Source organism: Sturnira hondurensis, unplaced genomic scaffold (genome assembly GCF_014824575.4).
Source record: "Sturnira hondurensis isolate 20B ecotype Veracruz unplaced genomic scaffold, ASM1482457v3 Scaffold0001872, whole genome shotgun sequence".
In the NCBI taxonomy this organism is placed as follows: Eukaryota; Metazoa; Chordata; class Mammalia; order Chiroptera; family Phyllostomidae; genus Sturnira; species Sturnira hondurensis.
The window spans coordinates 16,434,188-16,506,276 of NW_028074503.1; positions in this window are offsets into that span (position 1 = coordinate 16,434,188).

The following is a 72,089-nucleotide window of genomic DNA, read 5'->3' on the forward strand; positions in this document are numbered from 1 at the left end:
AAAAAGATAAACAACTTTTCCTGGAGATCACTGGAAGGTGTCTTTGAGAAAGTAACGTTTAGGCAGGGATTTCTGAGAAAGACAAAGACAAGAACAGATATTGCAGGAAAATAATACAGAATATTTAATGGCACAGAATATGAAAACTGTATATTCTGTGTGCCATGATTAGGGAAATGTAAGAAATGCTGAATAGCAAGAGCTTTCTCATGGTGCAAGATGAGGCTGGGATTATAGAGAAGCCAGAGTGTGGAAGCCTTGTGATTTTTTTTTTAGGAGGAGGGTTTTATAGTGTAGGCAATGAGAAGCCATGGGAAGATCTGAAACCCAATGGGAAACTTAACCACCTTTGTACAATCCCATCAATTCTCAGAGTTCATGATTCCAGGCAATAATAAACTTTTCTTTTTAACATTCACAGTTCTTGCTGTATATATCTCAATAGTATATACATATTTCCTGCCATAGAAACCTTTATTTTTACCTTTGAAAATCTTTCCTTTTACTCAAATTTTGTTATTTCAGCAACAAATAAGTGTCTTTAAGATGAAGATTATATCTTCTTTTTCCTGATGTTTCTTTGGTGCCTGGCATATGCTTGCCTATAATAGATGTTCAGCAAATGAATAGTGCTAAGACTATGTTTTAGGATTTACAGAGATCTCCTTATGCCAGAAAAATATAGAAACACGGCCAGAAAAGAGGTGTGAGACTCCCATGGCAAAGGTATTCAGTCAGTATGTAATTGAAGTTAAAACACTTGAGATCGAGATCAAGCCGTGCCACTTATAAGCTGAATTGTTTACCAAAACTAAGACTTGATTCTGTCTAGTGTAAAATGGGCAGTAGAATGTAATATTTATCTCATAAGACTTCTGTGAACATCTGAGATGACATAAGTGAAATTGCTATAGTAATTATAAAATGATATAAAATTGCTAGAAGTGTTGATGAAGATAATTGTGTTAATGATGAAGATAATGATGATGAGTTTGCAAGTATTCAAACATACAAAAAGGTCCTCTACTCACATAGTTTAGAGCTAAGCACATTAGAAATGAACAAGTCTTTCTTCATCCCATTATGCAAAGAGAAATTTACTGTCTAAACCATGGTCTGAATTGGTGCTCCTTCCCAGTAGAGCTTTCATTGGAAAGCCATATTGCATTTTGAACACAACAGAACTGAACAAAGTCAGAATTTCTAGGTACTGGTTTTAGCTCCATCACTAACCATCTTTTTGGCTTTCACAACCATGAAATGGATAGTGGTAATTTTGGCCTCCTCCACTGGATTACATTTCTGGTCAAATTAAAGAATATCAAAATGTGCAATCCCATCTTATTAATGCAAAGGAATATATTATCCTTATAAATGTAATGCTGCCTGGTGCAACATGAAACTCATTCACAGACTTCTGTGAGCATACTTAGGCCAAGAATGGTAAGGTTGGGCAGTTCACAGTCATAACCATCAACCATATCATCTATATTCACCCACATTAAGCCCTACATGTACACATAGAAAGTTTATGCATAGAAATGTTTTTTTTCCCAATCACCAGTATTGTAGGAATGAGGTTATTGCAGCTGTATAGGCACATAAAAAAGACAGGAAATGAAATGTCAACAGCAAGTGTAATACCATTCTAATATATGTCCTTCACTTATTGAGACAGTTACCAGGCTGATCTTGAAAGAAGAATGATTTGTTTATAAACCAAATACATTATTTCAGCTCTTTAGAGGAGGAAAAATGTCTTCATCACATTTTTTCTCCCCACATCATCCAAGAATATATTTTCGACATTTCTTTGAAGGCACATTCATTTATTCATTCACAACTAATTTCTAGGCACCTACTGTGTGCTAGTTACATATGAGAATATTGAGGCCAATCGACTTGTCCTTGCTCTGAAGCACCTTTCACTTTTGTAGGGAAAACCAGTCATGTAAACAAGTCAGAGCAATAAAACATTATAGCTGTTATGATAGAAGTTTATGCATCATACACAGGCAGACACAAAAGGGAATGTTTAATTCTGCCTAGGGAGAAAGAAGAGACTTTATGAAGGAGGTGGCATTTGATGTGATTGTTAAAATATGAGTGATTTTACAGGCAGACAACAGGGAGTATAGCTTACTTAGGGGAAGAGAATGGGGAACTTACAGTAGCTCAGTGCAGAGTGGCTCAGAGGAGGGGATGATCGACGTACTGAGTAAATTAGGAAGCCACACTATCCAAGGACAAATCGTGAAAGAGTTTTAGAGGCATGTAGAGAAATTTGGACTTTATCATGTGAACAGTGAGAAAGCCTTTGAAGATTTTAAGCCAGGGAGTGACATGAACAGACTCCCATTTTAGAAAGGGACTGTGGTGATTGGTGAGTAAAGCAATTTGAGTTGGGAGACTCTTGCTGTGGTCCACAGAAGTAAGGATAGCCTCCAGGCCAAGGCCCTGTGAATGGGGAGGCACCACATTCAGCTAAATGGTTACCAATCTCTTTTTTGCATCTCCATCCTCTGCCCTGATTCTAATCTATCAGCATTTAAAGATGCATACGGGCCTCATCTTAAATACAAAACACACTTTCAGCTACCCACACCATTTTACCTTCCCCTTCACTGCTCAACTTCTTCAAAGTGTTTTCTTTGTTCAAAGTCCTCATCTCCAAGTAACTTCTCCATTTCATTGGAAGTCTTCAGAAGTCCTCTGGCTTCTGGGAGGCAATATAATGGTAGTTCAGAGCTCAGGTTCTGAATCTGAAGGCTCAGGTGTGGTGGCTTCTGGCTCTACTGCATCGAGTGAGACAACTTATCTTTAGCTCTTTGTGCCTTTATCTCCTCATCTGTAAAATGAGGAAAACGGTATCTCTTTAGACCATTGCATTATTAAAAGTTCAGATACATTAAAATATTTAGAATAGTGCTTGTTACTTGGTTACGTGCTCAATAAGTGTTTGCTAATTGTGGGACTAGTCAGTCAACAGTGTAAGTTTTGGGGGATCTAGGAAGACAGAATAAAGTGGTCTATTGTCTTTAAGCATTCCAAAGAAGAAGTGGGACTGCAATAAGACCTTAAATAATCAGAGAAGCATTTAGAGATAGAGCAAAACAAAGGCCTATATCCCAAAACCAGTCTCCAATGCTGACTGAGTACACATATATGGAATATTACCCACATGCATAGCATTATGCTAGGCCCTGCAAAAAATGGAAGAATAACTCAGACACAAGTCTGTTTATTGTATATAGCTCACCCAGGAGGGTGAACCACATTTTAAAAATGTTTTTTTTAATTCAAAAGGTACATGTAGAAGCACAGCCATAGTCAGATATCCAGGCGCGGGACACAGCATGCAGGAGTTCACATCACACTGGTCTACCTCTGACCCTGGTGCTGAATGTTGGGGACGGACATTTTCCTCCCAGACTGCAGCAGTGTGTCCTGGTTTCATTCCTGGACAGCAGTGTCTCTGTCAATTCAGTCGTTGGACACATTTCTTGGCCCACTTGTTTCTGTCATCAGACTTTGCCAACTTAGTTGCTGGTTCTGCATTAAAAAGGGATCTACCTTACTCTAGAGCATGTGCATCTCTCTAGCTGGGGTCACACAGCTTGGGTTCATGTACATACAATCATCATTCCTGGAACAGAAATAGGGCCCCACATGGCAGTCCTTCTGAATGGTGGGAAGCAGTATTGCACAGTGGTTAAAGGCACAGCATCAGGCAACAGACAGCTTGCCTTCAAACCCTGAATGTGAGAGATCAAAGATGAGAACCTTCACCTTCCTGTGTCCTGATTTTTTTGTCCAGAAAATGGAGATAGCAATAGCATCTACTTCCCAGAGACACTGTGGGACAACTAGCACATGGTAAACATTAACTTCTGTTATTATTATGGTTCTTATTAGGTGAAGATGGTGAGACCTTTATGCCTAGTGCATGAATGACTAGGTCAAAGCTCTTAGGTGTGGAAACCTCATGTACACCCTGCCTAACCACTCCAACCAGTGTATCGTCAAGACAACATACGAGCATTTGATGTGAACTCCCCTGAAAGGTTAGTTCAGATTTTCATCTAAACATTTTGGTTTTTATGCTCTTAGAGGTGAAAGAAGGTAGCCTATATTAAATGCTGGTCAAAGCATTTTTTAATGATTCTTTCTTTTAAAAATCTACCCTCTCCATGACATTGAGTTATTTAAAATTCACATACAAAAGTAGTGACTTCTCTCCCATAAATAAATAAAAAAATCCCAGCATGGAAATGCATCAGCTGAACTAAGTGTTTGATCCTTTCAACCAAAGCCCATTTCCTTCTTCCGTCCAGAAAGCCTTGAAGTGTGAGTGTTACACCAGCAGATTTCTATGTAGGCAGAGGATAAATAGTCTGCTCCTGTAATTAATAACTATTAAAGCTGTTTGACTGATCATATCTTTGGGCTCCTGAAATCTCTTCTGTGCAGGTGTGCATTAATGGAATCCATTAAATTCATATATTTCAACAGATAGTAATTTACGATCTTTTATAAGATCTGTCAGGAGCTGCAGCAGGAGACACAGGACTGTCTCAGGGCATTACAGAACAAACTGGGCTCCTTCCCTCAGAAATGACTTGCCTTTGCATACTAAATATGAATGTCAGTGCACCGGGCACTCACATTAGTGCCTTCTATTTCATTCAGTGTCTGGGAATATGCAGAATAAGCTTTTTATCACTGGTGAAACCCTGAACAGGGCTGAACAATTTTCAGAGATGCTGAAGGAATAGTGTGTGGGAGTGCTAACCACTTTATATTTGCCATAAAAAAAGAAGAAATTGAGAATGTAGCAGGACTCCAGGAAAGTAATGAGTTTTCCCAGAGGTGAGTCACCCTCCCAAAGCCAAGTGTATCTGCAAGCGCTCTTAATGGGGCAGCCTCCCTATTCTCACTAATGTTTCCAAGGGAAATCAAATCAACCCTGACTTTCTCCCAGTCCCACTCTCAGGCTCATCCCAAAGAGGAGCTCTGTGCTCTCAGATGAGTATCCTGTCAGCAGGGCGTGGCTTCTGAATAGTCAAAGGAGCTAGCTAGCTATTTTGGGGGGCTGATGAGGTGGGTACATTCCAAGAGTGACAGAGCTGTGTTTGTGAAGTGAAATTCAACTTGAGGGCTCTTCATAACTAATTGAAAGCTGGAGAGAAGCCTGAGAGGACCAATAAAGATATTATGTAATTATCAAGTAACATCTGAGGGGGATGATTAGTGGACAGTTGTTGGCTTAAAGGTGGAGGTCGTGAATGAGGACTGGTGGGGGCAGAATGATGAGAACAAATTGGGAAAGTCAGAAAGCAAGGAAGTCAGAAAGGGACCTTTTAAGTTTTCTTTTTTTTTTCTTTTAAGAAAACTTCAAAGGGCCCTTTCATGTTGTTTATAAATAAATTGAAACTGTTGTCTGGTGATTTTGAAAGTGAAGAGAGGGTCCAGTCGAGATCAAAGTGCATGTGATGGCAATGAATGTCTACTATTTATGGTGTGCTTTTACTATTCAAACAATTCTTTAAAACAATTAGATTGAGATTGGTGAGGGCTATGTTGAAGGAGATTATTGAGCTGTATCCCTATTGAAAAGTTAATTTGTATCTTCTAGAACTCCGTGGTGGCATCTAGAATTTACCCTTTCTCTGTAGAGATTCCTGAGGAAACACAGACAAACATCTGCTTTCAGGGCCCGCCTAACGCGTCGGTGACACCACCATCGAACAGAGCCTTACTTGTGAGCAGTTGGTGTCCTGATGGAAGGACATGCTGTTTTAAACATTTTTGTTTTGTTTCTTTGTTCAAGATTACACATACATGTGGATCTCTCAGTGCATAATGGACCTTATTGTGTGGAAACTTACTATTTAATGGCTCAGTTGATTAGGGGAATTATTTACTTGTTTCAAGATCTTTGTTTTATTAACCACCCTACCATAGAGACACCTGTAGATCGTCCACACTGCACACTTGTCCATTCCCAATCATTAATCATGGGATTATTCAAAATAAAATTCTTGCTAAAATATGGACTGGGACTATGATGTAAATCTATGTAAACTAATATTCTCATATCCTGACTAGGTTATAGTCAACATGTATTTAACAAACCTCCCTGTTGTATTAAAATACCTCCATAGATATTACAAGCAAGATTAATAGGCGTTAACTTCTTGTATTAATGATTCAGGTTAAATCTTTCAAATAATAATTTGTCAAATGAATGCTTCGAGATATCTGTTAAGAGCTAAGTTCACAAAGAAAAGTAAAACACTGTCCTTGCTTTTGAGAAACTTATTTAGGAAGAAAGTCCAAAAGCCAATAATGATAAGATAGCATGATAATCATGAATAAAGGTACACAAACCAGGGTTGGGGGTATGTAAGATAGTCACAGATTTTAACAAGGGTGGGGCTGGGGTTTCAGAGTCCTGAGGACATTTTTATCCAAGACTCAAAGAGGTCTTTTATTCACTCAATGTGTATTCATTAAGTGTCAATTATGTTCAGATGCTAAGTGAATGAAATTGCATTTTGTAAGAAGGGAGAGGGAAGGTCAAAGCAAGAAGATTGTGTCCAATCTGGAGCTCACAGACTGACACAGAAAGGGAAGGGGATTAATATTTGCAGCACCTGTATTGTCCACCAAGTGTTTGAACCTCCCAGCAAGTTCGTTTCAAGTATCCTTACCCCCACATGACAGAGAGGTTAATTTGCTTCCCCGAGCTCACAGATCTAGTATGAAACAGAGCTGGAATGCACAATAAATGCAGCTGGTCTCTTTCCAGAGCCATGATCATCCTATTCCCATAGTAAATGCCTTCTTATACATGGAAACAGAATAAAATAAAGTGAGGAGAGAGTGAAGGATGGCACCAGAGTCATTGTGATTTGGTAACTGGGTACTTTATGCTTCAGCTGGGGATGGAAGCCTCAGAGGCTGTAGAACCAAATGGACAAAGCATCAGCTTTAGAATCAGAATCAGCTGGGTTCATATCCTGGGCCTCCACTGACTGGCTGTGTTGCCACTGATTCTCCACCTAATCAGAGGTAGAAGGGGTGTAATTACATCTATGCTATCAATGGGTAGTAAACTCCAGTATTTATATTAAATACATATAACATATAGTAGTTGTTTAACATTATTTCAGCTTTTCGTTCTGCTCACCTATACTACCTGCATGATACCACAGTTAATTCTCTCCAATTGTATTTAGACCACTGTTTCCTGTTTTGGATAAGATTTTGCTGGCTGGAGCCTGCCTTAGAAACATTTCACTTACTCCCCAGTTCACTAGCCTTTTCAGCCCTTGAATGGGCTGATCCAGTGACCTTGGCCATAATTGAGAGCACCTACCGCTTCCACAGGAACGCTAATCAGAAGTGGCTTCTGCCATTGAGCAATGTCATACAAAGACTACATTGGGGCAGAGAGACAATTAATTACCTTAATACCAGGCCCCTGAACTAAAGGAAGAAAAAAGAGTTTTTAAACTGTGGGGTGGCTGTGTATAATCTGATTAAGTATCCACTTTTTGCATAACCTGTAGATAGACAAAAGGGTGATTCTGAAGGACAGCGGCCACACTAGAGCACCTGTTACATAGTCAGAAGTTCGACTTTATGGAGAACTTCTTTAAGGTCAGGACAGAAAATAGAATAAAAATGAACTAAGTAGTACTTCTAAGAGACTGACTCAAGTTGAAAAGCTGGTAGAATCAAAATGAAAAGAGTAGAGCCATCCAATTGGAGAATTTTCGGAGTGAGATATAATCTCTTAGGTGACGGTTAAACCCAGACTGGACGTGGCAGTAGCAAATGCACTTTAAGGAACAATTTTGGTGGCAGGAACTAGTTGGCCTTATTGCCTTAATGGATCATCCCTTTCTCTATTCACTGTGATATGAGAGCTGATGAGACACTGCCCAAGGCAGCGGAGTCTCAACACAGACCGTCTCTCCATCCACAGGAGTAAACACTTTACTGGGAGATTTAAAGTGAAATTTAGAATTAAGGGAAAGTACCTAGGAAACGGGTATTTTTTTCTTCAGTGAATTCTTAAGAGGGCTTGTCAGTAAAGTTCAAGCAAGCAGGTGTGCTGAAAATTTCTTTAAAACCAAAGAGACAGTAGGAGGCATGCATATGCCAGAAATCATAGGCCCCGGGAGAGAGACAAGCCCATTTTTCAGCAGGAGCAGCTGTTGGTGCATCTGCAGACAGGTTGTTGTCAGGAGTGTTGAGCAGGGAAATTTCAGGAGAAAGGTGCTTGTGAGGAGGGAAGAGGCTCGAGGTCTCCAGTGCGGGAGACTCAGCAGGGAAACTCGTGCGTTGCGCTGAGTCCTGCGCTGACATTGTTAAAATGTAAAATTTCCTCTGAGTTTGGGAGGCTGTCAGGAAGTGGCGCCCAAACTTCAGATTGGAGTTTGTTGACTCCTGAGCAATAAAAATTGCAGTTCACTCTAATGAAACTCCCTGGGAACACTATTAGTATTAAACAGGGTGACTCTTCCCCCCAAGAAATGATGCTAAATCACAGTCACAAATAGTTCCAAATCCAGTTCTGCACAAGGCAGAACATGATTGCACTTTTAACACTAAATTCACTCTTATTGCTTTGGAGGTTGCTGTTTTCTGAAATTAATAGGAATTTCACACATGGGCCAACGGGCCAGGGGTGGGCAAACGATAGAGAAGGCATGAAGGTGCAAATGCCACAGGTGGGCGGGGACCAGGGTATCTTTATGAGGCATTGACTTCAATGGAATAGATGGATTAAAATGTCTGTTTGCGTCATATTATCAAATTTTACAAAACCGTGGTTGATATGAAGGCTCAAAATAATGCTTTGTGTTATGCTGTATGAAAAATTAACTATTTTCTTTTAATGTCCCTACGGGCATCAGATGGAGCAAAATCAGCTCACATCCTTTATTTGGCCCATAGTTGGTAACATATTGCTATCTAACAGGCATATGCTCAGTCCTTACTTTTTCAATTAAATGCTAATTTTTATTTTTTTATATTTTTAAATATTTTATTTATTTTTAGAGGTAGGGAAAGAGAGGGAGAAAGAAAGGGAGAGAAACAAACATCAATGTGTGGTTGTCTCTCATGTGCCCCCATTGGGGACTTGGCCTGCAACCCAGGGATGTGCCCTGACTGGGAATCGAACCAGTGACCCTTTGATGCATGGTCCAGAGCTCAATCCACTGAGCCACGCCAGCCAGGGCTAAATGGTAACTTTTAAAATATATCTTATGGGACTCTACTTAATGATAACCACTTTGTTCCCCACAAGCCACAATGTGAATCATTTATTAAATTTCAAAAGCACTTGTGAGTTTAGCAAATATTTGTTCAGCCTGCTCACTATGTAGTAGGTGCTTATTTTTCTGATACAGAGATAACAGCACATGGTTCATACTTCCAAGGAGTTCACTTTAGAATCAATGAAAGAGATTTTTAAAATGTGCAATCAAATTAAAGAGAAGTAAGTGCTATAGTATCTGTATTCATCAACAAGGAGTCCAAACTCAGCCCGGGGATTGGGATTAAGAAACACTGCTAGAAAGGAGAAGGTGTTGGATGCCCCTGCTGGCTTTGGGAGATGAGTAAAGAGCAGCCAAATGGGCAGTGCAGGGCAGGACATTCTTAATGGGAACAGTGTGGACACAAACACAGGGGAAAGAAAGAACACAGACAATTAGGGACCTGAATGGAGAACCAAAAGGGGAGATAAGTGGAAACTTATGGACTGAGAGAATAAACAAGTTGGGGCCAGAATCTGAAGCAGGTCATGTTAAGTTGTGTGAAAGGCATTAGAAGAATTTGAACAGCAGTGTTGTGAACAGATCTACAGACTAGAAAAGAATTTTGGTGGTGTCATGGAGGATGGATTGGAATAAAATAAAGCCAAGGCTCATAGGACATTTCGAAGATTATTACAATAGTCCGGATGAGCAATAACCAAAACTTGAGCCAAGGAAACATCAGGATAGATAGTAGGGTGTTGTTGGGAACCACCCTGCCTGGTTTCAGGAATTATCACTGACCCCCATGGCTAAGTGAGCAACCTCCGGAATGTGGGCCACAGGAGACAAAGCTTGTCTCTGGCAGCAAGTGCTGCTTCTGCTTCTTCCCCTGCACCCAAAGCATGGTCAATGTCCATGGGGGGTACAACCGTTCAGAGGGGGCAACCTAGGCCAGGCATGATCACTTGGGAGGCCATCATGGAAGGATTCCGGGGGGCTGCAACAAAGAGGGAGTGATGGACCCTCATCCCCCCAGCTATTGTGACATAGCCCAAGTCCCCATTTCTGTCTGGGAGAAGCGTGGCCTGGCTCTAGTCCACATAAGCCTAAAAACCTCTAGTGAGGAAGGCAGGGCACCTCTTTGCTGGAAAAGGCGGGTATAGGGGTAAATCAGGCATAAGAAAGAATATGTAAAAATCCTGTGAAACCTGCTTTGTTTAGAATGCTCTCATTTAAATGATAAGGGTCCGAGCAAGAAGTTGGTTCCTCAAAGTTTTATGGCTGGTTAGCTATCTGACCTTGACTAAGAATAAGGCCTCATACTTCTTTGAATGCTATCTATTGTGTGATCCCTACCTGTATTCTTGTGCAAATGAACCCAATAAAAGCCCCTTGAGCAAGGGGGCTCCTGGCCCTTTCCCTTTGAGGGATTGGCCACCTTTCCTCCCCAAGCAGATCACGTCTTGGTAGTGCTACTTTCGTCTGTGGCGAACGGGGGAACTTTGCGGGCAAAGTTGCCCCCACAGGGTGTGAGTTCAGATATTTCTAAAATAATGTTAATAAGACTGGGAGAGTGATAGGATGCAGGAGAGTGGGGAGAGGGAGGAAAATTCCAGGAAACATGTTTAATATCACTAGAAGTCCAATTAATTAGATACAAATGTGATATCCATATTACAGATGAGAAAACAGAGACCAACTCAGGCAGGTTAATTCACTAAACTAGACTCATCAAAGGACATTATTGCAGATCAGAGTCTCCAGTGCATCAAATAAAAGAATCAGAGTGAAAACCAGAGTGTGTATTCTTTCAAATTCTGGACACAGTAATTGGAAACAAATTAAATAAAGGTTGAGGGTCACATTCCATACAAACCTTGTTGAACTAACCAGTGGGTGAAAGAAATAATACTGTAGAGGGAAACATAGGCTCTAATCCAGATGGTGAGTCCATCCTACCTTGTCTGTCTTCCTTTAATACTATACATATCAACGTGTTTGTTACAGGGATGGCTTTGAATGTTCTCGTAAGTGTTCTTAAACATAAGGTTAAATAGAATGACAAGAAATAATGCTTACACACAGTGGTTGGATTTTCTTTAATTGAAGAATTTTCAAGTCGAAGTTCAAAAGTTAAAAACTTTAAGTGAGTCTTTTGGGGGAGTAAGGTCTCCAATTTCTCATCTGTAATAGGGTATAACATTAGTACCTAAGTAATAGGAATCTAATGATATTAAGTAGATTGAAATTTTAAGGTGCTTGGAAGATTCTTCTCTGGACCTATCTTCCCTCTCCTCATACATCTATCCTCTTACTCTCCAAGTCTTATAAAGAATCTACCCCTAGACAGGTAATAGAAAAGTGACTAATATCAAGATTTAGGAAAACCAGAGGTGAAAAAGATATATTACAAACATCTCAGAGACAGAACTGGACTGAGAGCAGACTTGTCATCACCCCTGGGAGCTGTCGCTACAGAATGTGGATAGTAACGTCAAATTGATGGGTGAAAAATTTATCAGGGTAGACTTTTATACCCAACATTATGCATGAGTCAGCAATACAGCTAACTTTTCTCTTACATAAATGCTGAATTAACTACCCACAGTTCTTCAAAGAAATCTCAAGTAAAGGATGAACTTTATCAATGGTTGAAGTGGAATCCAAGAAAAAAAGGCAAATATTGAAATAGATACGATATATTGGTACATTATTTAACTATTAAATTTAAAAAGTAAGTAATAATCATTTTGTGTCTTTTAAAAGGTAGAACTAAAATTTTATATGATATATGATGAGTATTTCATAGGCTGTTTTTGGTCTGTAATTAAAATATAACATTTTTCTCTTCATATTCCGAAAGAGAAATGCATTATATATATATATATATATATATATATATATATATATATATATATAAAAGATTCTGACATGTGGATATAACTATAATATTTACATATAATTCATATGAATATATATGATTAAACATTCAAAAGAACAGAAATTTCATTATGAAATTTCAACAGAAATTTCATTTCTGATTCAGAAATATAATGCAGCATTTCTGAATCAGAAGAAAGAAAAACAAAGGAAATTAAAAAATATTAACTTTAAAAATTGCCAAAGAAAAATAATATAAACAGAAAATCCTAAGTATGGTAAAAATCAGATGCAATATATCAACAAACAATAATTATACACAGATTAAACTTTCTTATTAATAGTGGGAATATAATATAGATTTTCAATTCCATTAGGCTGCTTGCAAAAGATGCATTAAAGTAAAATGACACAGAATGATTAAAAAATTAGAGACGGAGAGAGAGAGAGGTAATATAGATGACAAGATTAACTAATGGAATGTTTTAAAATAATGGTATAATATTAAAGTCAGACAACACATATCAGAAAGCAAAGAGAGGAGAGCAGTGCATGGAGGTGGAAAAGGTTGTGGGGGGGGTGATAAATGGTAAGGATAAAAAACAATAAAAAATAATCAAGAAATTTTAAAAAATAAAAATTTTTAAAAAGCAAAGGGTATCTAATGAAAAGAGATAAGTAATACAGTGGTAAAAAGAGCAATCCAAATAATGTATAATAGTCATATGCATGGATATTCCTAAAGGAATTATGTCAAGATATAACGTACAATTTAATATAGTTAGAAAAATCAAAAGTTGTCATACTGAGCCCTAGCTGGTGTAGCTCAGTGGATTGAGTGCGGGCCTGCGAACCAGACTATCGTGGTTCGATTCCCAGTCAGGGCACATGCCTGGGTTGCAGGCCAGTTCCCGGCAGGGGCCAGTTCCCAGCAGAGGATGCAAGAGAGGCAACCATACATTGGTGGTTCTCTTCCTCTCTCTTTCCCTTACCCTCTAAAGATAAATAAATTTAAAAAAAAGTTGTCATACTGAAGATTTTAATATAAACCTATCAGACACCAAAAGATCAAACAGACCCAAAAAAGGTCAAAAGGTAAAATGACTGGAATAAATATATTAAGAAATTTGAATATATCTGTAGAAGTCTATTTTTTCTTATTTATTTTATAGCCATTTATAAAACTCTATGCTTAAAAACAGGTTATTTTCAAATGCAACTACAGCATTTGTTTATTTTTTAAATCTGGCTAAGGCCCTAGCTGGTGTGTCTCAGTGGATTGAGTGCAGGCCTACAACCTTAAGGTCACTCACGGGTTTGATTCCCAGTCAGGGCACATGCCTGGGTTGCCCTGGCCAGGTCCCCAGTTGCAGGTATATAAGAGGCAACCACACATTGATGTTTTTCTCCCTTTCTTTCTCCCTCCCTTCCCCTTTCTCTAAAAGTAAATAATGAAATACTTTTTTAAAATTTGGCTATGTTCTAGAAAACAAAAATGTTTCCATATATTTTAAAGAACCAGTGTCTCCACTCTTCCCTCTGGTCCTTGCCAGCCTGTTCTGTATTTCAGTGTCTTTGGTCATATTTTGCTTGCTTGTTTGTTTTGTTGTTTAGATTCCTGTTAAAGGTGAGATTATACGGTACAAGTATAAAGGACACATGGACAATAACTAAGGTGGGGAGTGGAAATGGGAGGGGGGAGATTGGTGGGGTGGGCAGGGCTGGGAATATAAGACAGAAAACTGTACTTGAACAAGAATTAAAAATAAATAAATAAATAAACAAATAAAAATAAAATAAATAAAGAACCAGTGTCTTATCAGTCATATCTTATGATAGCACCTCCATAAATTTAGACATTAACAATATAAAATTAAATAATAAAGACAGTTTGGATTCTTTAAAAAAGTATGTACACCTATTAGCATATAACTTCTGAATGAAAGGAAAAATAGAAAAATACTATTTATAAGTGATTAGTCCTTAAATCATTAAACATCAAACTTTCTGAGGTAATATGGTACTTAAGTTAAAATTTAGCATCTCCCACACCACATCAAAATTGCAGCTAAACCACAGAAAACCATCATTCAGATCACCTGACATTGAGCAGAACAGAAGCCCCACAACTAAGGATTTAAAAAGCCACATCAGACTGGTAGGAGGGGCAGAGAGACAGAAGGTTTGGCCCCACACCTGAGTGTGGCAGGTAAAAATTGGGAGGGATATCTGGGCTGTAGAGGTCCCCCCTGAGAATCAAGGGGACCCAACCCCACACCAGGCCCCCCAGCTCAGGGGTCCAGTGCCAGGATAGAAGCCCCCATAACTTCTGGTGGAGAGTGTGGCCGAGGGAGACAGAGGGCTTCTTGAGTCCCAACCGGTTCCTCTTAAAGGACCCACATAGGGACTTACTCAGACTCACTCCCTCTGAATGGTATCGCTGGGGCAGCAGCTTATAAGACACCAGAGGCATACACTAATGAAATAGAAAATAAAACCAACACAAAATTATGATAATTAGTAAAATTAGAAGTTGGTTTCTAAAGGGATCAATGAAAAAAGATTAAAAATCTCTGGTAAGGCTACACAAGAAATATTATTTAGCTCAAGTAAATACTAGTATTCATAAAAGGTGAATAACTACAAAAAATAATATTGATTTTAAAACATTATAGTTAGGATATGTAATAAAAGTATAATAATAAAAAATATGAAGATGCTCATCAGATTAAAATATATTTATTACTCTGATGGAGGGAAAGAGCAAAATGGGTTAAAGGGTAGCAAAGGTCATTTCCATTGAATGTGCAACAATTTCACTTTTAATAAAAGTGGATAATAGAACACACTTTTTCATGTTTTAAAATTTTCATGATACATAATAAAAAAGAAATCATAAATCTGTGGAGTATAAAAGATTGACCCTACCTCTCAAGTCAGAAACAGCAACACAAAAAGAAACGACTCTCATGATTCACAGGAATTTGCTGGCATATCCCAAGAAAACTTTTTCCTCTTAGTCTATGTTATTAGCCTAAGCCATCATTATCGATGATTATTGATTATATTTATTGATTACATGCAATACTCTTTCTCTGCTTTGTGGCCATTATTTTCTGTATTTTGCATTGCATCACCAAATCACAACATTTAAAGACTTCTTTTTTTTTTAATTTTATTTATTTACTTATCTTTAGAGGGGAAGGAGAGAGGGAGAGAAACATCAATGTATGGTTGCCTTTCGTGGGTCCCCTGCTGGGAGTGCCCAGGCATGTGCCCAGGCATGTGCCCTGACTGGGAATTGAACCACGATCCTCTGGGTCGCAGGCCTGTGCTCAATCCACTGAGCTACACCAGCCAGGGCTAAAGACTTCTTACTGTTGACTGGATGCAGCCTTCTCACCAAACTGAGGGTCCACTCATACCGTCCACCCACACCGTTCTGAACACTTCTCATTCTCATGTTAATCAGCTGAGATCAGAAGAAATATCTAAGAACCTCCCGAAGGGAGCTGCACATTGGAAATGACTCTTAATTTAGTCTCTTGTTTAAAAAAAAGGATGTCTTCATAAGACTGAAAGCAGAAGGCTTAAAGTAGTTAAAATTAAACTCTTTTAGATCTTTACCTGACCTTTCAAGCAAAAAAGATGAGCCCTCAAGCCTGTGCAACCAGAAGTGAGGTGAGCAATACAGAAGATTCTGGAACTGCGGTAAGTCACTTGATACCAGAAACTAGAGAAATACAAAGAGGCCCTCGGCTAGTTATGGGAGAAGAATGCTGTAAAGTCAGATTGCTGTTTCTTTAAGAGGGGAGAGTAGGGTGAGAATCCCTTCATGGCTGTCAAGTGTTCACTGGCTGAACTCAGAGCTACTGGATACAGAGTTATGAGAAAAATGAGCCATCAAAGAGTCATCAGTCCGATGCCTCCTCGTTTCATTTCTACTTGTTTCCCTTCCACAATATATGTTTTTCCTGCTGGGGAGCATGTTCACAGCCCTGACAAAACCCTCCTCTCCAACCATCTACCAATTTCAAGTAGTTTCCCCTTTACAACCTCAACCTACCCATTTCCATATCCTTAGAGGGAAAACACAATGGAAATGCAAAGTAGTAATCACATATACATCCTCAACTCTTTCACAAGGGTGTTGTAAAGACTAATGAGTTACTGTTTGTGCAGACCTTAGTGGCCTTCTGATGAAAGGTGGAATATACATGGAGATTTGAAGGTTTTATTTTGTCATCCCTGTTGTTGGTATAATTACAATAGTTGTATAGTCTGAGAGGTACATTGTCAGGCACCCATTTTCTTTCTCTTTCCTTGTGTGTGCTTGACGAGTAAATCTGTTGCACACCACAGGTCTTGGTTGTGTTAATCCCTTTTTACTATACTGTCAGCACTGGGGACCAAACTTTGGGTTATTTAGTTAACTGAGAAGGAAAATTCAACATTTGGAAAAAGTTCCTGACCTTCGTAACACTCCTCTTTCCCCTTTCCCACCCGTAAAGGGTGTCTCCTAAAGCGCGCTAGGCTTCCTAGTTTGGTAGTTTTCCTAATCAGCTACATTTGCTTCGAGAGCTTCAGGGAGCCATGGTAAACAGCAGCGGGAGGTTTTTCTCTGCCCCTCTGCCCCTAAACACGAAAGCTAGCCATCTTTACAGGTCTTTAATAGGGCGTACACACATGAGCTCAAAAGCATCACTCAAGGATCACAGTGCATAGGCCTTTGTTTACTTGCAAGCTGGTTTCTCTAGGCCTTTTTTCCCCACCCTGGGTTCTGGGGGGCTGCTTTGTATTTGTCAAGTAAGTATACCTTTCCCCTGCTGCCCCCTCTCTCTTGTTATGTATGGGCTGTCTCTCTCTCAAATTCCTTATGCTGATTTCCAGACACATTTATTTATGTTCACTCACTAATTGAAAATCTCATATTCAAAGTGATTATTCTGATTGATGTCTGTCATTTTGATCAAGCAGTAGCTCACAGATGCTTTGTTAAAACCATTTTACAAGTGAGTTTATCAGCATGCCTTTCTCCCCTGACCTTCTGCGTGGCGGGTAGCAAGAAAACTCAGTGGAGGCTCAGGAACAGGAGCTGTTTGGCAAACCTCCCAAATTCAAGCTTCATCGTGTCTTTACCAATAAACACAATTCTGCTTCAGATACTGAGGTCGGCAGTGCAGAAGAGTTATAGCTTCTTTGGCTATAGATTTTGCCAATCTCAGTGCAGGTGCACAAAAACAAGCGGAATGTAAACTTCCTTAACCAACTGGAGCTACCTGCCTCTGTCCCCAAGGCAAGCCCAACCTCTCACTCTCCCACCTAGAAAATCTTGTGAGGGGGGCAGGGGGGAGAGGCAGGCATTGTTTCTGCACTCTTATTTGAAGTACCCTGACACAGTCCATGTACCCCTAACCAGCAGACACTATCTAATATACTGATCCTACACTGCTTGATGGTACCCCATTTGGGTTTCATGTCATTGATATTTGCATCCAAGATCTGGTACCACCATAAACAGTTCTGAGACAGGAACAAGACATTTTATTTCTCTGAGCCTTAATTTTCCTCTCCGCAAATGTTATCATGTCTATAGTATTTATCTCTAAGGCTAAAGAGTTAATCACTTAGAATTTCATTAAAATATACAAAAATACGAGTTATTTTATTACCATTTAAGTCGTTTTAAAGTATTACTGTTATTACATGGAAAAATCTCTAACATGCATTTTGGATTATGTTTAAAAATAAAAACATTGAAAAATGCTTATCAGACTGTTTTCCATGACACATCAGATTCAGAGCAGCTTGAAATTTTGAGTTATTTTAAATGGAAGGGCTCTGAAGGGTGGAAAGGGCCTGGGGGAGAGACGTGGGAACAGTGACTGCAACTTCTCAAGCATATTTGCTAAGTCCTATCAACTCACTTGCTTTGTTAGTAAAAAAATTCACAAAGTATGTAAGTTGCTCTATAACCAAATATATTACATTTAAATAAATCTGGTTAATGCTGCAAACGATATTCCTACTTTGAGATTAACATTCATTCACATAGTTAAACTCATTCTGTCAAGAGCCTTATTTTAATTTTTTAATTCAACTTTCTCAAATATATTTGAATCACAACTTTTTATTTATCATGAAGATACAGGCCCAAGAAACTATTACTTTCTGAAGCACTTTTTAAAACCCTGTATTAGACCAACGTCTTCCTGTTATTAGGTGTTCTAATCTATATAATTATGAAATATTAATATTAGAAGAGCTTGAGCTTATTTACTCCAACCCTGAGTCCAATGCATAACTTTTTTTATACAAGAGGAATTCCTCCCACACATGAGAACTCAGACTTCGTTTAAATATCTTCAAATACACAGCATCATAAGGCCAGGAAGAGGAAATATTTAACTTTTGGCAAGTGACTCAGATGGAGTGAAAATTTTGATTTCTGATCGTATTTTAGGACAATTACTATAATTTCTCTAGGAATTCTTCTCTCCATTCTTTCACTAATTCATCTGTGTGTGTGGCAGGGGTTGTTTTACTAGCCACTGGGGATATTTTAATGAACAAGGCTGAGAAAGTCTTGGTCCTCTCTGAGCTTACATTCCATGTATAAAAACAAACCAGCAGTAAGCAACAACATTGATAAATGATATAACATCGGGAGGTAATAAATCATATGAAAAAAGCAAAGTCATTTTAGAGATAGAGTGGAAGAGCTGACGGAAGGAATCTGTATTAAATGGTATGGTTAGTTAAATGCTCTGTGAAGAGAAGATACATGAATAGACACCTATAGAAAGTGAGAATAAAAATGTGTATTGCAGCAGAAATGAAGAGCAAGGTCCTGAGGGGATGGATAATATGGGGGAGTTGGAGCAGCAGAAAGGCCCTTACTGAAAAAGGGGAGAGAGGGAGATGAGGCTGGACAGTTGTCAGAGGCCGGATTCCAGGAGTGTGGATTCAGGGTAAATCGTGTGGACTGTGTTCAAGGTGGGGTGGAAGCTACTGCAGATCTGAAGCAGATGGATAGTATTATTAACCTAAAATTTTCAAAGACATCACTTTGTGTGGAGAATAGACTGCAAGGTCAAGCAGACACAGGGAGACAAATACAGAGACCATTGCCAGGGTGAATGCTTCCCAGACCCTTTATTCTTTGCAATCTGTCACTCATCCTCTCAGCCCTTGTTCTTCTATGCTGTCTACTACTGAAGCTCCAGTCGTGTTCAATGGGCTCATTTGTTTACAAACCCGTCTCCACTGATCAGCTCTGTGGAGGCAAGGACCGTGACTGACTTTTCCTCCTGTACCTGGACCCCGGTCCAGTGCTGGGCACCTCCATAATTAAGTAAAGCCAAGCAGAATTTCTCTACTTCTTCTCACCAGTGTCAGACCTTAATGGTCTGCATTTGAAGTCAATCATGTTCATTTCTTTATCTAGAACGTATTTTTGAGTTCTGTTGCCTCATTTCCACATAACAAGTAAGATATACCCTCTCTTCTAACATCATCTTGTGGTAGGCAGCTAGATAGGCAGGAGCAGAGCAGGGATGACGGGCCAGGTGCAGAGGGCCACCAGTGGGGAGCGCCCCAGGGGACAGGTGCCGAGCAACGGGTAAAACTAGAAGCCCTTGCACAACCACTCTCTGAAGCATTCACTCCTAGAGATGATATCTAGGCCTCAGCTGTGTTTCAGCTCCAGGCCCAGAAAAGGCAGCAACTATCAGACAGAGAAACACTGAGGCTGACATCAGGACCAGCTGCAATGACTAATGACCCCTTACCCTGGCGCCAAACAATTGGTGGAGACTAGGACCCTGAGGAGCTGCACCAGGAAAGCTGATGGATGTTTATGGAGACCCTTTATTGACACCTCAGGTAATAGCCTTGAGGATGGAGGACTCAGAGCGGGTCTCTATGGAATACTCAATGCGTCTCCGCACAGACTCTTTTCCCAGGGCTTCTCCCTCTCTCTTCTCTTTCTCTATCCCCCAACCCCCAGCATGTCCCAACCTCTCTTCCCTCTTTTGTTTCTCAGTCTTCTAAGTTCAAAGGGCTCTTCTTTTGCTCTAACTTGTTGACTGGGCCCATTTCCTCGATGGCTCACGTCTTCCCCCTCGGTGACTTTCCAACTAAACTTTCTCTTATAATTTGAGCCTTGACTCTGAATTCTTTCTTAGCCAGAACTCAGGAACTGAGGTTGCTGATCTGAGGTTAACACTGGGTGCCATTCTGTTTTTGTGTTTTGTTTTAGTTTTTCTTTTCTTTATTTCTTCTTCTTCTTCTTCTTTTTTCACCACTAATGATCTATAACTTCATCTGCGTTACCAAAGCATTTCCCTACCTAGTTTATAATTTGTGGTATTGGTAATCATTATTCTTCTACTGCTCTTTTTCAGAGCCTCTGGCCATAGAAACACATACATACATCACTTTATCCCCAGACCATACTGACTAACCCAAATCTGTGGTTAAGCAATGTTTGCCAATGAAAGGAACTTGAGAAATTTAGCACTGTGCACAATTGTCAAATTACTAGAGTTCTTTAGTGTCATAAACATTTCTTCTACTTTGGGGGATCAAATAATATACAGTGTTTTCCAAGTAGCTAAAATAACTTGTGTTCTGAAAATAGTAGGGGAGCATGGCCAGTCTAATAAATGAGAAAGCACAAGTATAATATGAGTTTTTAAACATAACTATAGGTTTGGGGAGGGTTAAAAGAAGAGACATATTTGAAATATTTCATAAATTTAATATAGCTTTGAAAAAACTCCTTTCAAATACAGTCATGTAGTCATACTGGACTTGCTTCATGGAGAATAGTTCTGGAATCAAAGAATTATCTGGCCCATGTAAACAGGAATGTGACAAGTGAAGTCAAATGTGATATCAGAGCTTGAAAATAGTATTTAATATATTGAGAAATCTAAATCAGAATTATTAAAAATTAGCTAAAAAACCTTCTCCAAATGATTCAAAAATCATGAATATGTTTTATTCAATAACTTAGCTTTATAAAATATTGAGATTTATGTAGCTAAAAAACTAAAAGTTTTGGACAAGAAAGGAACCATGTAAGAAAATATTATTATAAAATAAAACATCTATCAATAATATTTGTGGTTATATTTAACCAGATTCCAAATCTACTGGCTGATAAAATCCAACTCCTCCCCCCATTTTTTTTATTCCTCAGGGTAGAAATCAGCTGAGCTTTTAAGCCAGGCAAGGGAAAGTATATTATTTCCATTCTCTTTCTAAATACTCTATAAAGAACTCTCTTGTTCATAATAGCTTTGTTTACTGCGTAGTACAGCATGTTCTAATTATCACCCTTGCCTCACTAACCACACAGCTTATATTCCCACACTCATCAGTTATTTTTATGCCTCCTGCAGAAATGAAGAGAAGATTAATAAGAATAATACTTGGGGAATAACATTTTTGATAAAATTAGAAAAAAAATGTGCCAGCTAATATAGGAAATCAGAGCATTTCAGTTAAATCGAAATGACCCATTACCAACAGCATACTTTCTTTTCTGTTAGTTGTGATTGGCTATCCGTCCTTAATCTGATCCTTTCCTTCTTTCTCTAATAATTTATTAGGTTATTATTTGATTTGGCTCCTTATTTTTTCATCTCACTGAGTTTGCTTCACTCCTTTTCCATGTTTAACTTGGAAATTCCTTCCCTCTTTCTTGCTCTTTCTATACTTTGAAATTTTCTCTTACCCAATTTCTTTTGCTATAGAGTCTTCTCATTTTCTCCTTGGCTCTTTTTATCTTCCTCCTTTTCCCCTCTCCTTCTATATTCTACTTATAACTTTTGTAATATATGCACAGAAATATCTTTTTATACCCCTGACTGGTAAGAATGTATATACATATATATTGATATGGGAATTAATGCATTTTCAGCACAAGAAATGGGACCAGCGGGAACGTCAAATGGAACATTAAAACATTTTTAAATCACCGCATAAGCTGAGTAAGGCTTAAATAATATTTGCATGGAAAAGAGTCTAAATAAAGGAGTAAGAACAACTAAGTAATAGAAAGGGAAAGTGGCTATAAAAATGATTATTTTAAAAAGTAATATATTAACACAGAATACCAAGAATATTTCCAGTCTGTAAATGGTGGAGTCGATATGCGTTTTACACAGAGGTTTTTCTAATATTTAAATCTGTATATTTGGGCATTGCCATGGTTGACACCAGGACCAGCAGTGATGACTAATGACCTCCTTGCCCTGGAGATCACGACCCTGAAAGGACACACCTGAACGCTGATGAATATTCTATTGGGATCCTCCCCTGGGACCTCCCCTAAAATCCCTGCCCTTAAAACCCGTTAAGACTCTCAGGAGGAGCAAGGCAGAACTCTTCCCCTCTCCTTCCCTACAGGCCTGTGTGTCCTTGCTTCCTGTCTCCTAAGTTCCAAAGGCCCTTCTTTTGCCTCTGTAACGTGCTTCCTGAGCCCATGTGGGCAGCCCTGCTTGCTCACTTCTTCCATGGCTCGCTTCTTCCATCTCTGTGACTTCTAAATAAACTTTTGCTTATATGCGAAAAACATAACGTAAATATATATGTGTGTATATATATGTGTATATATATATATGCGCGAATATTTCTTATGAACTGAGGAGGCAATGTGTCTCATTTCATCAAGATCCATGTTTGCTATGTTGATTTCACCATTCAAATAGTGGTTACTGTTTGTAGGAATCTTTTCTGGGATAGAAACCTTAAATGAATTGAAAAGAAAAAAAAAACACACACACAAGAGAGGAAGATTGCTAATTAAAAGGGAAAGAAATGGCAAGGCAAAATACAGCAAGCAGTCTGTGGATACAAACGTTTTCAGCTATGACTCGGAAACGTGTCTGGAAATATTACGTCACCTCTTCCCTCAATAGTTGAATATAATCAACCCTGTGAATTTTGATTGAAGTCTGAAAAAAAATAGCAACTACAACTTCTTTCACATGCTTATAATCAGCTCCTGGAAATGTTCCACTTTGGAAAAAAATGGTTACAAGGAGAACCTTGTGTCATGCAGAAATGTTTTAGTTGAATGTATGCAGAATATTTGCATTTCGAGATGCCCCCACCAGAAGCCACTTATCCCAGCTTCTACAGGGGGAACCACTTTGCTGGGGTGGAAATTGTAGTGATGCCTCTGTTCCCTACACCCACCATCAGGACTAGCACCACTTCATCCTTCTTCCCAAGGCTCCCACTATCTCTAGGCTCTTCTCTCCATCCCAACTGAGCATCCTTCAAACAAGGTTATTGTGATACAAACAACAGCAACAATAACAAAATGATCATCCTCTTCCTTCCTCCTAGGATGTCCCTGGCCTAAGGCAGCCATCACCTTCCTTTGCTTCCCCTACTGTGCGTGTTTCTGAGACCAAACGTGGAGCTGAGGGACATGCAGGGCAGCTTCCCACCTCAAGGCAAACAGCGAGCAGTGAATAGACTGGGGCACAAAGCTAAAGCAGTTTTGAACTTTCTTTTGCTTTGCTCTTTTAGGGAAAAAAGCATTGGGGTGCTTTGGCCACAATGACCTGAGGAAACAGGAGGGTCTGAGATCCCCAGAAAGCCCACTCACGAGGGCACTGTCCTGACTTAGCTGCCAGGCAGTGAAAACTACACCCGTAGAACCTAAGGCAGGGAAAACTCCGAGACTTTGTTTCCAAAACTCTCTTTACATAGCAAAATCACACACCCACTGATACTCAGGAAACTGGAAGAAACAGTCACCATCTCATTATACCTGTGCCTGGCCTGGTGTCTGTGTCGGCAGAGACTCACCCAGTGTCAGAGGGGGACCGGCTCAGTTCCTACTGGCAAGGGCTAGTTTGAGAAACTGGGGTGGGCTAGGGGAGTGAGAATAGAACTAAAGCCAATCCTATAGCTGAGGGCAAAATAGGGTGAGCTGTTAACACAAAAACTGAGGTCGTTTACAAGGGCTCAGGGTTCCCATGGAATCATACCTAAATCTGGTTGACACAAAGGAGAACTGGGGTATGTTTGCTTTGGGGAGAGAGACATTACAGTGATGGGAGGTGTAAAGGAACAGGGAAATGGGCCTGTGAGTTTTATCTGGAGCCTTCTGTGTCAGGGCCTAGGAGAATAATTCCAAGTTCAACTGGATTTAAGTTAGTGTAGAAGCATGGGAATCCATTGGCCATCAATTAGAATTCTTTCCAACACTACCTGCAACTGAATCTGTGGTTACGAGTGACAGTGGATGACAAAGACAAGGAGAAAAATGCAGAAACTGTCCGAAGTCCACCCTTAAAACATATGGTGAGAAAAGGACAAATTACCTACCATAGCCATAACTTCCCCTTCTCTTCCCGGCTTGAATCAGGAATTCTCACAGGTCCCATGCTATTGCCCTGCCGATTCCCAAATTAAGACAGTAGAGAAGAAGCTTATAGTTGCCATGGTTTCACAAAAACTAGTGTATGCACTCTGTCACATCCCTTTGAAATCATCCTACACTGTGACTCATCGAACTTGTTTGCAGAGGAATCTATAGCACCTGAAAGACATTTGAGAAGAAAACATCAGTGTGTTCAAGCTGGCGATGAGGTGCTGCTTTGCTCTGCTTTCCGTGAGCAAAGAAGGCCATTTCCTCGTCATATACACAGAAATGGAAGCTTTACATTGCTGTAAAATTTAAGCATTTGTCCAGCGCAGCTCAGCACATGCCCTTTTGCCCAATAAATAATATGTTCAGGGAAATACATGCTATCTGAACCAAGTTGGCTTGTTCCCGCCTGCCCTCCATGGCCATGACCATCAGGAACATTGTTGCCTTCTTTCCTCTGCCTTCTGCCCAATCAAAATCTTTTTTTTTACCTATGAGGAAGTATCTTCCACTTTTTGCTAACCCCAGGACAATAAATTTTCATGCTTAAAAGTCAAAGGATAATTCATTCTGGTGTCTTCAATTAAAAGGTTTATCAGGAAATATTTCGGGGGGTTTATTTTCAGAAGGGAATAAATGCACCCACTTTATACAAGTACACAGAATAACCTTCAGTTCACTCCATCCATATGCAAAAAGAGTCATTTGTAAAAAAATATATTTTCTCCTCTGTTAAATAGATTTCACTTGCTTTAGGTTTCTCCCCTTTTTCTCCTTGGGTCTTGCTGTCGGTTGTTACTATCAGCAATGATTAAACAGAAGCAAGCGCTGTGATTCATCACTGATAGGCTCGTCACTGATGTAAACATTCTTTACTTCCAAGGTCAGATCAGGTAGGCAGTCAGCACAACGTCATAGCAATCTATGAAGCTGAGTTTGTGCAAAATTGTTTACTGCCATGTCATCACTGCAACATGTGTACACACACATATCTAAACCATTGTTTTATGAAATATAGAGGCTTGGGAAGGGATCAGATGTTAAGCATACAGATGTTTGTATTCTAACTTCTTTGAACTTCAAGCAAAGAGAATAAGAAATTCATAGAGTAATTCTTCTTGCTTAGCTCCCCATCTTCTTTTTTTTTTTAAAGATTTTATTTTTTTATTTATATTTATAGGGGAAGGAGAAAGGGAGAGAAACATCAATGTATGGTTGCCTTTTGTGCGTCCCCTGCTGGTAGTTAGCCTGCAAGGAACTGGCCTGCAACCCAGGCATGTGCCCTGACTGGGAATCGAACCGCGATCCTCTGGTTCCCAGGCCTGCGCTCAATCCAATGAGCTACACCAGCCAGGGCAGCTCCCCATCTTCTTGGAGCTCATATGGAAATATCCCAGACAGAACACCACTACATTACTTGCTGCCTCCAAATATGCATGAGACATACATAGAAGAATATTTTCTTTCAATGAAAAAGAGAGCTGATCTTGGGAATATATATTGGAAAACTCAAACTTCTCTTTGGATTTGAGTGAGGAACCCAAACGGGGTTAAAATCTTCACACCTAACTCCCTTCACCTTTCTGTATCGCAACTCCCAACCTGAGAGACGTAGAATTTCTGTGGTCTCCTCTATTGAAATTCTTTTGAAATTCTCTCCTCCCTTAATTTCTACAAGTCACCGAACACTCTGGATTCACTCTCTCGCTTTCTTCTCAGTCTCTTTCTTTTCTGCCAACCATATATTGTATATATACCCTGTGTACTAGATGCCTTTTGCTGCTATAAAATTTAGCACAAAACACAATGGTTTAAAACAACATTCTCTGTTCTGGAGTCCAGGATTCCAAAATCAGTTTTTGCTCATCCAAGGTATCAGCGACACTGGTTCTTTCTGGAGGTTCTGGAGAGGAATGTATTTCAGCGGCTGAAACACATAGCTTTCGTGTTTCAGGGGCTGCCAGATTTCCCTGGCTTGTGGCTGCATCACTCCAGTCTCTCATTGTCCTGTAGCCTTCCCTTCTTCAGTAGTTAGATCTCCTTCTGCTTCCCTCTAATAAGGGCACCTGTGATTATAGTTAGCCCATCAGAATAGCCTCTCTTTCACAAGAGCTGCAAAGGCCCATTGCCATCGATGGTAACATTGATGGGTTCCAAGGATTAGGACGTGGATATCTTTGGGAGCCTTCATTCAGTCTGCTATACCTTGCATTCTCCGCTCTTCTATTTTTGCCTTCTTGTGGTATCTTCTCTAATGGCCTCTTTATTCAGGTGACTTCTAATCTAAATCTCCAGGGAACCTCTTGTATTTAATATCCAAACTTGACTTTCCAAGCAGCTGCGTGCACTTCATTTCGATGGTATACTAAAACAAACTAAAAAATACCTGAAATTTAACTCAAAGACTCCTTCCTCTCTTCTCCACAGAGATAAATACATACTCATCATGGTCACTTACCACCCATATTTGAACCTGAAACAATATTGACTTAGACCCTTTCCTTCTTCTCCCCAGTAAGTCACTTGGGTATAGTCTAGACAACTCTTCTTTGGTGTTGTTTTAGGCTCTCCCTCTTGTCTCCCCGATGTCTACTGCAGTTGAAATCCGTACTGTGCTATGCCTTATTTCTTAAGGCACTTCCCCACCCCCAGTCTTTCCCCACTCAATTTTACCATGTATTTTGTTTCCAGTAAAGTCATCTTTCCACACTCCTTTGATAAGTGTCATTCTCTTCTTCAAAACAGCCAATAGGCTTCGCAATGCCCTGAGTACCAGTTGTTAATTGTGCAACAAGCTGAAGTAGCACCGACTTTTTCCAGGTGCACATTATTTTCTCCCATCAATAATCTTAATGTATAGAATCACACCTCCTTGTCTCCCAGTTTTTTTTGGATTTACTGATGAAATTCTTTTAACTTGAAATGCTCACTCATACTCTCTCCCTTAGAGTCCCCCCGCAAGTGCTTCCTCGTCCATGATGCCACCTCTGATCCTTCAAGTCACCTACCTCTTATGGTCAAGATTATTTCATGGCAGACTTATGTCCACTTAATTAAGTGTTTAACAGAAAATGCTTGTTAAATAGATTAACCAAACTTTTGCAAAGAGGAAGGAAACAAATATGGTATGAGTCACAAAACATTGCTATTTCAAAAGTTTGCAGTGCGCATCTTTTTGAAAAAGCCAGCTATAATGCTCTCAGAAGAATATTTTTAAAATTCTTTCTCATGATTTTTTAAAATTACATTTTAATTTTCTTGGGCACCAGTTTCTCAACTTACCTTGGTCCTGTATTTCAGAAGCAGAATAGAAACTTCACAAAAAATTAAAGTTCTGCCTTTCTTTTCTTTTGCACAGCATTTGAGTTTGATGGATACCAAGAGACATATATCAGATCCTGAACAGGATCCCATTGAGAGTTCCCACAGCACTTCAGTCACTTAGCCATGATCTATGCTCTCAACAGTTGAAGATAATGACTTCAGGAACAATCTTTCACGGGTTTCATATTAAATGAGACGAAAGTGCAGGCATGGCATTAAAGCACCTTGTTATTTGCAGAGTACTTAGAGTAACCTTAAATACAGAGATGATCAAATTTCATGACCTTTAGTTTTAATTCTTCTATCATATCTTCTCAAGCAATTCCTATTTTAATAAAGATGTGTGTGTGTGTGTGTGTGTGCATTGCTGCCTAAATTAACTCAGATACTTAATTAAACATTAACACCTTAGAGTTAAAGACAGAAGCCAGGAAATGACAATATAAATATGCTTATTTTTATTGTAAGCTTATCTATTTTACCTCCATGACTGTGTACTTTTAAGAGACAATTATTTTTAGAGTCTGCAAGGGGCACAGTATAATATTCAGTGGCTTCATTTTTTTAATTTTCTTTCTACTGCCCGGCATGTTTTAATTTATAATAAATGCAGAACTCATTTAGTTCTGTGTTTGACAAATTGTGTTTTCTTAATGTTAGTCACTAATATAAAACCCTCTCATGACAATAATGGGATAACTTTCTTCAGAGCATAAAAAGATTCCCCAAAAGATGGTTAAGAGAATTTGAAAAAAATAGAGCCTAGAATAGTGAACATGTGCATAGTTGACCCGAAAGAACCATACATCCCTTTTAAACTCCATAAATACATAGCAAATAAGCACTTACTGCCTCTGAAATACCAATGTGCACAGGTCCATGAAGCGTCAGCAAGAGAAAGTATCATGCCCTGCACCTATGGAAATATTCTTTCTCAAGGTCCATTTCCAGTGAAAACTGGGAAATATAAACTTCCCCAGGAAGATACCACAGTAACACCTTGTGCTTGAAGACTTTTCAGACTAGGTCTACTTATGGCAATCACATCCTGCCTATTCTAAGTGGGCCCTACAATAGCACTCTAGTTTGTAGAAAGTGTCTGTAGTAAAAAGAAAGGCAGAGAGAACAGTAAACCTGAGTGGTAAACCTACATAAACACACACACACACACAAACACACGCACACACGTGTATATATATGTATAAAATCTTCTTGAAGTGGAAACTAGTTCAACTCCTTTCTTGATTATTGAATGAGATTCAAGCAAAGCATTCAAAGGTCAAATATCTCATGGTTTTGTGTAATGTTGCTCATTATTTCCTCTCCCTTTTGCACTATCAGAGACAACCTGATATATTTGTTTTATTACCAAGCTTCCTCTAAGTAAATTAATGAGGGGAGAGAATAGGCTGTCTGCCCTCGCTCACGAAGCAGCTGGTTATTCTGAGAGAGGTATTCCAGTCTACATTCGGTTGTATATGGACCCCTGACAACACCATAATTAATTCCACTCAGCAGTTTGCGCTTGAATTTTTCATATTATTTACATATTTTTCTCAGTGTTTTTATGTCCTTTTCATATCGGCTTTCTTGTTTGGCTATTAAAAATGCAAGTTCCTTAAGGAAATCACTGTATCCCGCACTCCTTTTGTTATTTTGGGCTTTATCAATAGAGGGTAGAGCAAATATCATTTGTATGCAATGAACGTTGTTGACTGACTGGCAAGCATTTATTTCCTGAATAAAAATGTCACATTCAGAAGCAGATTTTGAAAGACTCTGAAGATTACTTCTGAAACTTGGCAACTCCTCCAAGCAAATACTGTCGCATCCATAGGACTGTAGGTATACAGCTGATAAACTGCCCAACTCGTATGCTTCGATTTAAAGATCTTCCAAAGACTGGTTCTCTCTGGGTCACCACACTTGCCAGTTTGGACTTTTGAAACCTACTAATATGGGCTGACATAACAAATTAGCAACAAGAAAAGTTCACCGAAGGACAAGTGTGAGAAAGTGTGCCAAATATATTAGCATTCATTTTGCAACCTTGTCTCCGGTTTGTGTGAAGTTGATGGTTGGAGGTTACGCTTTCATTAAAAATTGACAACATTTTAAATGCTAATCAAAACTGCTTGTCCTTTCTACTTCTATTTATCTTGGAAGGGGGAAAAAAGAGAAAGGAAGGGGGAAAAAAAGATGGCTTGCTTTGAACTACAACAAATAACTCCTTCCATTGCCCCCAGACCCCTTTGCCTCCTCCTGTGTAGGACAGATAAGGGCTATGCAGATTGAGTGTCAGGACCTCTGCCTGAAGTGTGAAGGAGCCAGAGTGAGTGAGAGACTTGTATTCCCAGCGAAGGAGAGAGGAATCCTACACGTGTGCACACACACACATGCAGGAGTGGCATTTTCATGAACATTTGGGAAGAATTGGGGAGGTATAGTTAATTTTACAATTGGTAAAAAGAAATATATGTTCACGAAAGAAGAGTCATATGATATATCAGAAAATAATGCAATAAGAAATAATAATAGCTAAAAGAAAGTATGTTTCAAGCATGGGAAACAGAACTTGATTAGTGATGAGCCTTCAGAGATAATGTACTTCATTTAGAACATTCTTAGGGTGATAGCTTAAATCATAAAAAACTGTGATAAAGTAATTATAACATAAAATTTACTAGTTTTTTTAAAAAGAACATTTTTATAAAGGGCAGAAGAGGGAGAAAGAAGATGCTTGGCTCTAATTTCTTTTTTTCTCCCGGCTTCGCTGCTATGTGATTGACATACAACATCATGTAAGTTTAAGGTGTACAGGGTGTAAAAAGACCACCACCATAGCCTCAGCTAACATTTCCATCATATCATGTAATTACCATTTCTTCTTTGGCAGTGAAAAAACTTAAGTTCTATTCTCTTAGCAAGAACATTCAAGTATATGATAGAGTGTTGTTACCTGTAACCTCCATGCTTTTAATTAGATCTCTAGAATTTGTTGATCTTATAACTAGAAGTTTTTTGCAATTTGACCAATATCTCCCAATTTTCCCCAATCCTGGCCCCTGGTACCCAACACTCTGTTCTGTTTCTCTTGAGTTCACCCCCCCTACCACATGTAAGTGATCGTTGTTTTTCTGTATCTGACATTTTACTTAACATAAGGCCCTCAAGTTTCATCCAAGTTGTCCCGAATGCTGATATCCCCTTCTTTTTTATTGCTGAATAATATTCCATTGTATATACACCACATCTTTTATATCCATTCATCCTAAGACAGACACTTAAGTTGTTTCCATATCTTGGCTACGGAGAATAACACAGCAATGCACATGGGAGAGCAGATACAAGTCGGGTGTGCACAGAGATTTGTTTTCAAATTGTTTATACAGAATTACTTTCTACTCATTCTTTTCTGGCCTTTTACGAGGAGGGTGAACACACATTCAAAGAGGACAATATCTCAGCATTTAGTACATACTGAAAGATAGTTTATATTTATAACCAAAAATGAATCAAGTGAGTTGGATTTTCTTGTCAAATGAACTTGCAAACCTATTTAAATCCTTACTAAATTGAAGAGTCATTGCACCAAAGATTTGAAGTGTGCATATGTGTGTGTGTTCACTTGAGTTAGTGTATATGTGCATGTGTGTGTTTCTTTATGTCTGTCAGTAGAGGTTAGGGACTTATAATTAAGAAGACTGTTTATAGAATAGTTTTCCTCAGTGCAGTCTATGGTTTCAATCTGTGTTTCCCAAATGGGGCCCTATTTGCATCTTGAACAGTGTGCTTCTTTGTTGGGTAGGACTGCTCTGCAAATGTTGGAAATATCCGGTTCGAGATTCCATTGGGAAGACAAGACATCAACCTGGAAGGAGTTCTTCTCTTTCTCCTCTTCCTCTCCTATCCCTCACCTTCCGCTTCACTTGCTTTTCCCCTTTAGTCTTCATCTTCATCTTCATCATCACGTGTCACCATGATGTTAACATACCTCATCTCATTGAATCATTCCAACAACCTTAAAATGTTAGTGTTAACCTTAACTCTACGGCACAGTGCAAACTGAGGCCTTGAAGGCTAAGTCGTCTCTCCAGCAAGGCCTTTGCTAGAACTTAAAACCAGGTTTGGATGGTAATAATGCAAAGGCTCCCAACCATTAAACTAAACCTGAACCTTCCTTAATAACCCATTACTGATCTTTAGTCAGAAACCAATCTTTGTCTGGATCTATTTATATTTTTAATGAATAGCGATAGTTGGGATAATGAGTTCCATAAGTTTATCCCCCACTGTGTTAAAAAATAGCTCTTTCCATTTATCCTAAATCCTCCTTTTTCAAGCTTCAAAGAGGGCCCTTTGTTCAGGAGTTTGATGAATAAGTCCATCTCAATCCTGTCTCTATTCTTTTCAGTTTCATAGACTTTCAGACTTTAAGTTTATTCAGCTTTGATTTTTACAGACTGAAGAGCCTGATTATATGACACCCCCCCACTACAATATTTCCACTCATTCATTTACTTTCATTGCTGTATTGCCTAAACTTTTTCTGACTGCCTTTGAAACAAAAGACAGTTTAAACATAACACAACCAAGCAAAGCATGCCTAATTCCTGACGGGGAGCCTGGCCAAGTGGACTTGGCTGAGCATCCATCTAACCTTTTTAATGATGCAATAGAATTGCATCTAACACATGAGGCTCAGTTCCTGACTGCACAGAGAGAATGATATTAGATGAATGGGAATTACACAGTGCTCCATTCTTTTCCCTTAGATTTTGAAATCTGGTTTAAAAGTTGTTGATCTATTTTAAAAAAGAAATGACCCTAAAGAAAGGCAATGTATTGCTGTTTTTGTTGCTTTGTTATTGTTTCTTTTTTCAAAGAAAATCATTAAAACCTTAACATTATTTCTGACTTCTGAAACTAGTGCCCTGAATGTGGGAAGAGAGGACAGGACACTAGGAGCTCTCAGCCCAACCTAGGAAAACTGGATGGGAGAAAAGACTCCACGCCTCTTTCAGAAATAAGATGGTGGCACAAAGATGTTAAATCTGACAGGCAGTGAAAGTCGTGCCAGAAGTAAGGTAAGAGCCAGTAAAAGCAAAGGTAAAGGCAGGGTCCACCCAGAACTGACACTGACTTTTCTTCAAAGGCAGCCGATGGTACATATATTCCACTGAAACTCACTCCCATCTTTGTATGCTGCTATGCACTGTGCTTGGCTTAACACCATCCATGCTTGAGTTTTCTTAGCTCAAAGACCATCTGATACCTGGATTTGTGTGACAATCAAAACAGCTTGGAAAAATGACTGGGAGGTGCTTTGCATCAATAAATGCAATTTATATGCTAAATAATCCCATTAAATAAATAAAGCCTCCTTCCACTTTCTCAGTACTATTAGAGTGTTTAAACTTGGGAACCAGAAGACAGGGAAGTATAATTTTTAGTGTTTATTAAGGAGGAGGCCTTGGAAACATGACATGAATTTGTCCCTCCTGACATTATCATTGCAACAGTAAGCCTATGTTGTTATAATCACCTTTTATCCTTCTCAATGCCCTGGTATGTGCCATCATTTCATTAATACACTTTTATAGAGAAAGAAACTCAGAGTACTGAGAGGGGCGGCCATTTCCCCAAGGTCACACTGTCAGTGCCGGGACTAGTGCTAAACAAAGACAACTAGTTCTTAGTTCGAAGAATACTATTTAAGTTGATGAGATATTCCCGTGATCGATAAAATGGGGGCCCAGGTGAAATGTGGACAGCCAGAGTGGTGCGCCGAGGTAGAAGCGAGAGACCGCAGTGGAAATATCCTGCTGCTTATGAAAATAGAGGAGAGCCAGATCAGCATGTTCTGTACCTGGGAACTGTTCAATTAAGTATTCATTTCATTTCACAGTCATTTTTGAAAAATAAATCTGTGTTTCTTTATACCTTTAAGCTCAGTAGTTTTATGCATTAGGTTGATATGCATAACAAAATGTGGACTATTTTTTAAATTGCCAGATAAGAGCTAGTATGTCGTTACTATTTATATATTGAAGTTGTAACAATCATGTGCTTTTAATTCATTTCACCTTCAAAGATAAGAATGTTTCCAGTTTGTAATATATGGCAGGAAGTATTAGGTACACTGAGTCTGTCTGATTCACAGCTTTCTAATCGGCTATTTAGAGTTTACACCAAGCGGAAAATCAATGTATTCAAAATGTAGTAGCTCTCTTGTTAACTCCAGCCATTTGCTTAAAGAGTAATGTCAAGCTGATAATTGAAATATGGCTTAAACCATGCATTTTAATTCAAAAGAAAATATGTTGAAATATTACTCATTTGATCTTTCCCTACGCCAACCCCAAAGGGCTTATCTTGCTTGCATGGCTCCGCCATAGCCCTGAGAAATAGCTAGTCCTCACACAAATGCCTGCTGATGCCAGTGCTGGGACTTTATCCCCACCCCAGGGATGAAATGGCCTTGCTGAAAAGCTGTGGGGATTCGAGAGTGACGATTTGCCTCTCTTAGAAACTCTGGTTTATATTTTCTTTGGGGGTGGGGAAGTTGCTGTGCTGGTTTTATGGAGGTCAGTCCCATGCTCTGCAAATATACTTTGGGTGCCTTGCTGTCCTTGGGTGAACCCCCAAGAACTAATTCATTTATAAAAAAGTTGTGTTCTTATTCTTACATGTTTAAACTTCAGCCACCTTCAAAGTATTCTCCATTTGACGTGCAATACACCTATTGAGATGCTTTTCCACTTCTAAAAACAGTTGTTGTTTTAACTTGTCAATTTTGATGCCTTTTAGTGCATCTGCTGTTTTTTGTTTGTTTGTTTGTTTGTTTCACCTCTTTCACATCAGCAGAATGTTACTCTTTGAAGGCTTTTTTCATTGGGAAAACAAAAACAAAGTTGCTTGGGACAAGACTGGGTGAATAGGGAGGGTGGGGGATAAGGGTTATGGTAATTTGGGGACAAAAAGTGCTAAACACAGCATGGTGTGGGCAGGTGCACTCATAAATAAGCCATCACGAAATTGGCAAATGTATTCAAAGTCTTCAAAAAAAAGTTCTCTGAAGCCGAAAGCAGCCTCTTGTAACAACCCCAGCTGGTATGCTGAGAGAGACAGGTTCCTAGAACACTCACCTCATGGGGGAAGCCTACGTTACAAAGGGCCTGCCCTCCAGAAGATAGTTCCATTTTGGGGGGGTCCCCCCATACCAAGGAACACATGGTCATTTGATGTCAGATGGTAACGGATATCTTGTGTCTGAATTTGAACACTTTGCATTTGGAGACTTAACATGATGTTTGAAGTACAGTCTACATGTGTAGGGCACCGAGTCATGTCATTTGATAAACAGTCGGGCTCAGACAAGATTTCAACTCATGAAAATAGTTAGGATAGGAATGCCACCACAATTACGTTCTATTATGTTTAAAGTTACTATGTCTGGGAAGGGCTTGACTTATTCTGTGTGGTCCAATATAAAGAGGGGTTGAAAGTTGTGCAGAGAAAGCTAGGGAGGAATCAAAATGATGTAGAAGGTAAAATGGGATACCTTAGTGATAACACCTTCCACGAGGTAACGTTTTCCTTGATAAACCAGGTGCTTAGGGGTCGTTTTAAAAGACCTGATCCAAACGCAACATGATGAAGTAGAGGAGAGAACTAATGCTTGAGGTCTCTTCCTCTCTTTGGACTTGAGTAGGTGGTGCCCGTGCTCACTGCCCTTTTACCGTCTTGTGCTGGTTCTGAATTTGTCCCTTACCATGTTTCACTGATGTTTTTGGTGTTTACTGTAGTGCTTTGTACACAGTGAGTACAAATGAGTGTTTATAGACCTGATGATGGGAATAAAGTGGGTAGAAAGGCAGATGCCACTGATAGCCAGGTGAAGACTGAAGTCCTGGCGAGGCTCCGAGCTGCTTCATAATTTATCCTTAGGTCAGCCATTGCTGCTCTTGTGGTAGACACAGCTAGGCAAAATTGCTAATGGCTTGATTTGCATCAATTCTTGCAAATGTTGAGTGCCAGCCACTTTGATAACAAAACAGAAAGCTACTTGATGGGTTGAAACTACTTTCTGGAGCTGAGAAGCCAAGGGAAAAGCAATTGTATTCTGTTGAATTTTCAGGAAGGAAGCCAAAGATGATAGAACATATTTACCATATATGGAATATGGTCAAAATGTTGAAGTGAGAATTTTCACTCTTGTTCAGAAGGTCACTAGATCCCTGTAACAAGGAGAAAATGAAAAGTAAGTCATCTCCTGGCCCTCTTTCAGCATTGAAGTATATCCCTTCCAAACTCTACTTTTCTTTTAGGAAAGACAATGGGCTCAGCAAAGAAGCAATATGAGCTAATCAAGGAAGGAGCTTTTCTTGCAGGCCTGGTTGACTATGGTCCTCAACAAGGGGCGATATCGCCTCCAGGAAGTATTTGGCTCCATCAGGACATATCTTAGGCTGTTAAGGCTGAGGTAGGTATGGTACTGATATTTAGTGCACAGAGGTTAAGAGTGCTGTTTAAGGTAATTCAATGCAAAGGATAGCTACTTTCATCCCAAATCATCCAGTATGAAATGTCAGTGGTGCTGAAGTTGAGAAATTCTGGGTTATATCAATAACTATAAATGTACTTTACATAGTAAGAAAGCAGACAAGTAATTATCTAGATCATTCAAGTCGCCAAATTACTGGCACTTTTTTGAATAAAAGCAATGCACATATGTTAACTAAGGGGTTTTTGGCTTTATAGCACCTGGGTGTGTGTTCTATTTTGACTTTCAGTTCTTTTGAAACTAAAGAGGAAGACACTAAAGTGAAATAGAAGACAAGGAAAGAAGTGGGCAAGAGAAGGAGAGTGGGAAGGAGTGTATCAAGGAGAAAGGGAGAAGCAAAAGGAATAGAAAATGGAGAAGAAAGTAAAAGAAGTGGAGGAGGTAGGCTGACAGTATGAATCAGAATTACATTTTTATTACAATGAGCCTTATCATATTGAATTATGAGATGAGAACTCTGATGCTCCTGTTTTCTCAGTTCTATGGGTCCCTCAAAGGAGCCAATTACTACATCTGTTGAGAGGAACGAAGTCTCTCTATGTTGACTGTTATAAGAGTACAATGCCTACATATGACAAAAATAAGGCCTTATTCAAGGTCCCCTTCTTGAGCAAGTCATACTATGTTCCCCACATTTACAATGGCAGTCCATCAACTTCACAATCTTTTTAGAAAATTCGGTCCCATCTGACATGCTCTTTATTTACGTGTTGGCTTTAGAAGCAAACAGTTTCACTGAAGTATAATTGACATGCCATAAAATGCATCCACTAAAGTGTACAATTTAAATAGTTTTCAGTGTATTCACAAACACCTACTATCGTTACCCAAGTTTAGTACATTTTCACTATCTCCAAAAAAACCCCATGCCCTGTTCCCTAATCTCCCTTCTCCAGCCCTCAGCTGCAACCCCTAATCAATCTACTAGGTTTAGATTGAATTGCCATTTTGAATAAATATTATCTTTAAGAGTTTTATTGTTTAGCGTTTGCATTTAGGTCTTCAATCTGCTTTGAGTTAATTTTTGCATATGATGCAAGGGAAGGTTTTAACTTCATTCTTTCAAATGTGGGTTATCCTGTTGCCCAACCACCATTTACCAAAAAGACTATTTATTCCCCCAGTGAATGATCTTGGCACACCTGTTGAAAATCACTTTTGGACCCCGGTATATTTTGTTGATCTATATGTCTATTTGTAAGCCAGGTATACACTCTTGATTGCTATTGTTTCGTAGTAATTTTTGAAATCAAAACGCGTGAGTCCTCCAATTCTGTTTGCTTTTTCAAGAATTTTCGGCCATTCTAGTGCCCTTGTAATTCCACATGAATTTTTAAATCAGTTTTTCTTTTTTGAAATCACTTTATTGTCATTCAATTACAGTTGCCTGCATTTTCCCCTCACCCCTCTTCCCTGCCCCAGGCAAACTTGAATCAGTATTTCAAATTCTATTAAGAAGCCACATGAAATTCTGATAAGAATTGCATTGACTTTATAGATTGATTTTGTGAGTACTGCTACTTTACAATATTGTCTTCTGATCCATAAATATGGATTTTTTCTACTCATTAGATGTCCTTTACACCTTTTGAACAATTTTTCAGATTTAATATGTCAGTCTCTAATCATTAAGTATGATATCACTTGGATTACATTATTAGATCTCTTTTAACAATTTGAGGAAGTTTTTTTCTATTTCTAGTTTGTTGCATGTTTCATCCTAAAAAATTGTTGGATTTTGTCAATGCTTTTTCCACATTTATTACAATAACTTTTTAAAAAACATTGGTATAGTATATTACATTCATGGATTTGCTGATATTAAACCAAACTTTCATTACTGGATAAATCCTTCCCGGACATGGTATATAATTCTTTTGTTACTGGTATCAGTTTGCTAGTATTTTGTTAAAATTTTGGAAAAGATATTTATGTTATCTTTTATAAACATGGCCTGTATTTTCATTTTTGATGATGTCTTTGCCTGGTTTTGTATCACAGTTCAACTGGCTTCATAGAATGAGCTGGGAAATGTTTCACCTATTATATATTTTTGGAAGCGTGAAAATGTATTATTAATTCCTCATAGATATTGGGTAGAATTTGTGACGTCACCTGGGTCTGGGCTTTCTTCTGCAGATAATCTGATTCATATGTTTATTTATTACTGGCCTATTCAGAGTATCTATTTCTTCTTAAGTCAATTTGGTAGTCTGCATCTTTCTAGGAATCTCTTCATTTCAACTATGTCATATAATTTGTTGGTATACCATAGTTTATATTACATTAGAGTACTTTTTACTCCTGTAAGGTTAGTGATAATGTATCTTTTTTCAATTTGATTCTAGTAATTGCATCTTCTTTCTTTTTTCTTCGATCAACCTAGCTAAACATTTGTCAATTTTGTTAACCTTTTTAAAGAACTAGTGTTTTGTTTCACTGATATTTTTCTGTTTTTTAAAGAATTTTTGATTCTATTAATGTTCAATTTAATTGTTGCTACTTGCTTCCTTCTGGTTTGTTGAAGTTTATTTTGCACTTCTTTTTTCAGGCCCTTGAGTAAGTTATTTATTTGAGGTCCTTTTTCTTTTTATTTAAAGATTTCACTTATTTATCTTTAGAGGGAAAGGGAAGGAGAGAAGGAGAGAAATATTAATGTATGGTTGTCTCTGGTGTGTCCCCTGCCGGGAAGTGGCCTGCAACCCAGGCATGTGCCCTGACTGGGAATCGAACTGCGATTGCCTGGTTCGCAGGCCCGCGCTCTATCCACTGAGCTACACCAGCCAGGGCTCTTTTTTAATATAGGCATTTACAGCATTTTCTTATGTGCATTGCTATAGCTACATCCCACAAAGTTTGGAATTTTATGTCATTTTTTTCCACTTAACGATATTTTTAAATGTAGTATTTATTTTCTTTGACCATTAGTTATTTAGAAATGTGGTTTTTAAAAATTTCCACGTGGGTGTGAGTTTCCCAAACTTTATTCTGGTATTGATTTCTAACTTTATTTCATTATGGTCAGAGAACATTCTCTGTATTATTTCTATTCTTTAAAATGCATTGAGATTTGCTTCATTGCTGAGCATATGGCTTCTCCTGGCAGATGTGCCATGTGTACTTGAGAAGAGTCTATTCTGCTGTTGTTTGGAAAAGTGTTCTGTACAATTCCATTAGGTCTGGTGAGCTACAGTGTTGTTTAAATCTTCAATATCTTTATTGGGTTTTTGCCTACTCGTTCTATCCATGGCTGAAAGACGTCAGTATTGAATTGTCTGTTTCTGCATGTTTGTCAGTTTTTTTTTTGTTTAGGCATTTTAAATTGTCCTTTAATTATATGCCTTCTCTATGAAGCAAATAATTTGTTTTATTTACTTTTATGATTGTAGCACCTAGAACAATGTATGTCATATAGTAGGGTACCATTAATTAATTAAGATATTAACATGTAATTCATTATATTGCAGGCCTTATGAATGAAGGAAGGGATAAAGGTGAATCAGAGTTCAATTTTGAAACTTACACCAACCCTTAACCACAAGCTTACCTACTAACCTTTGGCCATCCATCTCCTCAGTGAATATTATTGGCCATAAAGAGGACAAGCCCAGAGGGTGGAAAGTTCCACACCACTTTCTCACTGAGTGACAGAAATATGAGACCCGCAGGGGCATGTGTTGGGCTTGTCCATGGTACTGAGGAGGACAGTGTGGACTTCAGTGTCAACCTTGTGTGTTTAAGGTCATTGGAAATTCTGAGAAGAAGACAGTCAAGAATTAGCAGTTTATTTCTGAGGCTACATGATAATAAATATTCTAAAATAAGACACACAAAACCCTCAAATTTGCTTAACTGTACAATATTAAACCATGAGGGGAGACTTCTTTCTGACCTCAGCTGGTGATCAGTTTACGCCCCAATGTATGTGATTTAATGGTGTGTATCATTTTTATCATGTCACTGAAGATGTTATTTTTTACTCATATAGATACAAAATCCTCCTTTTAGATAGTTTTCCCTGCGAATTATTTCTACTGTCTAAAGCAAGCCATTTGTAGCCAGGCTTGAGAATAAGAGTACCTTCTTCCTGGAGCCAAATAAGGAAAAAAAAAAAACCTTAAAGTTTATGGTAAAATATACTTCGGTTTCTTTCATAGAGACTCAAGATAGCATTTCAGTACGATAATGTAGCTTTATTAAAGTGCCCATGCTCACCCTTGCTGGAGTGGCTCAATGGATTGCATGCTGGCCTGAGAACCAAAGGGTCGCTAGTTCAATTCACAGTCTCGGGCACATGTCTGGGTTGCAGGCCAGGTCCCCAATTGGGGGTGTGCAAGAAGCACCACACATTGATGTTTCTCACCTCTTCTCCCCTCCTTCCCCTCTCTAAAAATAAATAAATTAAATATTTTTTAAAGTACACATTCTCCGTGTTTATTTTTATGCCACCTTACTTATATCATCTTAAGAGAGAGATAAACCACTATTTAATTTCTCAACAAACTAGAAAAGAGATACCTACATGTCTTTTCCTAGGAAGGTCAACAAACCTATTAAGTGCCCACTCATGCACACATACCTTATGGACCTTCCCATGTAATGAGCAGAGAATGGAGCACGGAGAATGGATGAGACCAGGCTAAAAAGCTAGGAATTGAAATATTCAACATGTGCTGCTGGGGCAAGAGGTAACCTGCAGCATTGTAGGTTCCCTCTTTACAAATAAAGAGGAAGTGATGGTTCTACGTTCTCCTAGAAGTCTGCAGGAACAGGGGGAAGTCACTCCACTTCTCCAGGTCTCAGAGGCCTCATTTGGTTCAACTTCAGGGCTTGTGTATTTTGCATGATTATAGCCACAGGAAATACAAGGTGAATGAGCCATCCTTCCAGTCCACAAGGAGATTTAAGTTAGTGGATCAGACCAAATTTTATCAAATGTTCTCTCGTATTCTCGGTGTCAACAAAAACAGAGTCTCAGATGTAAAGAGAAGTTAGAACTCACCTAGTTCAAAGTTGTCACTGATTTGTGAATCTCTGTTCTAATATTCTTCAAAGTGGATTGAGGTCATCCTGAGAACCTCCTTAGAGGTAGAGAATTTTCCATCTCACTAGATAGCTCTTTCCAATATCCCCAAATACCATCAGTAGAACTTGCTTTTAAGAGTGCCATTCAGGAACAAATAAACCTAAAACATAATCACAGTGAAAATGAGGAGCAGTGGCTGAGATCCAGTGGGAAGCAGACAGAAGAATCACAGGTTGAAAAATGCAGCTTTAAGGGAACAGTGAGAGAATTAACACGTTTCTGAGGTTTCCTGGGTGCTAGGCACTGTAGAAGGTCTTTTACTGTCAACAGGCCTGTGAAGCAGATAGGGCTTCTCCACTTTATGTATGAGAAAACTGAGTCTTAGAGGGGGAATAGCTTGAGCATTGCTATAGAATTATAGGTCACAGAGACAAGGTATAATTCCTTGGCTCTCTGAGTCTCCTGAGCACAGTACATAATGCTGCTTCTCTGCTTATTGTGTTCCCACCTGCTTGCCTGATTTTGCTATGTAATTTGGGACTACTCATTGAACCTCATGGGACTACTCATCTTCCTCTAGCTCAAAACCGGTGGCGTTTCCCCAGCACAACGTTGTCATGTATACAGTAAAGTCCAAATTTATTAGCTGTACAGTAGTTACCACCTCAAGAGTCTATTTCTCACTAGAAGTTCTGACCATGTAGATGCACCCGGATGTCCCAATGCCATTCTCATTCTGGGTAGGGATGATTTACCATGGCTTAATAATGTGTGACCAAGAAATAACCACAGGTAGCACAGATAATATATATCGGCACAAGAGATACAGAGTGGATGATGTCTTTCATTTATTCAATACCAGTCAGTGGCCAGTTCATCGTGCTTTAAATACTAAAGTAAAATAAAAAATGGGAATTGTAAATATGAGATCAGTTATCACCTAATATAGTAATCTCCACTCTGGCATGTTTAAACAGTTTTCATGCATTGTGAGGTCTGCTTCTGTGGTTTTTGAAGCATATGACACACCTAATGAAACTGCTTTACAAAAATAAGCTTTACTACCAAATTTCTGTAATTAAATGCGTTTATTATAATAGGAATACAATTTACTGGATCTCAGAAAGCTAGTCTGGATAATTAATAATGAAACATGTTTTAATGAACATTTATTAGCAGTGTGAAATACAAATAGCTTGTAGACCAGCTACCATCTAGGAAGACTTCATTTATTCCCCAAGATTAAAAAGCTCTGCATTAGCACCGTCAGCAGGGCAGATGTGACAACTCAACAGTCCGCTCTGTGAAAACACACTCATTTGGACCCCCACCAACAGGGACACTGTGATAATTCAGAGGGCTGTGGGACTGAAGTTTGCCTGTGTATTATCTAAGAAAAAGCAGGGTTTTTCCCCCAATCAATTAGTTGTGTAAACAAAGTTATATAAAAGGTCTGTTTAACCACTTAGAAGAATTTTCTTTCAAATATCCTGGCACCATACAGTTATGACAATTACAAATGAATCCTATTTATTCATTTGAAGGGACTCAGTTCCTAGATTGCCAGAAAAATGACTGAATAAATGTTGCAAGTGTACTAGTATTAAGTGATATACTAAGGACTCGAATAGATGTAAAGAAATATAGGAAATGAACAATTCTACTGAGAAGGTTGTATTCTAATCAAGCGATTCCTAATATTGGCTCCATATCAGAAGTACCTGAGAATATTTTTAAAAATGTTAAGGCACAGGCTTCATCTGTAGGACTTCTGACAAAATGAATCTGGGTTAGGGGCCAGGCAAACGTTAGAAAGTTGGGAGTTAACGCATTACAGTTCTGTAAATAGAGTCTTGAAACACAAAAGCTCCTGTGAGTACTAATACATTAAGTCGTTATCAGATTTTTGTCTTCCTAGACACCATGATCAAGGCTGCTTTCTTCTAGTCTCCTAGTCCTGTGGCCAGCAAGGACCCGTGTGGCCTGTGTTATCCTCAAGGGGAGCACGCCTCCGTGGTGGCCCAGGACAGCACAGGTTTATGTCTGTCCTTCTGGCATAATTATTAGTGGTATACGCTACTTGCATTTTCAAACCTGTCTTGGTTTAGACATTAAATTATATGTCACCCAAGCTCTCCTACCAATCTCTAAGTCCCTCCCACTCATTTCTTGACCCCGCCTCTTTCTGCCCATCCACACAAACTCTCTCCTAACCCAGGGCTATTTTATTTCCTGCATCCACGCTTGTCACCTCCTGATACCTCACCAGGGGATTCTCTCTTTACAATTGGTCAAGGCGTCACCATTGCCGTTAAAATCAACCTTAAACTATTAAGCACAGTTAAGCCAGGTCCTCTAATGACTTGTTGCCTCCTCATTTTCTGATCACTCTGTTCCGCCCTTCCACACTCCAGTGGACCTCTCTGGGTGCCAGGCGTGCTGTACTCTCTGCCCAGGCTCACTTTCCCCGCTTTCTTAAGCAGCACCTCCATACTTCCTGGAGCACTAGATGCAAGAATCGAATTCTTAACGGAGTCTTCTCCGACTTTCCAAAGAACAGCCACACTGGAATGATTTCTTTGTGCCCACCTCTCTCATGGTTGTGATCACGTTGTTCTGTATTTACTGGTTTGTCATTTTTGTTTATTTTTGTACGCCTGTAGTGGCAATCTATATAGAAAAGTGAAACTCCTATTTTTGTCTCTCCAGGCTCTCTTCTGGGTCCCCAATTAGTAGAAATATCCCTCAATATTGGAGATCAATTCAAAATACTAATCGAACATGATGGAATGTGCTGCATTAATCACTACGCTTTTCCTGGACCCCCTGAGTCGGACAGTGTGTGAAGTTCCTCATATTTCGCAATTACTTTCAGTAAATAATGTTCCCTGCATCCAGGTTTAATAACTATAAAATAAAAAACTGAGTGTGGCTTGTGTTCCTCCGCAGTGCGGTGGGGACATATTCATTACAGACTGCTCTGAAGATGATGAATTCTATAGATATGATGATTCTTATAAATGTTATAATAATTTTAACCATTATTTCTAGCTCCCATAAGATCCTAAGTAAAGTAGAAATAATAAGATAAAAGATACATCAGTACCCACACAAATGATAGCTCTTCTCCCAAAATACACACTGATGTTGGAAATGAGACATGCCTTCCAACCAATGTATTTAAACTTTCATTCTGACAGATGGCCTATCCTAAAATTTGTCAAAAATATCTTTATTGAAATAGTTATAAGGAGACCAATTCTGTTAAAGCCAGAAGTAGTTGTGGCTTTAATTCAAGAAATTCTAAGCTCAAAAGTTGAGGTCTGCTGAGGAAATTAAATCTAAATAACTGTTTGACTGATTTTGTCAGAAGCCTTTTAATTCAGTTTTACTATGTCTACTGAGCCAACTTTGGAAAAGTTATTTCCAAAAAATAGTTTTGTGGTAATCATTTAAGTTTTGTATATTACTTTTGTAAAAAAAAAGTGCTATATGTGTGAGGGAAGGAAGGAAGAAAAAAAAAGGTGAGGGAAATTATAATAATTAAAATCTGTTATCCAACTATATAACACCTTATGTGACATTGTAGACTGAAAAATTTACAATGACAAATTAGTTTCATAAAGCCCATTGTGGTTCTGCAAGTATTTATTTATTTATTTATTTAGTATTTACTTATTTAACTATTATGAAGATGTTAGTAACTAAAACCTTTGATAATCACTAATGTTTGAAGCATAGATTTTGTTACAAGACTATGTAGGCCTATAAAAACAATCAGCAATTTGGCAAGGAGCAGAGAAAGCAATGAGTTACTACTATTAGTACTTAGAAAAAAAATTGGTTGTTATTGATCATGCATGTCTAAAAGGAGACACATAGGTGACTTCATGGAGAACACAGACTATAGTGACAGAGAATCAATAGGATCTGTCTATAATTTGGACCCAAAATATGTAGATCATCATAAAATTTCAAATTAAAACACATGGTTTAGGTCTTGGGCAAATTGGCAGGTGGTTGATAATTTATACAACAATCATCTTGAGGTCTCATTTCCCCATCTTCATACTGTGAGGCAAATTTACTTTTTTGGCTGAGCATTATCAGAATGCATTGATAATGAGACAGGAGATAAAAGTTATGAACCAAAGCAGATAAACACACCCTGAATGGAAGAAGCAAATTTTCTACCAAGCCTATTAGCCACTCTAGAATGTGATATCAGGGGCACTGAGAATATCTCCTCTAAATTGCTCTCATGTTTTCTAAGCATCAACATCACCTCTTTAAAAATATAAGTTCTCCAGGACAGATGTGCTGCTTGATCTTTTGTCAGCCTCAGAAAAATAGAGTGTGATTAAAGAATTAGAAAAAATATGGCAAAAGAAGGGTATGAACAGGAGAGAAGACAGTGCCACACAACCACCTGAAATAGGGAAGAGAAAGGACACACACTGGTGAACAGAGTGGAAAAACAGCTATGCCAAGTATAGAATTTTGATGTGTTAGTAACTAGTGTATGAATACAGTTCTTGACCAGAGACTTTGTTTAAAATACATAAACATCCTTTGTCCTGGCTGATGTGGCTTAGTTTGTTGGAGCATCATCCTGTAAACCAAGATGTCATGTGTTCAGTTCCCAGTAGGGGTGTGTGTAAGAGGAAACTGATGGGTGTTTCTCTCTCACATTGATAGTTCTCTCCCTCTCTCTTTCTCCCTCCTTTCCCCTCTCTCTAAAATTAATAAACATGTCACTAATGGATTAAAAATGATAAAAAATACATAAACACTTCAAAAATCTATCAAGTTACCAAGGATCATAAATTTGGAGAACTAGCATTTTGCTCTGCATCTAACCTTATAAGTAGCAAACATTCCTTGGTTTATTTGTGTTTGGTAAGATGGCAGTGTCCATAAGCAAAATCTATTTCCCAAACAACTTTCTCCTTCCCCGCCAAACCACCATTTCCCCAAGGACTTTCAAAACACCAAACTTAGCTTTCATATACAAAAGCATTTCTAGTGAAAAGGGGAAGTGGGACCCCAAAAGGTGAATTCTTCAAAATGTAGGACTTGAGGAATTTCCAGGGATCTATTCCATCAACAGGGTATTGAATTAGAGGACCTGATCCTTATCAATCTCCCAAGAGGATCAACTTCAAAGACTCTAAATAATTCATTACATTTATGTCCAAAATTAAAGTTTCTATGGACCACAAAAATTAGTATAAACTGCAGACCACGCAGCCATAGATACAGTGTTTATTCAATGTTCATAATGAAATTGCCTATCTCTATTTGCCTTTGCCCATTACTAGCCCATTTGTCTTGTGGGTTTTAAAAAAGGCTTTTGTGGATTTGGACATATATTTTAAAGCTAGTAAATTGCCAATCTGTTTATGCAGAAATCATCTATAGCATAGCCACATTCGCAATCATCAAAAGTAACATTGAAGGGAGCAATTTAAGTTAACATGAAGAAAGTCAACCTATATTACATTTCCAGATTACAGATGACAGCAGATAGCACCAAGAAACCATGGTCTTGGGCTAATCGCCAACTCCAGAATGGGAACAGGGAGCCATTCTCTTCCCTTACCCGTGACACCTTAGTCATGTCCTTGGCCACATATGCCCCTGTCTATGTGGTTCTTTCAATTTTATCTCTTGACAGTTTCTTCATTAATGCTTCTTTAAAGGTAACTTAAATCCCTCTTGACAATACAAATTCGCCTTGCTCTCAGTACCTTGTCCTGAGTTTCTCTGGTAGCTTCACCTCTAGTTCTCTGGACCATGTTTCTCAGTCCCTTTGTCCAGAAGAATGGAGGCTGACCAATCACACTTGCAAACCCAGCATTGGCAAATTTTATTATCCTTGCACAAATTCCTATAGAAGAAAATGAGCAATAAAATCTGCCTCCTGGAGCAACGTGCTTCACAATTTTAATGTAATTTTCTCTACTAAAGTATTTACTATTTTGAGAAACATTAAATCTTCTAGCTGTCAAGTGAATATAATTCTGCCTCTCGTTCAATGAGTAGTTTTGTACCATTATCATTCAAAAGGCATAAACAAGACCCAACTTAAGGCCCAACTAGATAACTGGTCCAAATGCATACCCAGTTTCCAAGTTATTTCCGACCTAGGTAATTCCCTTTATTCATAGATATTTTCACTGTGGTTCTGAAATTGGTCTTGCAACTGAAAAATCTAGATCTATTGTAAATGTATAATTAACACCTACAAAATCCTCTCCAGAATCCCTGAAGTTGAATTTGATACATATCTCCTGGGACAGAATTTCATTCATGTCAGACTCAAATCAGTAAGGTCAGTTGACTAGTCCAGCCTCTCTTAGAAGTGGGGGCGACAGTTCTCTCAAAGCAAGGAAGATGGTAGAGACAGGCTGCCGTCTGGTCACACAGTTGTGCTCAACATAGATGCTTGGACATACAATGAAGTACGCTTTGGTTTGATTTTTTTCCACTGCATAGATGTCATGTAGACCTTCATTTTATCAGGCAGAGTACTGAATTATTGCCCTGGAAAGGCACTAAATACCTACTCCAGCTCTACATTCATTCCCTTCTATCTACACTCTAACTTGAGAGGGAACTGGTACTGGGAATTTCTCAAAAGAAAGACTTTCAGTAAGCCTAAACCAGGAAAGAGGTATTCTGCAGAAAATGGGAACATAAAAGTCATTTCCTCCGGCCACAACCGACATCAAGTCTGTCAACTTCATCATATTTCAGATCCAAAGAATTTCAATCGTGTAAGGAAATAGTTACAAATCCAGTCGCTAACTTATCTATTACCCATGTACCGCACTCAGGTAGTTAGCAGGTCTCCAGTCCCCTGCTTTTCCTCAGAGTCGTTGCAGGAGCCCTGGCTGTCTGTTTCTTTGCTGTAAACTAGTCAGTTTAAAAGCAGTCCCAGGAATGGGACCTGTTCAGGAAAGAATGGATTTTATGCCTTGCTTATTGCTTTCCAAATGCCAGGAGCTTTTCAGAGTAATAGCAACTGGTGTAAAAAGAGAATTTGAAATAAAAGAAGCTTTTATTGCCCCAGAAAGAGCCTGCCCGTAAACTTTCCACCTGCCTTAACCACTGGGGAATGTGTATGTGTGTATATATCAACAATTTCTAGCCAATGAGAATTTACCTTTCCAATTAGCCTCATATCTTCTCTGATAAAAACAGAGTAGGAAAACAGGCTGAAACCACTTTAATTGCAGTTGTCAAATGTATTCCAGCCTAATGCTTCATGCATTCTGTCATCAAGAGGACATTTTACTGCGGGTACTGCTGCTTTACCCTTATGCAAAACCTTTCATCTTAGAATATCAAAGATTTCTGCAAATACTAATTCATTAATTAAGCTTCTCAATGACTTTTCAGAGATAGAGAAAAGAGAAATGTCTTTCAAAAGGAGAGATATTTAAAATTCGGGTTGTTTCAGTGGCAGCTACAGTGAACAAAGGATGCCATTTCACTAATGTCACTGTGACCCCCAACAAATCTGTCACTGATTCCAGAACAGACCTCTCTGTGAAGATGCAGACATTTTTCGGGTGGATGTTGCCTAGGTTTGTCTTTAGTTTCTAATGAACCTTCTTTGTGGCATGCGGTCACATCATTTGTCTCTCATTCTGTTGTTTCTTTGTTCTCTTTTTCTAATAGAAGGTAGAACCTTGTGAACTTTCTGGGGTTTATTGGTTCACATCTGAGTTGGGGTAAAAAACTGTGTGCTCAAACCGCACCCCTGGGAAGAGAGAAACCAGCCTTGGATCTAAGCCAGGTTTTCAAGAAACTGTCCTCAAATGCAAAGCCCACCCCCGCCCACCAAATGTTTAACTCTTTCTGTCTTAATTAGTTGAAATGCCGAAACTTGAAATAAATTAAAATAACACATTATCACCCCAAACCAATATATAAATAAAATAGGCTAGAGAATATTTTCTACTCATTCCATGACCCAGCAGGTGAAGTTTAAGTAGAGTCACAGTCAATCCAGAACCACTATGTGGCTGTTTCTCAGGATTTTTTTGAAATGTAGCTTATTTTAACATATCCGCTTTGGAAGAAAGGATTATGAGTTAGTGTAGGGAAGAGGTACTAGCAATGTGTGCCCAGAATAGTACTGCCACCCTCCTAATTGTAATTAGTCACATGACTCTAATTGTTACCATTTCTGAATCAATCTAAATGCACCTGAGGGTTACCAGTGTCATCACTGGTAAGGTCAGGAAGAACTGTATGAAGCAGTCATGAACACCTGTTGGGAACTGCCCAGCCTGGTTTCAGAAGCTGTAATTCCCCGTGGCTGAGGCTGAGTAAAAAGACCTTGGGACCATACGCCATTAAGGAGACAAAGCTTACCTTCCTTGTAAGGGCACTGTCTCTGCCCACTTTACTTCACCCTGCTTGTCCTCAGGTGGGTGATAGGTTAGCCAATGACAGGTAAGATTCCTCAAGGAAGGGATCACCTAAGATAGGCATGGTCACGAAGGGGCTCTCAGGGAAGGACTTGGGGGCTACAGAAAAAGGGGGTGATGGACCCTCACCCCTCAGCTTTGACAAAGCCTGAGTCCTCATTCTGTCTGCAGGAAGTTTCCTAATCTCTCGGCTGCCTTACTTCCCCTACTCAATTTAAGCCTAAAAGAATGCCTTAAGCCTGAAATAATGCAGGAGGTGGGTGCGGCCCTATTCTGAAAGGGATGATCAGGTCTAAGAAAGAATGCATAAAATCCTGTGAAATCTACTTTGCTAATACCTTCAATTTAAATGATCCATTTAAAGGGTCCAGGCATGAAATGAGTTTGTTTCCCCAAAGTTATTTTGGCCCTTTAGCTATCTGACCCTAACTCAGAATAAGCCCTCATAGTTCTTCGAGTGTTATTTATTGTTTGATCATTTCTGTCTGACAATGACTGATGAGCTTTACGTATACACCCTGTATTCCTATGCAAATTAAATGCAATAAAAGCTCACTGAGGAACAGGTTCCTGGCCCTTCTCCTTTCAGAGGTCAGCCAGCTTTCCTCCCCAAGCAGATCATGTCTTGGTAGACTTATTCTCATCCATGGGGGGGGAGGGCCTCTGAGTGGAGCCCCCCAACAAATACCCCAGGAAGAAGTGTGTAAACCACACTGAGGACCACGGTGACTGATCCACTTAACTGATATTTAGTAAGTGCATAGAAGGCACAGGTACTTTGTTGGTATCATATTCGACTCTTTCAGAGTTCTTAGAAATTAAAACCTGTGTCTACAAAACCCACACCATGGTTTAGTTATTTCTATTAATAAATTAATTTTCTAGTCCTTTCTCTCCTTATCTCTGTCTCTCTATTCTTTTCAAACAATATAGTAGAGAGTTAACATTGAAGTAACATAGTGAGGATATGAATTTCAGGTTCCTCCCATAAAATTGATGTAACCTTGAGGGAATTTACTTAACTTCTTTAAGATTCACTTTCCTCATCTGAAGAAGGGAGGCAGTCCCAGTAATTATTTTGTTGAGTGCACACAGTAGGTACTCAGTAAATGCTATTAATGTGGGCACACAGAGATTCAGTTTTACATATGTCCTTGCGCTTCTTGGGACACATCATGCCTATACCTAGAGTCCAGCCAGAAATGCATTATGCAAAACATATTTCTATATCAAAATATGTTAAGCAACACCTACAAGGTCTGTCCAGGAAAAATCCATCCATTTTTAATATAATGAAAGTAGTTGGCACGACATGGATGTAACCTGGCAGTCAAGGAGAGTGGACTGGAATGCATGTGCATCAACAATGATGACTTCACTGTATTGGTCAGTGGGGGTGGTAGATGCTTTTGAGTTAGCATGTGTACTGTGTGGCTCTCACATTCAACATGAGCAAATAGAACAACAAATCTGCATCAGATTTTGCAATAAGTTTAAACATTTCTCCATGGAAACTATTCAGATGATTCAGAATACTGAAGCTATGCAAAATTGGTGTTCGGTAGTTTCATCATAACAATGTGCCTCATGCATCATGTCTTGTGCAAAGTTTTTGGCAAAACATCAAATCACCCAGGTGACTCAGTCCCTCTAAAGCCCACATTTGGTGCCCTATGACTTCTGGCTTTGCCCAAAACTATAATAACCTTTGAAAGGGACGAGATTTTAGACTATCGATGAGATTCAGGAAAATACAAAGGGGCAGCTGATGATAATTAGAACTGTGTGAAGTCCCAGGGTGCCTAATTTGAAGGGGACTGAAGTGTCATTATCCTATGTACAATGTTTCTTGTGTCTTGTATCTTCTTTAATAAATGTCTCTATTTTTCATATTGCATGGCTTGATACTTTTCTGAACAGAGCTTGTGTATACCAACATGGCAACACCAACAGCCAACAAGCAACATCATCTTTTATGAGCAGAGTAGGTAATCCAGAAATATTTAAGGCAAGGATCAAAATATTCTGAATGAAGAAAAGGCCTCAGAAATCTTTGATAAGGTCACTTCAAGGTGAAAACCCAAGTCTAGGTTCTCCTAGTCACCATGATAGACAAGTCTTTCTTATTTTTATCATTTATTAAAAGTTCACTGAATGTTTTTTTGTTTGCTTGATTCTTCATTAAAACATGTTTAGGGAAGTTTAAAGAGTAACATCCTTTTCTTTAAACACTGTATGTTCTGGCTTGGCTGCCAAAATATGTATTTGTGAAAAGCCCCTTTATAACATAGAACTATGGGCAATTAATCTTAAAGCGAATTGACTGTTTTGACTGAAAATTCATAGGAGAGTGAGAATGCTATGGGCTAGCCTGATCAGGAAATATAACATAATGGAAATGCATGCTATGAGCTTTCAAAGTCCAGTAAGATTAGAAGAGATAGAATCTGGAAGAAACAACTTGGGTATATAAGCAAGAGTAAATCACACAAACACAATCAGAGAACTAAATGATCAATGGATGTAAAGTATGGAAAATGAGAGGAGGCTCTGCTGGGCAAGGTAGATAAGCAAAACATATTTGGGTTCCTTTGAACTTTATATCAAGTAAAAGTTACTGCATTCTGCTGAAGAGATTTGCAAGATTTACATGAGATAATTAGAAATAAAGTAAAAGACAGTTTGACTTCAAGGTAATATGAGTCAATCATGAGGTCTGTGGTTATTTAGAGACTAACAAGATTTGAGTTACTTTAATAGAATTATGGTGCCTTGAAAGCTAAGTAGTAGTACAGATCATGGTTAAAGAACTGTACTTAAGTTCAGATATCACACTTTAGTTATGAACGAATCCATCAAAAATAAACCCAGGTAAGACACTGAACTAGCAACAAGTTTTGATAATTTAGCTACTAGAAACACTGTCCTATGAGGAATGGTTGAGGTGCTTCCTAGAAAAGAGGTGTCTTAAAATATATCAAGGAAGTACATAGAAGGGCTATATATACTGTGAGTATTCTCAAAGGGAGTGGAAGTGGTGAACTACAGGAATCTATTGGATTTCTATTCTTAATACAACAGAACTTCTATTACTTATAGCTTTACAAAGTGAGAGATGATTATGATGCTATCCCTGGAAGTATTATAGCTGAACTAAATGACCATATTCATCCGTACCAAACAAGGGCTTCTTATTAACTAGGAAATTGCACTGTAAGAACCCAAAGGTCTTTTTGACAATAATATTTTATTAATATTTTAATTCTATTCATCAAACTTTCTTTGCTGACAAATGATACTCCTATGACAATTTTAATCAAGTACTGAATTGCATGGCGGGTTTTCACAATAGACACTTGTGACAGGAATGCTCGGGATCTCTCCATTCAAAATCTTTCATTTGTAGTGGAAAACATTTTCCATGTTTTCTCCACTTAGAAGACAATTTGTAAATCTGAATCCAAATTGACACGGAGTTAAGTTTTTAATCATGTTTTCTGGTATTAGTTTTAAAAGATGGTAGAAGTTTCAAAAATATAACTACTTCCTGGTTTTTGAATTTAATGAAAATGAGATCGCACAATTTAGTTCTATGTCGACTATTTATAAAAGAAACATTTTCTGTTGTCACATTCATAAGGCTTCTTAATTGTCGTTGGACTTGTTAGCTTAACTCTAGCATCTTCAAACTCAAATGATTTTATTGCCATTATTAAAAACAGAAACACCTGTTTGTGAGCTATATCATCAAATAATGGCTATTGCAATAATGAAGAGATTGCATTAATGTAAAGTCATTAATGTAAATGCAAATGACCCAAGGCTGCAAGTGCGAGTTTAATAAAGCAGAAGAATAAACCCATTTAGTCTGGGATGTTTGAATTTTACTTGTGCACAGATTGGAATTTCCATTCACCTATCACACATGGCTTCTGGTACCCAATTCTGCATGCCACTCTACAGGTGACATTTTCTTCTATTTCCTCCACTTTTGCCTTCCTGATGAAGGTGTTGGATTATGCTTCTGTAAATTAAGTTGTGTGGGTTTTCTTCCAGCTTATACGATGACTTATAAAAAGAAAACCGTTGAGTTGTTTGCATGACCTTTTATATTCATTTTCCATAATATAAAACCATGTGCTTTTTTTGTAAAAGATACTAATGCCATTCTGCAGTGTATAGGGTTAATTGTGACTTTAATGAGAGTGACATGCAGCACTGGGTGAAAATATGATTTTAAAAGCCACGAGCTCTAAAGGTCACATATCAGTGAAGTGGCACATTTTTATGGTGTATTGCTAGGAACCTAGTCCACTTTATGCTCACAGTGATGTTATTCTTTGTCTAGTGCAGGTCATATGCTTTGACAGCGTACCAGATTGTTTTATTAGAAACCATTGTATATTAAAGTCTTTCCAAATAACTCAATGTTCAGCCATGGGATTATGTGATTGGAACAACCTTAGATGAAGACAGGATATCAAAAGTGAATAATTAAACTAATAAAATGATAATCCAAAGATTAAAAATTTCAATCATATTTCATTAAATATATATTTACAGAGATAATCTCATTGGGCAAAAATTATATGCTGTGTGCTTACAATTCCAAATAGCACTGAGTGCTACAAAGACACTGCATGAGATTATGTCAAAGGTAGTGACACTTAAATGTGTGATCATAGAAAGCCATCCTGAACACAGAACACTTGAACTAAAACTTCCATGGTACTAAAGAGCCAGAAAGGTTAAGCTCACGCAGAGGAAATAGAGAGTGTAAGGCCTAAAAATGAATTGGAAGTGCTCTGTTGGAAAAACATGTAAACAAGGCTGGGGGCAGTAGAATATAATAGAAAAGTCAGAAGTGGCTCATCATGGGGCCTAGGAGGCCACCAGAACATGAAATATGGAACTGAATTTTATTCTAAAAAAATAGGAAGTCATTGGTGAGGTTTAGAGATGACTAGGTAGCTGCTGCTATGGAAAAAAGATAATAGGTTGGCAAGAGTAGAAGGAGGGAGACCAGTTGGAGGAAGAGCACCCTGGTCTCCTGATGTTGTCCAGCTACAAGGTGATGATGGTTGGACAGAGTACCAGTGGAGATAAAGAGAAGTAGACAGATCTGGAGCAAATTCTGCTGACAGAGCAGAAAGGACAGTGGCTGCATTATCTAAATCAGCCTAGAGTTGTACCCTTGCAAAATGAAGTTGTGTCTTTTTTAGTCTTTCTGTCCTTTTTACCTCTTGCACAAACTTCTTGGAGAGAGATGATTAAAAAGCATGTTCCCTTGTATCTTCAGACAGAATGCAAAGATAGAAATTTTATGCCAAGAATGAGTTTGTTTTGAGAATCTGTTTCCACAGGAACATGGTTTTAAATGTCTCGGATTCCATAAATTTTAAATTAATAATTGATAAGCTTAATGATCACTGGAACCTATTCTTAAAGATTTGGGGGGAGATGAATTTTGCAAAAACTAACCTAGAAATTGGCATGCATTCTGCAGTAACTGATAGAATATAAAAATAAAAGGGAGTTTAGACACTGCTGAAAGGATGAAAAAGGGTCCTTTGGCAAAGGCCTCTTCCTTCATTTGCAATAGGTCAAGGTTGAGAGATGTCACTTGGCTTTGCTCAGGGACCAAAAGAGATTTAGATCTGAAATCAGACTAAAAGGCACTATGACCATAAGAAAAGACTGACTGGGGCTCTGGCAACTGGTACAGAATTCCTAGCTGCTTGTTATGTAAAGATAATTTTATCTGCTTTTAGGCAATAAAAGAGAGAATCAGCCTCTGCTTTCATGATTTGCCAATCTTTTTTCTGCACAGTCTGCTTAGCTATTGTCTGGTTATAGGAGTCTGAAGCATGTGTGAAAAATCAGCCCATTGCTAGCCTTTTCTGGATAGTGACGTTATCTTCTCTACACAGGGGCTGTCACAGGTTTCTAATAGAGTCCTGTGGATGGTGGAGATAGGAGGCTATTGGGCCAAGGACCTTGTTTCTTTTTAATTCTTTCCTTTTACAAATGATTAAAGATACGTTTCCTCTTTCTTTCTCTTTAAGAGACAGAGAACTTCTAATTTGTACATCAGACCCCCCATCTTTTCCCCAAATCCTTAGCATTGTGTGTTACAATTCTCCTGTACTTTTCCTACCAATAGTTCTTTTAGTAATATCATTTTAAAGTCATGGGTGATCAAACCTTTCTGAGAACTTTCATATATAGTAAGTGATCAGACTTGATAAGGATCCATTGACATCTTCATTCTCAAAGACCATACACAACATTTAGGGGGAAGGATGACTTCTGTACATCTCCATTGGTCTTTTGTCTCTTACCTAAAATTTGGAGAAAGAAAATAACATCTTCCAGGGTGAAAGCCAGAACTGGATATGTCAAGTAGCTCAAATGGTACCACTTTCAAGAAGTTGCCATCATAAATAGTCTGGTTGGACCCGCTCCTGAGGCTATCCTCTTGTCACCACTGAAGTGAAGCACACGCCTAAATTCTCTGACAATACTTCTTCAGTAGTTGATCAAGGAGCTGTCATTAGGAGCTGTCGTCAAACACATGGTTCCTGCTTCGTTAGTAGAGTACTTGACAAAACTACCCTCATCCACATGGTTAGGGAGTCCATGGACTGAGGGGTCCTGCAGAGGCTGGAAAGTAGAGGAATGGTACCAGACCAGATAAAATTGATCAACTGCAAAGAGTTATTTATTCCCACAAATGGAGACTGGTCTCCCCTTTAGAACTGGTATGCGTGGCCTCAGCTTCTCTGGATTCTGGCACATTCCACATCACAAAGACATTTTCTGTTTCTGCTCTTTCTTGAGATCATCCTTTTCACAGAGATGGCTTGGCACTGGTTACTTTATTTGACCTTTGTAAGTGCCAGTGTCTGAACCAGAGGAAGTCCAGTGACTTCTGGAGTGAGCTCCGCTCAGACACTCAGGGCATATGTTGGAGTACACACACACATACTCATGTGTATATACATATGAACATAACTGTGCATATGAAGAGGCATGTGCAGACACATGTCCACATAGACATAAGCCTTTCAGCCTTTGGAGCCCTTATGAAAGCTGGAGGTCTAAGGTAGGGACCCAAATAAGAAATAGAAATAAAACATCATTAATCCCAGCATAGTCAAGTAGTTCTCACGTAATTCAGCTGAATGATTGTGATACTGTGAAAACTGAAACATGAAACTGCTTCTTAAGCAATTTATCTTTTCTGTGGAAATTTGTCACGAAATGTGAGTTAATGACAGATGGTTCTAGCTTCTGTGGGCATTGTGACATCACGGTGGCAGTTCTGATTCCTCGCCATCAGTGTGACTGTCTCTGCTTCTGCTTGCAGATCTTTAAGTGCCTACTTCTGGAAATAAACTATGTTCAGGCATTGAAGATGGGCCTGAGATGCAGGATAACTTCCCTGGCTCCCAGAGTTTGGTTCAATTTCCTTCTTTGTTCTAGCAGTATCCCATGCTTTTCCTCCTCAGAGCACTGGTTTAAAGTATTGTGTGTCTATCTCACCCCAAGTCTGCAGACGACTGGAAGGCAGGCAATTTTTCCTATTTACTCCCTAATAAGAGCTTGCACAGTGCCTGGCACATAGTAGGTTCTCAATAGCTGCTAAATAAATCCCACATCATACATATAATGTAATGCTTTAATTCAATATGACTTCTTATCCTTAAAGATGTATTACTTTATTCACCAAAATTATTAGCTCATGCCATTTATGCTTGGTGAGTCAGAAGGGAAAAGAAAAAGACAAAACAAATATTTGATCTTGAAAGGTTTATTTACAAGACTGTGTGTGTGTATAACACTGGGGGAATAGGCTTAACTAATAGCTAAGATTTTACACATTTATTGCTGTAATAAAATTTATAAAACAATTTAATCTACGTTAATTTGAATAATATGCTGTATATTCTAGACTCCAATTTTGATCATCACCCTCAGAAGAGGGAGGAGTTCTAGCAATAGTTTTGTTTCTAATAACACAACTTCATTATTTCATTATGGGGTAGAAGTCAGATAGAATATATATTTAAAACTGACTTGAACCTTTTTAAAAGAAAGCTACATGGTTATAGAATTGTTTGTGTTTTCCCATTTTATGCATCTTGTTCATCCCTGGTCCCTGTGGGCAGCTGGAATGAAAGGTCAAGTTACTGTCAACTGTGAGAAAGTCTGTTTCAGAAATGATTCCAGCTGAGATCTCCCAGGAGATGTCACACCTTGACATGTGGAATAAGGTCTTAGGGAAATGCCTTTAAAATTCACATGCAAATATATACTGTCATTATGTGCATGTGGGTGTCATGTTCATATATGTGGATGTGAGACTATGCACATGCATTGTGTGTATGCTATGTGTGCACATGTGTGTTGTATATATCACACATCTACATGTGTGTTGTGTGTGCATTACATGCATGTGTGTTCTATATTTATTACATGTGCAGGGAAATATGTATGTGTTGTATGTGTGTGTGGCAGTTTTCCATTTTTACCCAAATATATGCTCAGGAAGTGAAAGAGAAAAATGTGTCATTATCTGTGGAGAATACAGCCTCAAATTAAATAGATTAAAAACAACCTTTCCTAGGTTGTCAGAGAAAATGTTGAAGGGTTTTCAAAAAGGGAAGGAAATCTCTTGGGCAACTATATCTATATTTGCATTGCTTGTTTCAGAAGAAAGGCAAAAAAAAAAAAAAAAACACATCCACACCACACACTCCTGACACAGAGTCATATTTTGAAAAATGCTGGTTGGTAGCACCTCCATGGTGTGCCTGCCTTTGACATTTTAAGATCACAAATTGCTGCTAGGAAACACTCCCTCTTTTCATATTTACACTTAAAAAACCTTTTCTTCTTAATGGTTAATTAGGTCACTAATCAAAGGAAGCTCTTAAGAAGAAAATGAAATGTTGACATTTTGCAATTATTTGCTCCTGTGAATAATACATAAACATATTACTTAGGGAGAATGTGGCTTTCAACCTCTTCCTGCCAGGAAAGCGCCTGCTGACAGCAGAATTCCTGTGCTGTCTTAGGCTGCCACCACCTCTTCCCCTGCTTGCGTTCACTTTGGGTCACTTGGGTGTCGTTATCCTGTGTTTTTCCGAAATGCAGAATCGGTGATGAAGTGCGTGTACGTGTGCATGTGTTTGCACAGAGTACATCCTTCTTGTCTACTTTACATCTAAGTGTTAACACACTGGCACACCGCTAATTACTTGAAACAGAGACTCCTGTAAAAGTCAGTTTAACCAGGAATAGATAATACTCTACTACTTCAGTTCTGCGGCAAGCACTTCCTGAGTTCTTCTTTGGTACAGGATTGTGATAAATATGAGAAATATGAAGGTGGCTGGGGCACAGTGTGTGTCTCGAAGGGGCTGAGGAAGAGGTGACATCCAGCACCCACCCACATTCAGGGACCATCTTAGAAGCATATATAAAATGTTAGGCTTCTCATTCGTTTCACGTCGTGATCTCTTCCTCCGCGTCACTTCAATCATGCAATCCCATTGTTAAAACCACCACCAATAAATTCGTCACTCCAAAATCTTGATTTCAGGCATTCCTGTAGACAGCCTCAACCTATTATTTCAGCCCACTCATCCCCAGGACCCGACTCTGGTGTATTGTAAGGTCCACATCCCACATTTCTCACCACCCTCAACACTGTCCAGCTGGATCCATCCATCGTCATGTTGTTTTCTGGGTTACTATGTGGTCTCGTCTCTGGGTTCCTGGTCTTCAATTTGTTTTCTGGTTGTCTTATGATGCTTTTTTAACAAAAAAATGTAAATTAGGTAATGATGATTACTCGAATAAATGGTTGTGAAATGAAAGAATAAATTCAAGTCCACTCCCTTGTGTTGTCTGCTTTGCCTTCTGCTACTGTAGGCTGGGAATCTCTAACCAGTTAGCCACCAGGTAAAAATTTAAGAATTCGTGCCCTGGCTGGTGTAGCTCAGTGGATTGAGCATGGGCCTGTGAACCACACGATCACGGTTCGATTCCCAGTCAGGGCACATGCCTGGGTTGCAGGCCAGTTCCCCGGCAGGGGACACACCAGAGGCAACCATACACTGATATTTCTCTCCCTCTCTCCTTCCCTTCCCCCCTAAAAAATAAATAAATAAAATCTTTTAAAAAAATTTAAGAATTCTTAAAACATGCAATACCTGACTTCTTGTAGTCAGGGGCACTGACCTCTTTTCTTTTAGATTGTCAAATAAAAAAGAATGTCAGTCAGTACAATAATAGTGATCCAGTGTGAATGAATCAAAATTATACCTATTTTTTCGGATTAACAAATATTAACAATTAGTTTATGCATGCCAGGAGATGAAAAATGTTGAAAATTGCTGCTCGAGGCCAACATCCCCAGAAAGCACGGTGGGAAGACCTCGGCCGCTTCACAGCTGTGTTGAGACCCTGGGGCTGCTATAATAAAAGACCACTAACTGAGTGGCTTGAAACAACAGAAATTTAGTCTCCCATAATTCTGGAGGCCACAAGTCTGAAATATAGGTATCAGAAGACTACACTGACTCTGAAGCCTTCTAAGGGAGAATCCTTCATTGCCTCTTCCTACCCTCTGGTGGAGGCTGGAAAAAATTCTGGGTGTTGTTTGGCTTGTAGCTACATGTCTCTAGTTTCTGCCTCTATCATCACATGGTCATCTTCCTCGTGTGCCTATGTGTCTGTGTCTCCTCCCCTCTTCTTGTAAGACAGTAGTTACTTTATTTAGGAGCTCACACATACCCAGTGTGACCTCTTCTTTTTAAAAAAATATTTTATTTATTTAATTTTAGAGACGGTAAGGGAAGGAGAGAGGGAGAGAAACATCACCGTGTGGTTGTGTAATGCGTGCCCCCTATTGGGGACCTGGCCCAAACCCAGGCATGTACCCTGACTGGGAATCAAACTAGCAAACCTTTGGTTCACAGGCCCTCATTCAATCCACTGAACTACATCAGCCGGGGCAGTGTGACTTCTTCTTAAGTAAAGTAAGTGCACCTGCAAAAACTCTATTCCCAAATAAAGTCGCATTATGAACTTCCAAGGGGAGTGAATTTTGCAAGAACACCAACTCACTACAGTAGTGATTGAGTCCTGTGGAAGACAAATGCACTCACAAACATGAGTCATTCAAACTCTCAAAATCTAGGTCCTCACATTTTCAAGAGTTTGTATTTACTTGTCTTTCTCACACAGTGGTCGCAAACATTCAGATGAAACGCTTTGATGGAGAATAGTTGTGCACTGTAAGGATCTATACACATAAATTAAACACTTATTATTACATAGATGCATAGTGAACTGCAGCATTTTTAAAACATTTTTATTCATAAAAAGGAAGTGAAACAAAATATTCCTGTGTGTAAAATTTTTAGTGCAATTCATTATCCTAAATTGCACATTCAATTTCTAGTATAGTTTCAAATATATGTTAACTAATTGCCAGTGTTTTATATAAATGGAAGAGTTTTGAAGATTACCTCTTATACTCCCCCAGTTAATGACTGGGCAACTAAGCCTGGAGAAATTAAGTTACTTGTCCACTTTTGTCCAGCCCATTTGTTGCAGAATGGAAACTCACTTCTTATTTCAGGTGAAAAGAACAGTTAATATATGAAGTCAAATTACTTAATTGGCTCATGACCCTCACTTTCCCTTTGGAATGATGCCTTTAACACAGAAGGCAGCAGGTAGACACTGGAGTTTAAAGGCTGATTTGAATTTGAGATACCAAGTCACTTAATACTGCTCATGTTTCTTAATCTCCCTTGGATTTTGTTTTCTCAGCTGTAAAATGAGAACAACAACCTTTAGGCACAGAGTCAAAATAAATACTACTTGTTTAAAGGGAGTAAATTACATTTATTAACTGTATGTGCATACGTAAAGTAAAGGAGATTAAGTTTACATAAATACACAAACACACACATAGGGCAGTGTGCAAAAATGTATGCTGAAAAAAAGAGGTGATGACAATGATGATGATGTGACTGAATAACAGATAAACAATCATGTTTTGGGGAAGCTAATATGTAACCCATGTTTTTTTTTTTGTCTAGGGATTAATACAAAGCACTGTAGTTTGACCTTGTGTGGTCCTTTCCTTATTATGTCATTTAATAAAAGTTTCTCAGTAAAACTAGGTAACAAAGTTCACAGGATTACAGATGAGAAAATTAAGGATCAAAACATTTAAGTGCATTGCCCAAAGCCATCCACTTAATATGTGCTAAAGGTGGATTCCAAATAGGTGTCTGTCCAAGAGCAAAGGTTAGAATCTGTCTTGGAGCTGATACACACAAGCTGCAAAATATTTAGGGATGCAGAAACCAGAACTGGGGTATTGACCAGCGCAGTTATTTAGAAAGCCCTATCGACGTCCAGGCACTGATGGACGAGTCAGTAAATGCATGCTTCTGCACCTGGCAGTCTCCGCGCACCTTCCAAGCTCAGATTCTGCCTCTGCTCTGCCTCTGGGGATGACTGTTTGATTAATGAGCTTCCACTCATAAAGCTTCCTGACGAGAAATGTGTGCCATTGCTGTAAGTGGTAAGTCATATCATTGTTTGGAATGGCATTGAGACATGCCGGCAAAATCTCCACCCCAGTGGCTAGGGAAATGGAAGGATAATATAATCAAATCTGTGAATATACTTGGCAAGTCTGTAGGCTTATCATGGGGACCACTGCGAGGGAAAATCAGCTGGATTCCTGGCTAGATGTTGTGTGTTCCAGTTCCCTATGTTTATGAAATATTTTCAAGATTATATCTTAACTTAATCCCTTTTAAGTCTTTGGAATTCATTCTAGTTTAACTCACAGATGAATGAAACAGCAAACGTTAAAGAAAATGTGAGTACATTGGTTTTCTCTGAATATTTTTGATTTAGGTAGAACCTAGGTAGGAAGAATAAATTTAAAATATTGTTGGGAGATATAGAGAAAATACAAAGAAATTTAGGCATAACCTCTTATGTATGAACCTTAGCGAAGGACTTAGGAATGTATATATCCTAGCCTTTCAGCATTTGAAGCTATACACATTGAAGGTACATTTAGTTTTCATTTGCCTGCTTATCTGTCCAAAATCTCTAATATTTTTTCTATAAATGGGCAAGATAATGAATTGACTTTTTAAAGTGGTTTCAGTCCATTGTTTTCATTTTTTGTAGGGTGTTAAACAACTTGTTTGATTTCTTTGAAATAAACTTTCACATTAAAACACAGAAGACATAGTCAAGGTGAAAGTTGGTGTACTCATCTCTTCTAGGTTTATATTTCTGTGAGTCAATATTTTTATTATTCAGGAGTTTTTCAATACCCCTCAGACTTGTGCGCAACATATGGTTTCCAACAAATACAAGTACTTTTGCAAAATATTGTACTGGCTTGCAAGACCAAACTTAAAATTTGCTCATTCGTTCATTCATCCATTCATTTAACAAATGTTTATAGGGCGACTGTTACATATGAGTGCTGGTTGTAGGGCCAGTGGGTCTGCAAGAAGTTAAAGTCCACAGAAGATTCAATATTGACTTGAGGGGTTTCTTTTGAGTTGCAATTGTGACATGCAAGCGTGTTCTCATTCATCACCTGACAGGCTATGCAGCTACATGAATAGGACTCACCATTACAGAAGTTTTAGGAATTCACTAAATGATTCTGTGGTTTGACATTTTAGTTCTTCTATTTCTTGTATACCACCCATCTCAGTTTCTGAAATTCCACCTTAATTGTTATCCTTTAATCTTAAAGGAGATGTAATATCTAAGACAATTTTTAGATAATGTGAAAACACCTTTTTGACAAACTAGAATAAGCAAGGACTAAGCTCTCTTCACCACACCAAAGACAGAAGACACACATATAATCACACATACATATTTCCTGAGAATACATGTATGTACTCATCTCAAATACACGATGCTTAGTAAATACAAAGGGGAGAAAAGGACTATCACAGTGGGGCAGCCTGTTGGACACCTGGCAGTCAGATGAACAAAGCGAGCATCATCGGTAATGGGATAAAACCCCAGCCTGCACAGGTGGAAGAAGCAATAAGAGGCACCCAGCCGCGTGGTTGTCAGTGAGAGTCCTGCCAAGGCTGTGTAGCCTGAATCTAATCACAAGGAAACAGCCGAAAAAATTCCAAAATGAGGGTCATTCTACACAATCATTGGCCTGCAAATACAAATCATACAATCATAGGTCACAAAAATTAGTTTCAAGTCGACTTTTCTCAAACACATGAATGCGCTCACCACCAGAACAGTTGCAACAGCTTGGCAGTCGCAGCTGCCCTGGGGAGGGAAAATAAAGAAATGAGTTGTTCTTATTCAATTTTGCCAGTGAAGTATTAATGAAAAATATAGCTAGTCAGGGCAGGGGGAGAAAATTTTCATTTGATTGCCAAATTTTCAGTCTGCTTAATGGAGACAATTGGAATTCCACTAGCTGAAACTCCACAGAACAAAATAGAACAAAATTTCTCATATAATATTAAAAGCTACTTAGTGAACAATAAAAGACACACACTAACAACAACAATAGCAACAACAACAACAAAATAGTTACTAAACAAAAATTTATGTATCGGATGTCCCAGAAGTACAAGGTGCTGGTGGTTATAGAAAGAGTTTTGAGATAACTCTCCCTCTCAACATAGTTTCTGATTTTGATGAGAAGAGAGAGATATACATAGATATTCTGAAACAGATAGGAGAGCCTTGACCTCTTTCATTCTTACTGGGCTTGACACTGCAAGCTGCCAGATCTCTGACCTAGATACGGTAGATGCACACTGGCAGGTCTTGATTATTTCAGAGTTTCCTTACTTCTTGACCTCCTGCATGTTGTGTGCTCAGCTACACTGAACTCACCCTGCCACCAAGGAGGACCCATGGAATCCTCTGTTCATTTCAGCCTGGTTCTGCCTTATATTATTGCACTCTTAGGACTCCTGTTTTGGAGAAAGAGGCTGGGATTTAGGAAAAAGAGAGAGCGAGAGGAGCGAAGAGAAGTGAGTTTTCATTATCTCCTTCTTGCCCTTTTCTTTGACATTGTCCTGTTTCCCTGACCACAGCCTTACTCTGCCAGAACGTTTCATTTTCTACATGACTTCATCTGGATGGGCACTTCAAGCTGTGATTGCTGTGTCTGATGTCCCACCGTAGACCCTGTTACTACTGAAAAAGAGGCTTTAAGTTTAAAGAGAGTTAAAAGAAGCAATGTCTTCAAATTCATATCTTTCTGATCCTTCTCTGCTCTTGGCTGCTTCAAAGAATATCAAATTATTGTACATTGTATAGCAAATGTCTCCAATGGGCATGCTTCTAAAATGCATTCAGGAAATCAGTCTTCCAGCTCAGAGATTTGATGGTGAAACCTCTTGTTGTTGATGTGAGAAACTTGTTCTGTGAGTGAAACTTCAGCAGCACGCATTTCTCCCACATGGCTCCCAGCTCATTGTTCCTGTCCTCAAATAGTGACTGAGGATCTCACTGTTTCCAGATTATTGGAGGTAACAACTGAACTGTTTTACCCAAATGCATTCTTCTCCCCAATATCTGCCACCCTCATCACCAAAATCCCTCAAAGATGCTTTTGTATGCCCTCCCTATTCAATTCTAGGTATGTCTTCAAGGCAAATGAAACAATTAAATCTTTCCTTTTTCTTCACGAAGCATACATAGTCACCATCTTTTACTATTTCAGAATTCCACAAATCATTCTTGAGGGAGCAGTCAGTGTCTCTGGATCTGAGCAAGTAAGTGCTAAATTTCTAGACAAATATTATATATGTAATTTGGTGAACATTGATGTTAGGGCTCTAAAAATCACACCTAAAAGAGTTTTGAAAAGACATGCCAAAAGGAAAATGTTTAATTACCTCTATAAGATTAAAAAACTACTTTGTGTTAAATTTGCATTGCATTATTTAATTAAAGTGTCCTGCATTTGGCTATAATTCACAAGCAACTTAAACATCCTATTATGATTTGCATATTAAGAAAGTTTTCTAATTGGAAAAAACAAAATATTTCATAAATGATGATATTATAAGCTTATATAAGTAAAAATAAACAAATGCAAAAGTAAAAGTAAATCTAAAATAGATATGCCAAGAAACTTCATTAATATGGAGCTAATATATTTTTTTTAAATATATTTCATTGATTATACCATTACAGTTGTTCTATTCCCCGCCTTCATTCCCCTCCACCCACACACTCCCTCCCCCACCATTCTTCCCCCCTTAGTTTATAACCACGTGTCTCAAGTTCTTTAGATTCTGTATTTCCCCCACTATTCTTGCCCTCCCCCCATCTATTTTCTACCTACTGTCTATGCTATTTTCTGTGTCTTCTCCCCCCTTCTTCTCCTCCCACTCCCCTGTTGCTAACCCTCCATGTGTTCTTCATTTCTGTGGTTCCACTCCTGATCTAGCTGTCCTCTTGGTTTGCTTTTGTTTTAGGTGTGGTTGTTAATAACTGTGAGTTTGCTGTCCTTTCACTGTTCATATTTTTCATCTTCTTTTTCTTATATAAGTCCCTTTAGCATTTCATATAATAAGGGCTTGGTGATGATGAACTCCTTGAACTTGACCTTATCTGAGAAGCACTTTATCTGTCCTTCCATTCTAAATGAAAGTTTTGCTGGATAAAGCAATCTTGGCTGTAGGTCTTTGGATTTCATGACTTGGAATACTTCTTTCCAGCCCCTTCTTGCCTGTAAGGTCTCTTTTGAGAAATCCGCTGACAGTCTGATGGGTACTCCTTTGTAGGTGACTGTCCCCTTATCCCTTGCTGCTTCTAGGATTCTCTCCTTCATTTTAGTCTTGGCTAATGTAATTATGATGTGCCTTGGTGTGTTCCTTCTTGGGTCCAACTTCTTTGGGACTCTCTGAGCTTCCTGGATTTCCTGGAAGTCTATTTCCTTTGCCAGACTGGGGAAGTTCTCCTTTATTATTTGTTCAAATAAGTTTTCCACTCGTGGCTGTTTCTTTCCCCCTTCTGGTACCCCTATAATCCGGATGTTGGAACGTTTAAAGATGTCCTGGAGGTTCCTAAGCCTCTCCTCATTTTTTTGAATTCTCATTTCTTCATTCCTTTCTGGTGGGATGTTTTGTTCTTCCTTCTGGTCCATTCCATTGATTTGAGTCCCAGTTTCCTTTCCATCACTATTGGTTTCCTGTGCATCTCCCTTCATTTCAATTAGTTTAGCCTTCATATGTTCCTCTAATTTGTGACTATAATCAACCAGTTCTGTGAGCATCCTGATAAACAGTGTCTCGAACTGTGCTTCTGAGAGGCTGGCAATTTCTTGGTTGCTGAGAGTTATCAGCTCTGGGACTTTGAGTTCTTCTTGCGCCATCTTTTGGGTTATTCGTGCCTGTTACTTAGCAGGATCAGAACCCTAGGTGTTCACCAGAGCAGGGCAACTCAGTCGCTGGGTTGTGACGCTGTATGTGGGGGCGGGGTCAATGAGGAGCAATGGCGTCCCGTCTGCTGCCTCCCGCTGCAGCCCCCACAGGTGTGGCAGCTGCCACCGTCACCAGGGCCCACGAGTTTCGTCCCACTGCACGCGAGTGTGCCACCGCCGTCAGCCTTCACCCCCTGGGGCCTGCGTGGTCCGTCTCGCTGTGCTCGAATGTGCGACCTCGGTCAGTCTGCCAACACACCCTGACTGGGTCCGGGCTACTTGCGCACCTAGGTCGAGGGATCTGTCCTGCCCAACCCTGCTCTGCTGCTGGCTCCGCCCCTCTTACCATCCCGGTTGAAAGGTTAGTGGTTGTTGGACTTCTGTATAATTCAATTTTCTGTTCTTTGGCTGTGTCTTTGTTCTCCAAACCTTTGGTGTATTCAAACTTGGTTGTGGGAGAAGGCACAGTGTTTCCACCTATGCCTCCATCTTGGTGGAAGTCCAGAGCTAATATATTTTAATCACATGATTACACAGACACCGACTAGGCTGAAGTGACTCACTTTCAACAACTATAAGACCATACATTTTTGAATGCAGTTAAAATAAATAACACTCCTAAAGTGGAAGGAAGAGGAGTGACTCTGTAAAAGTGAACTGGTTCAAGTCTTTAGATGATCATTAGTACCTTTATTTTTAAATATAGGTGCATATAAGATACTAGTTTTAAATAATTATTATCTATACTTGAAGTGGATTCTTCAAGAATTTTTTGTCAGACATGAAAGCAAACTGACTTGCAAAAAAGCTAGTAGAGTGTTCCATGGTGATCTAAAGTAAGTAAATTATTCATTTATTTTGATTTGGTCCCAACTACATCAACACATTAAACAAAAGTCGAGAACATTACATACTCCTCTATTGTTTTGGAAAACTTAACTTAGCTTTTCCCATTTGCTTTTTTCTAAAAAAAAAATGTTTTATTGTTGCCTTACTAGTACATTGTGCAGAGTCCCACCCCCTTTTTTTTTGCCCCCAGAGTAAACTGCACCCTGGCAATAATTTTGCAAATCCCTAATAAATGTTATGCCCCCATTTCGATGTCTGAGCTGAGGAAATGCACTCTCATTTCAATACTTTCTTTAATAGAACATTACTCATTTTTTCTTGCTATAGACTTATTTGCAAATTAGTAAAAACGTTCCCTTTTCTCCTAGGATGTATAAAAAAGTACAAGTTTCCACTTCTATCTCCCAGGTCTAATTATGTTCAGAGTTTCTTCATTCCAGGGGAACATTCACAGATTTTGTATTTCTGAATCATAGGAATAAAAAAAAAGTTGCCAACATAAATGTGAAAATTCTCAAAATGATATTGATTTATAGTTATGATGGAAATAATACTGTTGGATTATCTTCAGGGAGATGGGGTCTTGGTGCTTCTAGGGAAAGATGCTGATGCAAGTCTGGCAGAAAGCTGGTTCTCAGAGTCTGGAAAGAGAGGGGTGGTTGGTTCTGCGATTGACCATAATGCCCACACAGAACAGAACAAGTGATAACAGAGTGCCAGTCATAGCAGTGTCTGGGCACTGTGCACTGAACTTGGAGCATCATAGCTTTGGGGGCCTTAGTGAAAGAGGTTGACGCCTCTGCTTTCTAATGGACCCTGGGGGCTAGATAAACAAACCACTTACTCTCTTAAGAGAGGTCTCAAAATAGATGTGCATTCATTTAAAAAGATAAAGAAATGTGACATTTCTTTCATCTGTTCATAGTGATGAAAACTGTTATGAAAATACTGTAAAAAAGAATCTGAAATAAAATTGTTTTCCTTTTTAAAAAAATATAGTTTGGTCAAGACCCTTAAGTTGTAACAAGTTTCTATGGATTTATTAAGGATGAGATTAGTGCATGGAAAGTATTACAACTTTGCAATACAGGTCTTGACCCAGGTTTGAAGCTGTGTTTAGAAGCTGTTTATTTCCTCTTTTTGAGTAGCCCATTCAATCCTCATCCTCAATCATCTCCCATGTCCGGCTCTCAAAATCCGCACCTCTACACACCCACCCCAATCACTCCAGGTGTGGGTATCAAACAATCAGAGATAGTCCCTGCTTTCCAAAGACTTCTAAAATTATTTAAAATGCTCATCCTAAACCCGCTGAGCCTGACTCACCTATTTGTCTCCATGGAAACCACATTGAAGGTGTTTGTCCACAGTACCCCCTCCCTCTGAGTCTTATGATCCACCCTGGTACTTCCCATGAGTGACTCTCGGAAGTTTGAGCTCACAGGGGAGCTTATAGCTGCACAGGGAATTCTGAGTAATGAAACTGTAAAATTCTTTCTTTCTCTCTCTCTCTTAATGTGCAGCTGGCTTCATTATACTTTGCTGAAGTTATTGTGTTTAGAATGCATTTTTTATGCACTATTAACATTCATCACTAGAACTCATTTCTGTGTACATCTGAGGTTGGAAAGTGGGGTCAGTAGCCATGTTTTGGGTCCTAGAGTAGCTTCCAAATGATTACTTCTTCCTGTAAAAAGTCTTTCTCCTTTGAAGCTCTTGCCATTTGAGTTAACCATTCCTCAATCTTATTTTATTTAGTTCAGACATTGAATCCCAGTGTGCCCTTGCTTATTTTCTTCATTCCAAGTCCTGCCATTATCCTGGGTGACTTCAACATCCATTTGTCTGTCTATTCCACACTCTAGTATATTGCCTCATATTTGTTCTTTGACCTGCCTGTGTTTATAGATTTAATCTTTACTCATATTCAAATCCACTTCGAAAATCAGTTCTGAAGGTCTGAAGTCCAAAACGACTCTCACTGGGCTAAAGTCATGGTGCCAAGGGTGAAACAAAGGCTACTTTTTTATAAGATCAATAAAATTAATAAGCATTTAGCTACACTAAAAATAAAGAAAAAACATATAACTTATCAATATAACAATAAATCAGAGGGTTATCACTAAGAGATTATACAGACATTGAAATGATAAGGAAGTATGAAAAATAATGCTATGCAAATAAATACAACTTAGATGAAGTTGACCAAATTCTTTGAAAAATCACAAATTACCAAGTTTCACCCAAGATGAAATAGGTAACACGAATAGTCCTATTCTATTAAAGAAATGGGATTTACTATTAAAAGCCATTAGGGGAAAAAATAATCTCCAGACCTAGATTGTTTCACTGGTGAATTCTGCCAAACATTTAAAGAGGGAATAACAATAAGCCTACACAATTTCTTTAAAAAACGAAAAACAAAAAAAGAGGAAGGGACATTTTCCAAATCCTTCTATGAGACTAGAATTATCCTAACACCTGCATCATATATAAGCAGTACAAAACAAACAAATATAAATATAAACAAAAAAAACACACACTAATTTGTCTCATAAGCATAGACATAAAAATCCTTAATGAAATACTAGTAAACCTAACCAGGCAATATATAAAGGGAATAACAAGCCATGGCCAAGTGGGATTCATCCTGGGGATACAAGGCTAGTTCAAATATTAGAAATCAATGAATGTGATCTACTATATTACATACTAAAGATTAAATAAAAACATGTGATCATATCAATTAATGCTCAAAAAGTATTTGAAAATGTTCAGCTTCCAAATATGATTTTTTTTAAATTGACTAATTAGGAATTGAAGGGAACTTCCTCAACATGATAGAGATCATCTATAGGAAAACTATACTTGAGAATATTTCAAATGATAAAAAAGCAATATTATTTCTCCCAAATATTATAAGGAAGGCCAGGATGTCCACTGTTACCACTTGTACAAATCATATTGAATTTTCTAATCAGTAAAATGAGTAAATAAAATGAATTTATAAGACACGCAGATTGCAAAGGAAAAAATTGTCTATTCACCAATTATTCTATTATTATAAAAACACTATTAGAAAATGAAAGAACAAGCTATAGACAGGGAGAAGTTATTTGCAAACAGATATTTGACAAAAGGCACACACCCAGAATGTGCAAAAGATTGTTCACATAGAACTAAACTGTGTGTAGTATGCTGGAGAGAAATAGATAAAACTATCAACAATGACAAAATGATCAAGTCTTGATTGTTATGAAACAAACAACCCTGTTAAAAACAGGCACAATAGTTGAACTGACACTTGCAAAGGAGACACATAGAAGGCAAATAAGCGCATAAAAATGTGCAATAGCACTAGTTATTAAAGAAATGCAAATCGAAACCATGGTAAGATACTGCTATACATCTATTGGGACCNTCAAATGATAAAAAGCAATATTATTTCTCCCAATCAACAATGACAAAATGATCAAGTCTTGATTGTTATGAAACAAACAACCCTGTTAAAAACAGGCACAATAGTTGAACTGACACTTGCAAAGGAGACACATAGAAGGCAAATAAGCGCATAAAAATGTGCAATAGCACTAGTTATTAAAGAAATGCAAATCGAAACCATGGTAAGATACTGCTATACATCTATTGGGACCATTATAGACAAAAGCAAAACAAACAAAACAAAACAAAATGTCCCTTATAACTATACTAGTGCTGGCTGGCGTGTGAAACAACTAGAACTCTCATCTATTCCTATGGGATTCAAATATTCTGGAAAATTGTTGACATTTTCGAATAAAGTTAAACATATATGTACTTACTTTTTACCACTGTGATTTATCCTAGGTAATA